This window comes from Nelumbo lutea, chromosome 3, assembly GCF_056320005.1.
Source record: "Nelumbo lutea isolate HS-2025 chromosome 3, American lotus-T2T, whole genome shotgun sequence".
Lineage (NCBI taxonomy): Eukaryota > Viridiplantae > Streptophyta > Magnoliopsida > Proteales > Nelumbonaceae > Nelumbo > Nelumbo lutea.
Genome location: NC_142686.1, coordinates 63,381,798 through 63,453,886, shown reverse-complemented (window position 1 = coordinate 63,453,886; position 72,089 = coordinate 63,381,798). Strand labels below are relative to the sequence as shown.

General features: G+C 37.5%; 1 protein-coding gene across 2 annotated transcripts; it reads right to left on the bottom strand.

Annotated features, from left to right (window-relative positions):
- Window positions 1-15,190: 15,190 nt before the first annotated feature.
- Window positions 15,191-34,045, bottom strand: LOC148865319 (RPM1-interacting protein 4-like). Of its 2 annotated transcripts, none has more exons than XM_088978111.1 (4): window positions 33,585-34,045; window positions 16,077-16,640; window positions 15,487-15,678; window positions 15,191-15,390 (listed from the first exon to the last, which is right to left on the bottom strand). In XM_088978111.1, the coding sequence occupies exons 1-4, from the start codon at window positions 33,588-33,590 to the stop codon at window positions 15,361-15,363; spliced, it is 792 nt and encodes a 263-aa protein (XP_088834237.1). In that variant the 5' UTR covers window positions 33,591-34,045; the 3' UTR covers window positions 15,191-15,360. The 2 variants fall into 2 exon arrangements, with proteins under 2 accessions (XP_088834237.1, XP_088834236.1); XM_088978110.1 differs by lacking the exon at window positions 33,585-34,045 and adding an exon at window positions 33,316-33,582.
- Window positions 34,046-72,089: the final 38,044 nt, after the last annotated feature.

Genomic DNA, 72,089 nt, shown 5'->3' with positions numbered 1-72,089 from the left:
CTCCCCGTGCTAGGGGTTCCTACCCAACGCGGGAGTCCGCGATCTACCGGGTGGATTTGGCTTGGGTCCTGAGCTCTCGTATCTATCAGCTCATCGATTGGACCGGTTCTTTGTTTGGTTCTAGCAGGTGCAGCTCGGGTCACGTACGATCTATGCACAGACATCATGCAACTTATGGACTCCACGGATGTCAAAAAATGCGCTAAATCGATTTTGCCTCAAAGGTCGCACAACCGGTTTTCATGAGGACCAACAAATCATTTTGATCTCAACCGTTGATGCCCGCGTATAGTGGCTATAAATAATGAGGGTCCTAGCCATTTTCCTTCACCACAAATTCTCAACCGTAGTCTTGAGCTCGCATCTAAAGCCTCCAGCTCGGGTAAGTTCTTCCCAGTCCGGTCCATCTCTTTTTGGTGAGTCACCCTAGCTCTTCTTTGGTTTCATTGCTATGTCTTCCTTTGATAGTCAATTAGATGAGCCCAAGGTGCCCAAGGTGGGTACCTCGGCTCAAGGTAACCCTACTGGAGTCCAGTCCCCCGAGGCACGGGAGGCCTCAGGTAATTTGGCACCCACCTCTCACCGAGGTTGGATGCCGAACAGGTTCAAACCCTCCACCATGACCCTAGAGAGGCTCTACCACCTTATTCAGCAGTACAACCTGCCAAGGGAGTACACCTACAGTATATCTGCGGGTAACTTCCCATTGGAGCACAACCCTGATGAGGTCGTGATCTTCCAGGAGCATCTCATAGTTGGGCTGTGCCTTCCATTCCGTCCACTCATAGTGGAGGTCCTGAACCACCTCAATGTTACGATAGACCAGCTTCACCCGAACTCGGTATGTAACATGGTCGGAACCATCTCCCTCTGCTATGAGTATGTCCTTCCCCTTAACTTGGACATATTCTGTTCTATCCTCACCATCAAGAAGAGTGCATCATGTGTTCTCCCCGAGCACAGGAGGGCTTGCTACTTGTCTCCTCACCCTGGGTTCAAGTTGATGCATAAGCTTCCTAGCAAAATCCCGGCTTGGAAGCAGGACTACTTCGTAGTCTGGAACCCTGCGGGGTGGCCCTTCCCTACTCACTGGAGGTATCCAAGACCCTGGCATCATCCTCGACAAGAAGACCAGGGAGACATTCCAATCGTGGGCTGAGGTCGGTTGTAGTTTCAAGGATTACATCACCGAGAGTATTCTCATCCAAGACGGCTTGAGTTCGGGTAGGTAGTTAGTACCTTATTTTTTTGGCCTGTTCCTTTCCTTTACTCAAGTACTAATGCCGAGCTCTGTTGCAGGTCCCATGGAGGTAGACAAACTCAAGGGAGATTGGCTCTTCAAGCACATGAAGGGGAGGAAGAAGCAAGTTGCTAAGAGAGCCCATATCGAGTCACCGCCAGCCCCCACTCCCGAGCCCAAGCTTCTGTTGGCTCCAACTTCCGAGCCCAAGCTCCCTGGGGCTCCTCCGATTATTGACTTGGAAGAGTCCATACCACTTAGGGAGCTCGAGAACTCGGCTAAGCCCACTATGAAGGCAGCAGCTGAGCCAGAGGTTGCCACCGGGGCTGCTGATATAGCAACCGAAGTCTCCACTGAGCCCATTCATACAACCGAGATGACGGTCTCCAACTCGAGAAGCCCGGATGAGGGCCAAAGTATCTTAGTCCCCCAATGTGGCCTTCGAAAAAGCAAAGGGACCGTTTACAACAAGGAAATCTCGGTCTGGGCTGATATGCTCAACCCTGCTCAGCTCGGAGCCCGGGCTGCCACCCACACTATGGTGGTAAGTTCTCTTCTTTTTCCTTTTCTTTTATATATATGTTTCTTCGGTACTAACTTCCTTTGTCAGGAAAACTCTACCGTGCACGCCCTTGCTCTTCAGTCCAAGAGGAACCTGAAGCGGGCTCTGACCGCCGAGGAGTCTTCCCGCAGTGCCCATACCAATTTGTGGGCAGCTCACGAGCAAATCCACTGGTTGGAGAGAGGCACTAAGGCCCAGAGGGACATTATCACAGCACTGACACAGGAGAAGGATGAGCTAGCACACGAGAAGGACGTGCTGAGGGGCGAGGTGGAGGCCCTCAAAGCGGAGCTGGCACATGAGAAGGGTGCGCTGAGGGGCGAGCTGGATGCCATCAGGTGGAAGTGGAAGGCCTTAAGGAAGAGGACCCTCCTGCACGAAGTGGAGTTCCTTAAGGCGGACATCGAAGAGAAGACCGAGATCTTCACTCAAGCGGTAGAGGAGACGAAGATCAAGGCTGTCGTAGAGTACATCCAATCTGATAAATTCGATGCCGTTCTGGGGGAGGCCTATTGCAAGGGGTTCAAGCTCAGTAGGTGGCTGATAAGGCACACGTACATCGAGCTTGACACAAATGCCATCACCACCTCATGAATCACGGATGAAATAGCTCGTCAAGCCACAAAGGATCCAGACTCAGAGGAGGAGGATGGTGACTAAGAAGTGGACACCTCTAACCAGCCCGAAGCTCCTGAGGAGGTCTTGTGTGGAGATGAAGATCCCCCGAAGTGATTGTCCTTGTACTCTGAGCCTGCGAGCTCAGTCTTTGTGGTTGTTTTTCTTTTTGTCGAGCTCATTGTATGAAACTTGTTGACGAAATTGATCTTTCTTTTCCAAGTGATCTTTCTTTTTCAAGTGATCTTTCTTTTCCAAGTGTTGTTTGATCCGAGCTATCATGGTTGAGTGTGCGAAGTGATTTGACGTAGTAGGGCATAGTGAAGCACATGCCCGAACTGTCTTGTGGCGTACACCGAGGTGATTGACATAGCAAGGCACAATAAGGCATAGTAAGGCATATGCCCAAACCGTCTTGTGGCATACACCGAGGTGATTGACATAGTAAGGCACAGTAAGGCATAGTAAGGAATATGCCCGAATTGTCTTGTGGTTGTATGCCGAGGTGAGCTAAGCGTCGCGGAATCTGCTGGTCTGCTTGCACCGTCGATACATCATGTACTGTGGTGCTGAGCTCCTTGGTCAAATCAGTGTTTTAGCCCCTTAGAATTTGTTCGCGTCATAGAGGTGGCTAGGTTATTATGCTAGAGTCTGTTAGTTCGGCATTTTGGCCCTTGAGCCCTGAGAGACTCGTGGTCCGCTCTCGGAGTTTGCCCATGGCATAGAAGCGACTGGGTTTTATTGCACCGAGGTCTTTGTTAGCTCGGCATTTTGGCCCTTAAGCACTGAGAGTGACTCGTGGTCTACTCAGTTATTTATAGGTAATACTGCCTTAAGTTGACAATATTCCATGCCCGAGGTACTTGTTCCCCTTCCAGGGTTTTGAGCTCATACTTTCCTTCCCCGAGTACTCGCTTTACTTAATAGGGTCCTTCCCAGTTTGGACTGAGCTTGCCAACACCGGGCTTAGGCACCATAACCTACGGAGAGCCAGGTCGCCAACGCGGAGAGTCCGCTTTTTGACCCTGGTGTTATAGTACCGAGCTACCCTTTACTGGTAGGCTGCGGTCTTGATGTATGCGAGGTCTTGTACTTCTTCAACCAAGTTGAGGTTGATGCGTAGCTCATCTTCATTTGCCCTGTCATCATGCGCTTCTACTCTCAGTGAGGGAACTTCGATCTCTGCTGGAATGAATGCTTCGGTGGCGGTCTTTTCTGTGGTATGATAGACCCATAATACACTAGGCAGCTCGTCTTCCAATAGTCCTTTAGCTCAGTCTAGTCGCGCCTTTAGTCCGCAGAGAATAGCTCTGTTTGTGACTTTCGTCTGACCATTTGCCTGAGGGTGCACCACTAAGGTGAAGTTCTGCTGAATTCCCATGTCTCGACACCAGTTTTGGAATTTGATGTCTTCAAACTGCTTACCATTGTCTGAGATCAGTACCTAAGGTAATCCGAAACGACACACTATGTTCTTCCAAAAGAAGTTTTGTACATTCCGGGCGGTGATTGTTGCGAGAGGTTCAGCTTTGACCCACTTTGTGAAATAGTCAACTGCTACCACCATGAACCTCCTTTGTCCTGTAGCTGGTGGTGGCCCAAGTAAGTCAATCCCCCATTGTGCAAATGGCCATGGGCTAGTGAGGTACTTTAGGTCGGCGGCAGGTCGGTGGTGGATGTTGGCGTGCTTCTGACACTTGTCGCATTTTTTGATAAGCTTGGTTGCATTTGCCTTCATCGTTGGCCAGTAATACCCATATCGTAGTGCTTTCTGAGCGAGGTCTCTGCCCCCCAAGTGTCCACCGCATAGGCCCTCATGAGTATCACGGAGGACGAGCTCGACTTTAGAGGGTCGCAGGCAGCACAGGTAGGGGAGCGTGTAGGATCTTCGGTACAGTCGTTCGCCTATCATGACGTATTTGGCTGTCTGATGCTCTACCCTCCTGGCGGCATTATGATCAGTGGGGAGGGTCTCATGTAGTAGGAAGCTCGTGAGCGGATCAATCCAGCTCAGCTCTACTTGAACGATGGGAGCGATCTCCTCTGCCCCCCTGAGAATGCTAGGCCGAGACAAGTTCTCTATATACATAGTTCTCATGGTGTTATCAACAGTGCTGGCTAACCGGGATAGGGCATTGGCCTCAACATTCTCTGACCTCGGGATTCGCTGGATGAAGTGTGACCAGAAGTTGAGCAGAGCTCCTCTTACTTTGGCTAAGTATGCTACCATAGTTGGCTCGCGAGCTTCATACTCACCCATAACCTGATTGACCACGAGCTGGGAATCGTTGCAGACGACAACGTGTTTGGCTTTCACTTCCTTTGCTAGATCCAGCCCAGCTAGTAGCGCCTCATACTCTGCTTCATTGTTGGATGCCATGAACTCAAAGCGTACTGCGTACTCCAGTTTCACACCACTTGGCCCATATAGAACGATCTCAGCTCCGCTGCCCTACCGATTTGACGAGCCATCTACGTGAAGGATCTGGAGTTCCTCATCCCAGTTCACGCTTGGCCTAACTAGGATGGATGTCATGCTGGTTGCTACTTCACGGCGCTCGAGCTCAACCAGCCCAGGAACCCCGGGCTCACCCGCACTGAGGGCCTCGTGTTCCACTGGCCTGGGGACTTCGGAGCTAAAGGTGCATTCTGCGATGAAGTATGCTAAGGCCTGGGCCTTGATAGTAGTTCACGGCTTATACTGGAGTTCGTATTCGCTGAGCTCAATGGCCCACTTTGTCAGCCTTCCCGAGACCTCGGGCTTGAGTAATACTTGCCTCAGAGGTTTGTTGGTAAGGACAACGATGGTGTGAACTTGGAAGTATGGGTGGAGCTTTTAGGCTGCTATGACTAGTGCATAGGTTAACTTTTCTATCTCTGGGTACCTTGTCTCTGCTCCCTGCAACACTTTACTAACATAATAGACAGGTCGTTGGTCACTTGCCGAGAGGTATAGCTCTAAAACATCACCCTCTTCGGGTCGGGTTAAGATTGGGATGCTGGCGAGGTGCCCTTTGAGCTCGTCGAATGCGAGCTGGCATTCTTCGGTTCATTCGAAACCTTTGCTCTTTATGGCCTTAAAGAAGGGCAGGCAGTGATCTGCTGACTTGGACATGAAGCGGCTCAAGGTGGCCAATCGGCCATTCAACTTCTGAACCTCCTTTAATTTCCAAGGTGGTCTCATTTCTAGGATGGCTTTGATTTTGTCCGGGTTGGCCTCAATGCCTCGCCGGTTAATGATGTATCCTAGGAATTTACCCAAGGTGACACCGAAGACACACTTGTTTGGATTTAGTTTCATATTAAATCTACACAAAATTTCAAAAAGTAAATGTAAATCTTGTATTAATTCATGTGAAAATTGGGTTTTGACGACCATGTAATCTACATAACACTATACTTTTTTGCCAATTAATGGCTCAAACAGTTTGTTTACAAGTCTTTGAAAAGTGGCCCCAGCGTTTTTCAAGCTAAAGGGCATGACCTTGTAACAATACAGGCCGAACTCGGTTATGAAAGCAGTTTTATCTTCATTAGCTAGGTCCATCGTGATTTGATTGTAGTCCAAATAGGCGTTCAGGAAGCTCAACAATTTGTGCCCCGAGGTCGCGTCCACTAGACGGTCGATCCTAGGAAATGGAAAGCAGTCCTTTGGGCAAGCTCGGTTCAGGTCGGCGTAGTTGACGCGCATTCTTCATTTACCGTTGGTCTTTTTCACAAGAACGGGGTTGGCCACCCAACTCAGGTAATGAACCTCCCTGATAAAATTGGCTGCAAGGAGCTTCCTGACCTCCTCGTCGACTGCCCTCCGTCGCTCTGGGGCTAGGTTGTGTTTCTTCTATCTAACGGGCCTAACTACAGGATCAGTGTTTGAGCCTATGAGTTATAATGTTGGGGTCTATGCCGGGCATTTCTACCGTTGACCATGCAAAAACATCTAAATTTTTTATTAAGAAACTTACCAGTTGAGACCACAGGGGTTCCTCAATAGAAGAGCCAATCTGAAGTACCTGAGCTGGGTCCTCTGCCGAAGCCGGGATGGGGATGATCTCTTCAGTAGGTGCGGCTCGCTCCGCAAACTACTCCGTGGGTCGCTCTAGCTCAAGGTCGTCTGCTACCTTGGCCTTTCCTTTGAGGGCGGCTACGTAGCATTTGCAGGACTCGAGCTGATCACCTCGCGTCACCCTGACTCCAAAGTCTATAGGGAACTTCATCGCCAGATGATAGGTGGAGACTACTACTTGTAAGGCATGGGTGATGGGCCGACCCACTATTGTGTTGTACGAGGAAGGGGTCGCGACCACCAGGAACTCGTGGCTGAGTCTTACCACACCAGGAACTCTCCCTAAAGGTTTCACCTCCTCACTACTGAATCCTACAAGCGGAGTGTTTGTGGGCTTCAAGTTGCTTTCCTGGAGCTGAAGCTGATCGAAGGCTGCCTTGAAGAGTATATCTGCCGAGATGCCCGAGTCGACTAGGATGCGCCTGACCTCGAAGTCGTTGATCTTAATCTTTATGACGAGCACGTCATCATGGGGGTAACGGATCCCCCGCACATCGTCTTCAGTGAAGAAGATCGGTTCCTCTACCCTTGGCCGCTTTGGGGGGTTAAGCTCTTCCCTGGTGGCCTCGCGGGCTGATGATCGAGCTGATGTCGAAGTGCAGCCGCAACAATTGATCCTTCGACAATTACATGGATGGTCCCCTGGACTGGTCTCTCATCGGGAGGCTGCCTCTGCGGCTGTTCTGCTTGTCTACTGGACTCGGGAGTCTCTTTACTCTGCACCCCGTGCCGACCTGCTTTATTATTATTATTATTATGTTGTACAAAATTTCTCAGATATCCATGATGGATAAGTTCTTCTATCTCGTCGCCGAGGTTTTTACAATTTTCAATACTATGATCGTGATCTTTATGAAAACTACAATACAAGTTTTTATTCCTAACATTGGGATTGGCCTTAAGCCGAGGTGGCCACTTCACATATGGGGTGTCCTTGATAGCCATGAGGATCTCAACCCGTTTTGTGTTGAGGGGCGTATAATCCCTTTTTGTTGCCGAAGCTCGGAAAGGTTGAGTTGGCTTTGCCCCCCAAGCGTGGTCCTTCTTCTTCTTGCTGTCACTTGGAGTCGGGGGCTCCGGTTCCCTTTTTCTTTTTTCAAGGGCCTGGTCACCCTTTTGGTTAATCTCCTCATCTGTCCCTATGAATCGATATGCTAGTTCAAGGAACTCGGTCACAGTCTGGGGTTAGTTGATAACCACGTGCCATCTGAACTCCTTGTGGGTGATGCCCCGCTTGGCCGCAGTGAGTCAAACTGGCAGGGTCTAGGTCGGGTATCTGCAGGCAAGCGTCATTAAACTGCTTGATGTAATTTTGGATGGACTCTCCTTCCCTCTGGACTATGCTGAGGAGGCTTTCTTGGGTCCTCGGACACCTTTTACTAGTGACGAAGTGGGAGGTGAAGACCTGCACGAATTGTGCCCAACTCCTTATTGACCTGGCGCGAGGTTTCGGTACCAAGTGCGGGCTACTCCTTTGAAAGTGGTGGAGTAGGCCACGCACATGCAAGGCTTGCTCACTCTGGCCAGATGCATCTGGACTGAAGGGCGTCCACGTGGTCATTGGGATCGAAGGATCCATCGTACTTGTCCAGGGGGGAGGGAACTGAAAGAAGTGGTGTAGCTTTTACCTCGCTCGAACTCACCTCTACCTTGCCTCTGAGCTCGGGCAGGTCGCGGGTGACAGCTCGGCAAGCTCAGCGACGCCTTCGCTGCTTCTTAGCCGGCTCGGCGTTGGTGCTGCTAGCCTCGGTATTACTAAGCTCGATGGGCCTAGGGAAATGCTCAGACGGCTGTCGATAGCTGCGAATAGAGGGACCTTGTTCCAGGTCGCCGGCCAGCACTTTGAGTTGCGAGCGCTAAGGTGATATTGGCCTAACCGGCTGGGAGGCCCCCGACTTAACTGCAGGCTGTGAGGCAGGGGTAGGGGGTCTTTCCTTCCTTCCATGGGATGATACCGAGGTCTCTCCTCGGCGGGAAGGAAGTTCACTTCGGTGGTGAGGCTTGGTTGGCTGTGCAACTAGATGCCGAGGAGGGAGTGGAGGAAACTGTTGCTGATACTGATACTGGGAAACTTGGTGCAGCACTTGTTGCTGGTGGAATTGGAGTTGCTGGAACTGTTGCATCTGAGCCTGCATGACTCGCATGCACTGCATTAGATTCTCAAGCTGACCTTCGCTGGCCACCAGAGGGAGGATGGTGGATTCAGCAAAGGTTGTTCTGACTATAGAAGGTAATGGAACAGTCGAGGGTGCTACCGTCTGAGGCACATTCAGACTTGGAACCCCGTCTACAGAGAGGGGGATGGTGAACTGCCCGATGCAGACGGTGGGTAGCTGGGGTTGATCCTCAGAGGTGTTCCGACATCCGACGTTGCTAGAGGAAGCCATAGGTGTTGGTAATACTGATGAGTTCTTTGAAGAGAGTTGCATAGAAGTTAAAGGAAGGCCTTTTGAAGTGTTTCCCACAGACATCGCCAAATGATGCAGCACAATATGGGCACTCCTAGCTGGCTGAGGCTTGGCTCCTATCTGTGACGGACGGAACTTGAGAGGAAGAGGAAGGTGAAGGGTTCCCAGGGAGCTCTCCCAGCGGGAACACTCCGATGGCTAAGTTAGAACTCTGAGGAAACTCAAAAAAGACACAAAGAGTTAAGAGTGTTGAAAGTGCTATCTTCAATACCTTTGTTTCGTGAGGGTCGAGGTCTTCTTATACTGGAGCTCGGTCACATCAGGTGTAACCGCCACTACCCTAGCCATTACTGCCAGGGCTGGGGTGTTAGGTGTAGGCTGCTGCTACAGGTTGCTACAACAGGGTACGAACTCATCAGGTGTGCCATGCTTTTTAGAGACGGAAGGCAGAACGCCACCTGGCTAGGGATGCGGGCACTACCACTGGATCCGGCAGGTACGGATGTCTGGAAGGTACGATTACCAGGCGGATCTCCCCTGTAGTCTGCTGAGCTACTGTACACCAAACCACCTGGGGCAGGTTTGCCCTGCACCGAGGTACCGAGGTACGCCGAGGTGCTCGCACTGGAGGCGAGCCTTAAGCAAGTATGAACAAGAGTTTCGACGGTGCTGCCCTGAGGTGTTTCTCCTTCGGGACACTTAGCCAAAATTTGGGGTGCTCCCTTCTTAGGAAGGGGAGAGCTCAGGTCTCAAGGGGAGCTCGGGTCCCCTTGCACGGGGGGAGCTTGGGGAGCTCCACCTTCAAGCTTGGAGCGAACTAGGCCTTGCTTCTCGGTGGGTTGTCACACCTACCGAGTCGTTTGGTCGGGCCTCGACGAGCTTGTTACGCCAAGTTGTGGCTAGGCTGTCGTGCTGAGTTATCTATTGTGCCAGGTCATATACATATGTCCCTGTGCTACGAGGTCGGGCCGAATCACCCTACATCAGATTCCATTCCAACCCCTGTATATAATTACATCAAATTGTTAAATGTTTCAAAATCTAGTTGTTACTGATAGCATCAAACCCATAAAAATTTCTATATTGTAGATAATCTGACACCAAAGATAAATGGAAGATAAATGTGCATTCATTATGTAATATGAAAACAAAAAGTGTATAAGAAAAACTGAATAAACAATGAATTCAACAGAATGTAAACATTACCCCGGTCCTCCATCTTGCTTGTGTCTATTAAAACCAAATTGTCCTACATGTACTAAATGGCAAATGTGAATTAATTTAAAAAGTTCATGCATTTAATATCTAAGGATTTTTTTGAGGTGTAAAACGGCTCGTGCAAAGTGTGGGCCATCCTGGACCGTGCCGCCCTTCCCAGGGATAATTTGGGAGATCAGCCCAGCATGGCCCATATCCCAAGCCCGTGTAGGCCCATGTTGTGCCATGCCATGCCGCGGGCTTGAGCTGGGAGGGTTGTAGGCCATGTCGGGTTGAGCCACAGGCCGGGCCTTTGACGTGGGCCGAACTGTGATAGATTTTTTTTTGTTTTTTTTTGACACTTTTTTATTTCTTTGCTATGTAAAACTAAAATATTTAACTTTGAGAACTATTTGAAAAAATAAGAAATCTAACAAAGAAATGAAAAAAAAAATACTTAACCAAATAAGAAGTCAAAGAGACAAAGACTCAAAGTGAATAACAAATTTGAAGAAAAATAGGAATTTTATTTCATTTAAATTTGAATGATATAAAGCATACAATGGTTGGATGAATGAAAAATGAAAAATGGAAAATGGAATAAATTAATAAAATATAAAAAATGATGTTATTATAAAATATCAAATAAATTAAATAAAATTAAAACAAAATTTACAATAATTTGAAAAAAAACTATACAACTATTGAGTATACAAAAAATATTGACTTCATCATTTTCTCCTATTGTTCTTGACTTTGATCATTGTAGGAATTGAAAATGGTGGGTGATAGGGCTATTTATAGGAATTGTTGAATTGGTGTGATGAGAATGGTGGAGGATAGGGCTATTTATAGGAATTGAAAATATTTCAATTGGCCAAGATACCCTAAAAGTTAGTCGTTTTAGGTTGTTGGGAGGGGTATTTTGGTTATTGTAAAGCTATTAATCACTTTACCCAAAATGCCCCTGAACTACTTGTTATATTGTTGTTGGGGGCATTTGTATCATCTCCCCCTCCCCCCAAACCAAAATACATAAATACTCCCTATATAGTTGTTTATAGCTATTGGGGGGTATTTCTATAAAAAAAAAAGCCCCTATATAGCTAAGGGCCTACGGATCGTACCTTGGGCTAGGCTGTTCCAACACGTGGGCCACAGGAGTCATAACACGCACAATCGTACCCTATCATGCTGGCCTAGACCATCGTGCCAAGCTTGGCACAACCCGCATGCCATTGTGCCCTGCCAGGCCACAGGCGGCACGACCCGATTTACACCTCTAAGGATTTTATGGATAAATAAAGGGATATTATCTAAAACCATGATTTTCAAAACTTGATCGGACTAAATGGTCAGACCGAAAAAATCAAGAAACAGTCGTTGATCGGTTCAAATTTTCCCCAAAACTAGAATTTTGCCAAAAAAACGTTGATTTGATCAGCAAACCGCTGACCCAGGCAATTGAACCGTTTGAACCGTTCAACAGTTTTGACTGTTTTTTATTTTTTTTATTTTTTTATTTTTTTTGTCAGAACGGGCCATCCATTTAGTTCGAACGGTCAAACTGTTTGACTCAGTCCATTGACCTTAAAAAATAAATGGTTTTATCAAATTTACCAAAATATCCCTCTAAATATCCCTATTAGATATCAAGATTTTGGGAGAAGTATTATTCATCTTCAATTCCTCCTCATCCAACTGAACCAGAGGCACTATCATCCGGCAATGCTCCTGTTTCCTTCACCAATCTGCAACCTCAGACTCTAGTCATCCTCTCCATAAGAACATCCAAAATACGGTACTCCTTGGTGGTGATCCACATTCCCACAATATGTAGGATTAAGCTTAAGTCTTCTTGAAAATGAACTACAACAAATCATCATCAAGCATAGCTCTTGTCCCTTTTTGTCAAGATAATCATTAATATTTGGATCAATGAAATAGAGAACTTAATTGCTGGGGATGTTTTAACTGCTATTGAGTTTATTTCAGCAAATAGACACGAATCACAGATATCAAGTTGCACTAACAAAAAATAAATGGCTAGTGTCTTCATTCTTCACCATCTCAATGAACCTTCATGTAAACTGGCCAACCAATTAATTGATGAACCACCCGGTGAATCACCCATTTCGATCTGCTCATCATCCATTCCAATCTTCAATCTGCATCAATAAAGAAAACAAAGGAGGTCCGAGACACTAGCCCATGGAAGCAAAGTGCAACATGGAACTGCTTAATCCGAACTGGGCTAACTGGGAGGCTCTATGCTCTTCCATCACTTAGCTGCCTTTTTCGTGTGTTTTAAAAACAAGTCAAGTGCCCTTTTATAACAACGTCTGTAGAGTAGCACGGAGTGCATCTAAACCAATAACCCAATCTTTTTGTTGATGTATGAAGTTAATACAAAGTTCATAACCATAGAAAATAACCTCACCATCAAGTGCAACTGCAATTGTGGTTTTTGCTCTTGCTTTTCCTCTTTTTCTTTCTTTTAGTCATTTTTAAGTTTCTCTTACTCTTTCTTTAAGTATTTTGAGTTTTCACAATAGTGACAAACTACACTTCTTATCTTGAATTTGTTCCATGATTTATCACAATCTCCTTCGCTTTTCACTAAGTTATTTATCCGGATAAATACAGTTACTTGGTTAAGTTTTTCTTGGGAAACACTTATTCGGGTAAGTGTATTTATCCATGTTTTTTTGTTTCTCATGTAAATAAGGCAATGACCATTTTATCCATAAAAAAACCCATCATTAAAAAAGGCGTTTTTGTCCCATTCAAGTGTTGGCAACTTCCCCCTAGAAAAATAAACTTTCCCTGATCCTCACATAAATCTGAAAAAAGAACATGAGATTCTTGGTCAATGGGAACCAAAATCACATTGACCAACCTCTCTCAAAATCCAAAAAAAGAATGCCCCCTTCTTCCCTAGTTTGTGTGGCAAGCACTTTCGAATGTAAAGAACCCAAAGATTTTTCCTCTTGCTTCTTCATTTGATAGTAACTCCACTACTTAAAAGATTCATTGTTATAACTCCACTAGGTACCAAGTTCCCAACTATTTGGTAGTAAATAAGCAACAAAAATGCTTGCATCACATCATCAAGCCTCATCTTCATTAATGTAGTGAGCTAATTTATAATACTTTGCATCTCATTGAAATGTCTTATAATGGAAGACCTTTCTTTCTATTTTTAAGTTCATAAGCTTCCTAGTTAAGAAATCTTTTTTGTTAGTTGTCTTCTATCCATACAATCCTTCCAATTTCTTCCACGTTAAATAAATGAAGTCTTTGCAATTTCTGAACACTCAAGAGCTTTGCAGTCAAACTTTTTCCAATCATTATTAGATTTTTTTTATTTACCCTTATGACCTTCAAATGCATACAAGCTAATCATTCTACTTAAACCCATTTCCGTGATTTACACATAAAATATTAGAATCAATAGCTTTGATGCCACTTTATTGGGATTAATAATACTCTTGTGTGCAAGATGAAATGCAAGCAAACACAATAGAATATACTTAATGAGACAAATAGTGAAAACACAATAAGAACAAAATACACCAAAGGATTTAACCATAGGACCAAAGTATAACAACTTCTACTATCAACAATAATAATGGGGTAAAATAGTCTTTCTAACAACAACTGGAGGTATTCACATCAAAAGATATTGGATATCTTAGATAATAACCAGTGTTTTTGAACCGTTATTGACTTAGACGATTAAACTGTTTAGCCCAAAACGGTTCTATTTCACCCTTAATTCATTCCTAGACCAAAAACCATTAATTTGATCAGCAATCCATTGACCCAGGTAATCGACCCATCAATCCAAACAATGGTTTTTCACTATTTTTTATTTTAATTATTTTTTTACTTTTTTTTTAATTAGAACAAGCTGTCTGTTCGAATCAAACGGTCAAACTGCTGACCTGGAAGGTGGCTAAAGCAGTTTCGGTTCTGGGTCGATTTTTAAAATATTAATAATAACAAAAATTTTAGTAACAGTAGCTACAAGATAAAATTGAGAATTCACACCAAATACGATGAAAAACCAAAGATGAGTGGTGGATTGATGGTCACGAACCCAGCAAGAAGATAAATCTTTCTCTGGCAAAGAAGAATAGTTTGCACCAACATCTCATCTTTTCTTTTTTTTCCTCTCAAGGATGAATTGCCATTAAGATGCATGTGTCAGTACAATCGGTCCCCAGCTTTTGTAACTACCCTTGTTGCACAATAGTGACACCAAGGTTGAAAGTTCGGTCCTACACGTGTACACTCTCCGATTTTGAACTCACCCCTTGGCGCACAACATTAGTATGCAATAATTATTTACTAAACTACTTTAATTCAATTGAAAAAATTTTGCCTTCCCTTTTTCTTCCAATGTTTTCGAACCACCATTGGCCCAGATCGTTAAACCGTTTGACTCGAGAACTGTTCAGGTAATTAATTCCATTTTACCCCCAAACTCAGTCCTTGGCCAAAAACTATTGAATTGGTCAATGACCCATTGACCCAAGTGATCAAACCGTCAACCTTTGAACTGAATGGTCAAATCGTCAACTTAGAAACCAATGACTAGAATGGTTCCAGTTCTGGATCGTTTTTTTAAAACATTGCTTTTTCCTACCCTCCCCTTCTCTCCCTTTCATTGAAGAAAGTACTGTACCTCTTCATTGCAAAGGAAAAAAGGATGAGTGTAAAGAGAAAAATACACGTTGTACTTACATACATGGGATAAATATATAGAAGGTTGGATGAGCTCAGGTTGGGTTGGGCCAGATTCCGTCTGGGTTTGGAATATCCAAGGCTTCATTCGAAGCTCAACCAAGGCGAGGTAAGCCAACTTTTCAATCCTTAGCCCAGCCAAGAGCTCAAAAATCTAATGCCTGTTTGTGTGTGTGATTCTTGTCTGATCGATTCAGTTAGAAAATAACAGGAAATAAAGACAAGAACTCGGAACAAAAACACCAAAAACAACTCCACGTATTGTCAATGAAATAAACGAATTTGCATCTGCTTCATCAAAACATGATGGGGAAAATGGAAGGTAGACAGGTCATCAAGGTACAAAAGAAAGGCGGTGAAAGGAAAAAGAGTGAAAGTTTTACTTAACAAAACCTTATATTTATTGTCACATAAAGCACACAAACTAGAGTGAAAGAATGCATGTTTAAAGATAAACTCTCTACAGAGACTTGAGAGCTATTTACAGGTCCCATAAACTTATATTTCATCTATGGGCATAGAAACATCATTTTCTGCCCCCAAAACAGCAGCAACTCTGAAAAAGACAAGGAAATAATCAAATAAATGAGAAGATGTTCAAGAACAATAGAAGCCAGAAAAAAGAGCTAATGGAAGTAAGAAACCCACATACCACGGAAATGTCCTTGTCTTGCTTAAGGCGACCATTGGAGTAAGATGATTCAGTTGAAATGACTGGTACCTTTGCTGCCCCACTCTGTTTCTCCTCCCTCACTTTGTTGAAGATGTGGGTATAACCATCAGCTGATGCAGGGTTGTTCTCATCCCAGTCACCAAATTTTGGTACAGCAGGCCCTCTTTCAAACTGCCACATAGGAAATAACATCATACTCTTACTCAACAGAGAAAATCCATAGTATATCAGTTCTTCCCCACCTTAGAGAATCACCTAAGCAAGCAAGAATAGCACAGAATCACTTTAAGCAATAGTAGCACTTAGACACTTTACCAAGCTCATAGATAATATAATCAATGCTATTAAAAAAGATTCAAGACTGAGCACAAAAAGGGTTTTCCAAGTGCACTAGGCAACTTATAATAAGGCCAACTAAGTAGCGAAAGACTTGAAAAAACAGGGAAAAAAACTGAAGCTCACACTGCACAAAGCACAAACATTCATGCATGTCTCTATATAGTACATATTTGTGCATGTCTATTTATGTATTCAAGCTTCTGAGAAAAATGGGATCAAGAGAAGTTTACAGTTTCATCACCACGAGGTCTCAGTCGTGATCTTCCAGGGGTTGCGGGAGCCAAACCATGCCCATGATCAGACTTTTTTTCCCAGGAAGGAGAAGATACACCAGTTTTGTTTGCAGCCTTTGCCTGGTAGTGTGGATGGAGCGGAGACTGTTCAACACTCCTGTCAGACCCACCAACTGGTCTGCTAACCTTTTTGGGGGTTTCACCAGAACTTACCCCACGATCACCAGCATGTTGATGAGGCAAGTCAGCAGCTCTTCGACCTTCAGTTTCATGATGTTCTGGAGATTCAGTTACTTTCCTGGCATCAGCATCTTCCTTGCTTGACCGGTGCTCATGCTTTGGCTTTTCATCTCCTGGTCCCTCTAATTCAGCTCCTGTCCTGGAGGGAAGATCTGCTCGAACAGGTGGTGTATCAGAAAATAGATCTGGGTTCTCCTGAGGATCATTTGGATTTATGATTTTCCCAGTACTTCTTCCCTTCCGTGCCTTGTCAAAATAAGCCGTGTAAGGTACATTCCCTTCACTTTCCCAGTTGCCAAATTTAGGCACATTTGAGCGTTGCTGTCAAAACATCATTACTGTCATTATTTCTACTGAGGATTGGTAAAATAAATAACATCAGATTCCATCTTTATGTTTGACATACCCCAGCTTTAGAAAATGTCAAAAAAGCTTGCAATTTGGAATCCATTGCCCAATTATAAAATTGTTCACTAAAGTTAGTTCATTTATCTGACTACGATAAGACAAAAATTGTGCTTGAATAAACATTATGTGCAAATATAATGTTTAACTGAAGCAAATACTAATTAGTTTTACATGTATGTTTCCCTTTTAAAAATAATGTTATAGCTCAGATAGCTGGCATCTCAGAAACCACCAAATGCCTAAGTGGCAGAACAATAACCAATTTGTGAAGTACCTTGGGTATAAGTATAACCTGAAGATATAATGAATGGGCCTCGAATTATGAATCAACTTCAAAAGGTAATGTTTTGTCTAATACATGCTTCCAATGATTTATTAAATATCTAATTCTTTCTATACCTCTATGATATTGCTTCAACATAAGAAAATTTAAAGGATTAAATAACAAGAAAAGAAAAATGACATCAAAACAATCATATTTGGATTTTGGAACAATTGATATGTCTCGGTCCTTGCAGAGGCCCTCATGGTTATGTAATGATATTGAAAGATCATGATATGTTGTTCAAGTATCTAGCTTTTATGTACAAAATACAGAACCATGGAAGCAAGACCAATGAGAGTGCACGATCCTACTGCATATACAATGCTTTTCTAAATCAACAAATCAAGCCTCCAATCAAATACAGTTAAGTGCAAGTAAAGTCGTTACAATGACTACCATTTTTTACTAAGGCTGCATTTATTTCAATTGAAAATGGGGCAGGAAGAAAATGGTACAACACAGAACCAAAGGCAAGGTTGCAAAAACAAGCACGAACTTCGAGAGGGGTTCATATTTCTCAAGTTGCAAAGCTTCCAAGATGGAGGTGCTTTTATTGGTGGTTTCACCAAATGGAAAGAAATCAAATAGCAGGGAAGAAGGAAGAAAAGAAACCAGAGAGAACAGGGAGAATAATGGACAGAATCATACTACCACAAAACAACTTGAAAATAGTGTCTTATCAAACCCAAGATGGACAATGGAGTCTCGCCACCCCTTAAGCACAAGTTGCAAAGTTAAAAATTGGGTTCATTAATTTCTCAAAAAGGGCCATATGATGACTTTTTATAGTGACAAATGAGTTGTTCCTTTGGGCAAAACCATAGCTTAAAAAGAAAGACAGCAGCTATAAGATATTCCTCTATAATATTCTTCTTTTAAATTTCCTCTACAAAGGATAAAAATGGTCGACTAGACCACAAACTAAGCTAGTGAGGGCTTGCATATTTTGGTCTCTGGTGGGTGAATTTAAGGCCTATGGGCTTGATTGCATCACAAGTTGTTTTACTTCTTGCTCTTATCAAACTAAACACAACTTATATGGAAACACGGTAAGCAATAGACAGTACAAACAAACCATTGTTGACCACAAATAATTTTTGACAACTCTTGTTACTAACATTGGTCCCTGGTGGATGGACTTCCAGATGGTATCCATTTGCAACTCTAAAATCACATTGGAAGACTTGGAGACCCCGGCCACAAGGGGAGTCCTAGTTTGATACAAGGAGTTCAATCACTTTGATTTTGATCACCACACTCTCAGCCCTAGTTAGCATGTTTTTGTTCGTGTTTATGTTTTGATTTGCTACTGTTTTAACTGTCAAAACTGGCTAAATCTATTCAGCTCATAAACTTTAAATTGGTACTTGAAATGGATCACCAAACCGTAGGCTGATTGGACCTAGAATGGATCCAATTTGTTGAGCTGACTCTAGGGTTCATCGCTTACTGTTAACAGCCCATGAACATCACTATTTAGTGATCTAAATCTTATTTGAGTCAAGCGTTTGATGGACCAATCCATGGATCAATTCAAACCTTTCTTAGAAAACAAACTAGTTAGGTTAAAGCAAGATCAACCCAAGCGGTTATGAGTTGGATAATGGGCTCAACTACTTTTTATAGTTGGGCCTATAATCTAATTACCTATATTTAAGTAAAACAATCAAACATTGGGCTGATAATGTGTTAACCTAAACAGGTTTGGACTTCTAAAGCTTTGCTTGTTAGTTTACTTGTATCGGATACTTCTTTGCTCTGTGATTGTGAATCCAACATATAGGCCATAAGTGCTTGGCCAATGTTCATACTTAAGTGGCTCTCTACACCCATCATGGTTGAATGCACATCGTTACCATGATATTTATCAGATCATTGAATCATCCCCTGGATTGTGGGTCCCTCTGTTTCTCTCCAAAGAAGGGAACCCTGCAGTAACCTTAATCCGTGGGACCCACATAAAATCTAACTTCATCAATTCAGTGGGCACCACCTTGGTAAGACATAAGAACTGAAGTTAGGGACTGCTAAAACATCAGTTCCCTCATGAATAATATAAGTGTATGATGATAGGGATCAACATTAGATGTTATCTCTAAAGGCCTTCCATCATTGGTGTGAAAATGCACAAAAACAATAAGCAAAGATGCATCATAAAATTGGGCTATCTGCTTTACTACAGATGCCAGTTGGATCATCTCATATGACGATAGAGGTGTCATAGACTAATGGAAGGGACCTATCCTAAAATGGAAGGCCCTCTCACAGTATATTGGGGCTCCTAATATGATGATTTAGTACTTACAAATTAGAAAAGTTTACTCTAAAATGGCCATGGATCTTGTCTAATGGAGGCCAAAGAGGAAGCTCAAAAGACATGAGAGAATTCATCATGGACCTTATTATATCTATCAAAAAAAAATTCATCATGTACCTTATCTTAAAAGATTGATAAGGTATCACCCAAAAGGCACCAAAAAATCCTGGTGAAAGAGATAATTCTATCTAGAGATAGTTTGACAAAATCACCTCATGTAAGGTGATATTGGATAGTCTTAAAACAATGTATGAGAAGTGGAATCATTCTACTCGCCAAAAGGCTTCCAAACTGTTGATGACAACTAAGTTGTCAGAGAACCATCTGGTTCATGACCATGTCATGAAAATGGTAAGGTTTTATCAATGAACTGAAGGCTTTGGGCAGTAAGTTAGATGATGACACTAAGATTGATGCTATCCTCAACTCTCTACCCACCTCCTTCAATCAGTTCGTTCTGAACAACAAGATGAACAAGTTAAAAGCTAACTTGCAACATGCTGAGGAATTGATAAAGGAAAAGTCAGTAGTCATGCTTGTTGGAGGTGACAAGTCTAGCAAGAAGAAAACAAAAGCAAGAAAAAACCTCAAAAGAAAGTTGACAAGCGTAAGAAGCAGAAGAGGAACAAGTCATCATATGAACGTCACTTCTACAAGTAGGTTGACATTGAAGATGAACTATCCTCAGTACTTAGACTCCTTAAGAAGAAGGAAGGTATGTTTGAAACTTAGATCATAGAGACCAATATGTTGGTGACTTCTACACCCTAGTGTATTAACTTTGGGGCTTCTACTCATACATATAATACTTTGCGGGGGTCCAAGGAAAGCAGAAGGTTGAGTGATGATGAGGTCATTCTTTACATGGGGACATTTGTAACCATTACAACTACTATTATAGGAACAATAGTTTTCGGTTTTAGGGAAGGTTTCCTAGTACTTGAAGATTGTCTTTATGTACCCTAGTTTAAGAGGAATTTGATTTCAATTTCTAAGTTATGTAATGTTATGCAGGAGAGAAGAATGAAAGAAGAGAGAAAAGAGAGAGAGGAAGAGAGAAGAGAGAACTGAAAGCTCAAAAGATACTGCTGGCGGCATAGCTATTTAATATATATACTAGGGCGACAGCAACTAAAATAAAAAAGGAGTAAAAGTACAATAGTACCCCTGCGGTACTATACATAGGAAAAAAAAGCAGCTGTTAACATGTAACAATGGTCATTTTATATTATTCAACAATAAAATTACAATTAAATTGAATAACAAGTTCCTTGCACATGAAGAACTTGAAAATAATCTCTAGCACTCCATCCTTCCCTAGAGATAAATGTGATCGAAACAATTTCAAAACAAATCCCTATGAAAAGAACATGTGAAACAATTAACCTTACTTACCCGTGGCATTATCAACTTAGTCACATCAACATAGAATGTATCACAAGATTTATTAAGGATGGTCCTTTGGATTTTCTCATAGTAGAAAATCTACCAACTTATAAGCCTTGCCTAGAAGGAAAGATGACAAAACGACCATTCACCAGTAAACCCGAAAGAAGTACAGGCACATTTGACTTAATACATATAAATGTATGTGGTCCCTTGAATGTTATAACACATAATCGCATTCTTACTTTATAATCTTTACCAATGACTATTCTCGATATGGGTACATGTACCTATTTAAACATAAGTTTGAATCATTTGAAAAGTTCAAAAAATTCAGACATGAAGTCGAGAAACAGTTAAGGAAACAAATCAAAGTACTAAGATCTGATCGAGGTGGAGAATCTCTCTCTAACAAATTCAATGACTACCTAAGGGATAATGAGATCATTTCACAATTCTCCTCCTACCACACCATAATTAAATGGTATGTTCGAGAGAAGAAATCAAACTTTATTAGATATGGTCCAATCATTCATCGTCTACTTAGAGTTACCCATATCCTTTTGGAAACATGCATTAAAGACTATTACATATGTGTTGAACCAAATTCTAGCCAAGTCAATTCCCAAGACTCTATATGAGTTTTGGACTAGCAAGAAACCAAGCGTTAGACACTTCAAAGTTCAAAATATGGGGTTGTCTAGCACACGTAAAAAAATATAAGTGTTGACAAAAGGTATTTGTTAATTGAAATGCCCATTTCCTTGAAGATGATTACATCTTGAACAATCATCATCAAGAAGTTCTTGATGAGGAGAGCTCTGATGTAGTGGGAGAAGTCCCACAAGTTCCAGGTACAAACACCCAACCAAGAAAATCTACCTGGGTGCCTAGATCTCCTATTTGTTATGGCTACAATCAAGAGACTTGATGGAAACTAAGGATAGTGAGGAAGATCCCTTGACTTACACGGAATCTATGTTAAACATAGACTCTTTGAAGTAGGTAAATGCCATGAAAGCTAAGATGGACTCAATGAATACCAATAAAGTCAAGATTGTTATAGAATCACCCTTTAGGGTAAAAGCAATTAATTGCAAATGAATCTTTAAAAGGAAGAAGGGCCCTGATGAAAGGTTGAAACCTACAAAGATCATCTTGTAATGAATGGTTACACTCAGAAAGGATTTGGTTATGAGGAAACCTTCTCATCCATGACCATGCTAAATTCCATCAGAATAGTATTGGCAATAGTTGTATACTATGTTGCAAAATCTAGCAAATGGATGTCAGAACTGCAATCCTATATAGAAATCTTACAAAAGATATCTATATGCAACAATTAGAAGGCTTTTTTGGTAAAGGTCAAGAGCACATGGTGTGTAAGCTCAATAAATCCATCTATGGGCTAAAACAACTTCAAGAAGTTAGAACATCCAATTTGACTCAACTATCAAACAATTTGATTTTGAGCAAAATCTGGATGAACCCCATATTTATAGAAATACAGTGGGAAGAAAGGTTGTATTATTGGTATTTTATGTAGACGACATTTTGCTCATTGGAAATGATACATGAACATTGTCCTTAGTGAAGGTATGACTTTCAAAGCAATTATCCATGAAAGATTTTAGAAAAGCCTCATATATCTTGGAACTTTGACTCTATAGAGATAGATAAAAGAAATCAATTGGGTTATCACAACCTATGACATCGACAAAATCATTAAGGGGTTCAACATGCAGGACTCCAAGAAAGGATTTATCCCTTTTAAACACAAAGTCACTCTCCAAGGACAAGTTACCTAAGACTCCTGAAGAGATCAAAGATGTGAAAACATGGTACCAGAGCAACTTTTCCTGGATTAGAAGCAATTCGATCAAGCTTTTTTCTCCAATTTTTTCAGTTCCTCTCTTTTGTGAATCGAACTTGTCAAGTGATGCATCAGACTGATCTGGAGGGAGTTTTTGTGTAGTTCTTCTCTTCGCTCTTGGTCGTGTGCCAAGAAACCATTGAAGGAAGGGAAGTTAGATGTTGTGAAGGTGATTCTTGCATTTTCCTATGGATCATGTGATCCTTTTGCACCTAAGTGAGTTATGGAGATTTGAATGACCTGTAATTGCTGTGAAATTTTTTTCTCAGTCTTGTGGATTGTGTGATCCTTTTTTGTGCCCAAATAACTAGGTTGTGTAGGTCTAAATGACCTATGACTATGTGACAGCAGTTCTCTACCTTTTCTTTTGGGGATTACAGTAGTTGTGCAACCAAGAAAACTGATGAAGGGGTACTTATAAGGGCAGTTTAGTTCTGAAATTGATCTTGTTTCATCTCCAAAATTGATTCAGCAGTGTCAATGTGGAAGTGAATGTTTTTTGTGTGTGCACCAAAGGGAATGGTTATATAGTGCTATTTGTGTGAGGACAAGTTTCTATAGGACTGTTTTTTTACTGAACTGGGACTAAACTGGGACTGAACTGTGAAATCAGACCTTTATATCATGTCTTTTGAGGATTCTATTGTGTCTAGTGGGTCCTCCAGTCAAAGTGGAGTGAGTGGAGAATTTGACATGATTTTCCCTATGGCTGTGATACCGTTCAATGGTCTCAATTACCTGGAATGATCTAGGGGAATTAAACTTTACATAACTTCCAAGGGGAAAGTGGGTTATATTAATAGTAAAGCCAAAGAACCGAAGTCTGGGGTGTAGAACATGATAGGTTGAACTAGGAAAACAACATGGAGATGTCATGGCTGTTACTATCTATGCTGCCTCAAGTAAGGAAGGCATTCATGTGGGCTGAAACGACTTATGAAATTTGGGAACAAGTAATCTCTAACTATTTAGAGCAATGACATTATGCCAAAATCTATCAGTTGCAAGCTGCTTCCTCAACTTGTAAACAGGGGAAAAAGAGTATCTCAGCATACTATTTTGACTTGACCTCAATTTGGAAAGAACTGGACCAGTATCAAAACATAGACTGGAAGTGTGATGCAGATGTTAAGGCCTACAAGTCTTTGGTTTCCCAACAATGGATTTTTGCCTTTCTCTTGGGCTGAACCCTATATATGAGTCTCTTAAAGTTCAGATATTGGGAAAGTAAAGATCTTCCATCAATGTAAGAAGTGTATGCCCTAGTACAGTCCGAACAAAGCAGGCAAAATGTGATGAATAATTCTGAGGGGAGCAAAATGCCTTGGCAACTAAAGGGAGTGTGGTTGTAGGAGGTAGTAATTATTTTAAGAAGGGTAACTTTTAGAAGAAAGTTGATGATAAAGATAAGTTATGGTGTACTCATTGTCAAAAGTCTAGACATACTCGGGATACTTGTTGGGAACTTCATGGGAAGCCATAATGGATCTAGAAACTGAGTAAAAAATCAAATCAGAATAAGAAACAGGGACAACAAGGTCAGAAGAAGTTTAATGCAACAAACTTGGCCTCTTAGGAGTCTCAACCATTTACAACTATCTTGAGCTAGGATTGCCTCTCCGTGACTAATCCCCGAGAAGATATCATTAATTCTTTCCATGACCATTTGGAATTGTATGGGAGGGCAATCTGCCAAATGGATTCTGCTCCTCCTGCCTCGACTTCCTTTTCGTCTACTTCAAGTAATGGTAATTTTTCCACAACCTTCCATGTGTCCTCTCAACCCTCAGATTCCCCTTGGAAAATAGACTCTAGAGCCTCGAAACATATGATGGGTAAGTCAAATTCTTTTTAATCCTATCATCTTTTATTTAGCAGGGACAAAGTGAGACTGGCTGATGGTTCCTTTTCCACCATAGCTAGTCAAGGAACCATATCCCTTCTTTTGGACTTACCCTTTTCTAATGTGTTACATGTTCCAAAACTGTCTATAGACTTGTTTTCTATTAGTAGTATTACAAACTCATTAAATTGCTTGGTAACCTTTTTCCCTTCTTCTTGTATGATGCAGAATTTGACCTTGAGGAAGATGATTGGTAGATGTTGTATGGTGGATGGTCTTTACATGCTGGAGAATAAAGCTAGCCTTGCAATTATTAAGTCTAAGAGTCTGTTTAGTAATAGTCAAATATATTCATCGCATAGTCGCTTGGGTCATTTATCTTTTGAATCACTAAATGTCTTGCTTCCAAATTTGTTTAAATTAGTGTTAGTGTCTAAATTCAAATGTCAAACTTGTCAGTTGAGCCAAGGTTCAAAATTCCAATATGCCTCTATGTATCGACAAAGGCATATTGAAACTTAGAAACACACGAAAACTCATTTTTTTAGCTTTTTTTTCAAAATGTAGTTTTTGGGGAGTTAAAAACATGTTTTTTATTGAAAAAGAGTGGGGTCCCGAAACACCTAGAAACAGGCGTATCGAGACCCAAAAGATACGATACGTTACACCTGATACAGGGCATATCATATTGAAATTTGAACCTTAAAAAGCAAATATTGTAGAAATCATTTTGTTTTAAGAAATAATAAATCTAATTTTCCTTCCCATATTGTTTATTCTAATGTTTGGAACCCTATTACTTTATCATCTGATACTGGTACTGATGATGAGCGATCTGGAAGCTCCTAGTTGGAGGGTTGCCTGGACGTACTCGAGTGATGAGTTAGAGCAAACTGCAAAACAGTGATCAGAGTAACCAGGGTGGATGACCCGGGGAGGTCGCTCTGATGCTTATGTCAGTAGTATGTTGTGGTTGCGAGCTAGAATTTGAGTGCTAGAGAGCTTGGATGCAAGTAATCGCGCACGTACCTGGACCATGGAGGGATTGATGCCTTTATATAGCTGAGCCATTGTGGGTTTCCCAAAACAGTCCCGAGATCTACGGCGTAAATGGACGAGACCCATTTCCTCTTTAGTCGGGGAGTAATGTATCAATCAATGAACCTTATTGTCGCCGCCCAATCCAGTCGGGGAGAAGATAAGGCTTGCCGTTATGCGGTATGATCCTGTAATATTCGGAGTCTACTAGGAAGCCATTGGAATTGATTGTCACTTCGGTTCCTGGGCCCCGAACTCGATTAGGTGCCGAGGTGGCTTTATGTCGAGGTGGCCAAACATCTGAACTCCGCATACTACTGACTAGGCTCCCCTTGCTGAGTTGTCATCCTACAAGCAGATCGCGTCCACGTGACCTTTATTTACTAAGTCGTGCCAAATTACCCTTCATCAGGTACAAATGCTTCATTACACTTATTGATGACTACAAATATACATGGGTGTATCCCATGCAATCTAGAGATGAAGTGCCAAAAACTGTAGAAGATTTCCAACGCATGATATTAACTCAATTTCAGTCAAAGATTCAAAATTTCCAATCTGACAACGCCAAAGAGTATTTCCATATTGATCTCACGCAGTTCTTTGATTCGCGTGGATCCATCCATCATAGCTCTTATGCCAAAACACCAAAATAGAATGGTGTTGTAGAAAGAAAATACCACCATCTCCTTGAAGTTGCTTGTGGGTTACTTATCCACATGAATGTTCCAAAGTGTTTTTGGTTAGATGATGTGTTATGTGTTGTCTATCTTATCAACCATATGCCATCTCATTTGTTAGGGTACAAGGCCCCTCATTAGCTCCTATTCCCAAAAGCTCCCTTCTTTTCTATCCCTATTCATGTGTTTGGTTGTCATTGTTTTGTTCAAAACTTGTCTCGTACTCATGGTAAACATCATCCTCGTGTTATTCCATGTCTATTCTTGGGCTACCCTTCTTCTCAAAAGGGTTACTATTGTTTTGCCCCGTAGAGTGATCATTTCTTTCTTGTTTCTCCTCAGGGGGAGAGTAGGGTGAAGGAGAAACAAGTCTAGGTTCTTCCTCCTCGACCTGACCCCCCTTCGTTTCATGTTTTTCTTCATCGACGCAAGGGCCAGCTGAGTTCAAGAGCTGTAGAGCAACTTGAAGTTGTACCACCAATATCATCAGATTCACCAAGGATAGATCCTATCCAACCAGGTAATCTTATTCCTGTTGATGTTCCTAACCCTATTTCTATTGGTCATTCATGTGCTAATGACCTAGACATCCCTATTGTACAAAGGAACAGAGTTAGGTCTTGTACCACCAAGCATCCTATCTCGCATTTGTCTCCTATGAGAACATCTCATACTCTTTTCGTGCTTTCCTTTCTTTCATTGATAGTGTCCTATCACTAAAAAAGTGATAGAGGCTCTTTCAATACCTAAATGAACAGATGCAATGAAAGAAGAAATCAACGCCTTACATAAAAATGGTATATGGGAGTTAGTGGATCTTCCCGTGGATAAGGAACCAGTAGGGTGCAAGTGGGTCATCATAGTGAAGTACAGAGCTAATGGTACAATAGAGAGGTACAAGGCCTGGTTGGTGGCAAAAGGGTTTACTCAGGTGTATGGAGCAATGTTTTAAAATGCGGAGACATGACACAAGGTGTTCCACTACCTAGAGGAGTGAGGCATAGTTCAGAATGTAAGAGGCGTAAGCCCTCTGAACACAAGGAGGCATAAGCCTCCTTAAGAGGAGGGGGATGATGAGGAAGAACTAAGAATAGGAAGAAAAACCCCATTTTTCTTTATCTTTAATAAAAATCTTTTATATTAAGAAGAGATGCATAGCGCTAGTGTCTGATGGCAAGGACATATCCACCTTGAACAGTTTGAAGAAGTAGGATCAGATTGATTTCACAAAATTGCATTGGACCAACAGGTGCAGAATATTTTCCTCTTCAGCAAAACACAGCACACATTTGTTTGGAAATTGATAACCTATTTTCTTTAATATGTCCTATGTCAAAATACAGCCTCTAGCACTCAGCCAAACAAAAGTTTCCACCCTTGGGGGAACAGGTTTCCCCCAAACACCTCTAATTGGTTCAGCCTCCACCTGATTCCTAATCAAAGCAATATACATAGTTTGACAGTGAACTTCCCATCCTTGCATCTTTTCCACCATTTAATATCAGAAGTCGTGGGTCTCAATCTCCACTGCTAGAAGCTTTGCCAGCAATCCAAGCACTCCTCCAACTCCCAATCAAATAATGGTCTTCTAAAATTTGGGCTCCAAACCACTGAGCCATTAATAATGGTCTTCTAAAATTAAAGCTTTTTGTTCTTGGCACATGGCTAAGAGGAAGAGAAAAACGAATATCTTCTCCTAGACCAATTGCAGGTTAGTTTCTTGAGTCCCAATCTACTTAATCAATTTGTTCTCAGGACCAGTACTTGCGCTTTGATACCATATCACCAGCAAAGAACGAAGAGGAAGAGAAGGAGAGAGAGGAGAGAAGAGAGAAACGAGAGGAAGAAAAATATGAAAGCCCAAAAAAAACTGAACTAGCAGTGCCAGCCCAAAACTATTTATATTAGAGTGACCAACAACTAATAAATTAAGGCAAAAATTACAAAAAAGTCCCTGTTGCCTAAGTTAACAGTAATGAACAAGCTAACATTTATACTATATGATCTTATGCATCATAAAGCAATACAGCATATGACAAGGTCCCTGACTGGCCCTTTTGACCTTTTCCTTTCCTAATAAGGCACCAAACATGTATGAATACCTATATGGGGATATTCTATTCAAATACATCTCCTATATGGGTTTCTCTCCTTCATCTTCGTATGGATATCTGTTACCCTATGCTATAAAAAATAACCTAGGAGTCAATGCCTTAAAAAATGTTTGGAGGTGATGTAGGACAGGGGGTCCTACTAATTTAGGATCTGGTTGTGGGCTTTGTGGGGTGAATGAGGTGCTGTGGGTGAGTAGAAATGAATTATATGGATGGAGAAGCAAGTAGAGTGCTTGTTGTGCACCAAAGAATGAGTAAGAAATTAGGAAAGGGGTGAACTCTTGCTCTTGGGGTAAACAGCAAGAAACAGAGTGCTTAAAATAAGGAGAGAGAGAGGGAAAAGAGAGGATAACAACCAGAATTCATTAAACCAATCTTTATTTTATCAAATCACTCTCCTCTTTTTTCCAATTACAATGACTCTTTTTATAGACTCAATACATGAGCTTGGATGACCCTTTATGAACTCCATTTTGGACTAGGAAACTGACCCAAAAGTTCAAAACAACTTCTAATTGTTTTAGAACTAAGACAAATCAATAGATGACCCATAAAGACACTCCAATTAGGATTCTAATTACTAAAGAAACTCTAATAACACTTCCCTAATCCTACTAATACTAACTTAATTTAAAGACACCCAGAAATTACTAAAAATAGTAATCCACGAGTTTACTAAAAAAAGTAATTATGAGAATTAGTATAAATAATAAGTCTGAAAGTTACCATAAATAGTAATTTTCGAAATAGCAATAAAATCTAAAAGATATAACTCCATTCTTAAGACACCCAGAACTGGAAAATAAATAAATTACTGAACTGTACTATATCCTATAAGGCTATAACCCTAAAACTCTGAAATTTGGTAATAGGAATTGGAGAATTGGTTTGTTTCCCCATGAAATTTTTTTATTGGTTACCATTTCATTAAAATTCAATGCATAAGACAGCTCCTTGCAAACCATATTAGAGAACTCCAATTCTGCAACAAATTCTAATTGTTTCTTTACATTACTTGCTCAATCTGTCTTTATGCAGTAACACATTTTTTACATCAGGTTCATAAATAGTCCAATAGTTATTTAGTGGAAGAAAAATAATAACTAACAGGATCTAAATTAGAAAATAAAGGGATAATGAGGAGTAAGTATATATTCTATTTCAATTGAACCCTAATCTTGCTAAGCCATATGGTATATCATAGGGCGCAAATCGTATGCAGTTATCTGAATTCAGATTCCATTTCCATCTGATTAAAGCAATCCAAATTCAACCCATTCATAATTGTATTGAATATGGTTCTCAACCCAATCCAGCCAGGTATTATCCAATTCAAATGCTCACCCCGGTCATCCAGGGTCTTTAGAGGGATAGACTGGACATGGACATAACCTCTCTAGTACCTAAGCACAAAGTGGATATTCTCAAACTTTAACCCACATTCTCATGCTTGTCAGCCTTAGATTTTACCATTGTACAAAAACGTGGCCCCTATGATACCTCTAGATACAAATTAGAAATAAATAGAATACATATTAGTCTATCTGCTTTTCCTAAGTAATTATAAAATTGGGTTCAATAATAAGAATCAGATTCTATCTTCAGTCAAAGATTTCAGTTTCCTTGAACTATCAAATTTCCAGTACCCAAAGAAAATATGCATTTGAACTAGAAGATATTTTGATTTTTTTTTTTTTTTTGAAGAAGGTAAAGTAAAATTTTATTAGAAATAACAGCAATACATTACTACTAAAAGTTATTTCATACGTGCAACTTAATCAAAGTTATCTGTATTCAGAAGATCTGACTAGTTAAAAATCTTGACTTTCTCTTTCTGTCTAATTTTATTATCCATTAAGTGCAATAATCCAACCTGAAACCAAATTGGCAGAGTTACTTTCTTGAATTGAGATTTCTCAGGAAAAATCTTCCAATGTTAAGGTGCTTCAATGCTCATATATGGTTTAAAACGTCTGCATATTTTAATAATATTTCCATGATACATTTCAATTTTTATGTGTACTGACATGAGATAATACTAGAATACATCTCAATATACTCCCTAATGCATTAAAATCTTTTAGATTGTTAATAAATTTTATTTTGTTAAATAAAATAATGTTAGAGAGAGAACATCTCATTGAGATGGATACAGAGATCAGTTAACTCTATGGTGAGTTTATCCAGAGTAGGTAAGGGGATGTCTATGATGTATTTGGATGTATCCCTGCAAGCACAGCTCAGTTTCCTGTACAGCTAGCAACAACATGATTGTAATGCACTACTGATTCTGATGGAAAAAAAAAAAAAAAAAAAACAAACGTTTAACTTTTTTATTGCAAGCAAATCAGGTGATGTCTTCTATATTCATGGATCTCTTTCAAGGTTTTGGTCTTTTGGAGAATCTAAAAGGAAGGACTGGGAAATCCAGTTATGTTTTTCTACAGGACTTTGAGAAATCTGTGGAATATGGAGGAATGATATGCGATTGCAAAAACACACCAAACCAATTGTTCCTACCCATTTACGTGGGCATCCAAGTAGACATGTTCCCATCTCGGGAATTCATATGAAGACCAAGAACAGGAATTCCTTGAATCGAAATTTCTTAACTCAGTTTCAATCACTGAGCTACAAAGACAACCAGAAATTAAAAATAACATATTTATTTCCTTTTCTTCACATTAATCCATCAATTAAAGGCACAAAGTCATGCTTTTATAAAGCAATCTAATATGTCTCTTATTCTAGAATTTTCATGTTTTTCTCCTTGCTATCATGAACAAGGAAGCAAATAAATAGAACTCGTCCATGAAAATTATTCAACAACTTTTAGGTATGTCCAGAAATGTCTAATCTGTCAGCTCCCAGAAAAATGTTTCATTGAGAGACAAAAAAGCTATAAATTTTTAAATCAGATCATGTTGAAATATTATAAGCATAATGACCAGTAAATCGTAAATTCATAATATCACCAGTTCCCTGGGGTCTATTGCAACTTAACCCTATTTTCTATTCACTAGAACAACTTGACAAAGTTGGACCTTCAAGAAAGCACAAACCAATACGGTACCAAGGATAAAAAAACGATGGCCAATACAAGGCCATGGTAACAAGCGAAAACAAATAACTGAAGATAAAAAGAGGAAAAATAAAAGGAAAGGAAAAGAAAAAAGAGGGAAAAAGTTTGCATTGTTGTGTTAGTATCAATGGTGTGTGCCATGCATATCAGCATGAACAACACCCTCCCATTTTGAAGAATTGGAATTGTTACACTTAACCGGTATTTGCAACAGAAGAAAGAAAAATAATCGTGTTTATAAAGCAACTTATCCATTATCATAAGAAAATAAATATTTTTAGCTTTGTTCAAGTACAGTATAAAACCCCAAATATTGTTTTTCAAGGTTAACTGAAATCAACACTTTGTTCTTGTCTCAGATTATGGCCACCAGGTAAAAAAGGAAATGAGTTAATAATATAATTTGCAAAGCTATACTACATGTTCTGCATCTTAAAAACATCTAGAATCCAGAATACAATGAGGAACAATAGGAACAAAAAAGACATATGAGTGATGACCACAGTTGGAAGGCTGAGGAGGAAAAAAGGTTTGTATTTACAACTAAGCTTTTAAAAATCCTAGCTGAGAGAGAGAGAGAGAGATTTAAGCTTTTGAAAGGCCACTACATCAGAGAGAAAGTTCTTTAAAACAACAACCTGAAATCTTTCAAGAATATTCCTGACAAAAGCCATGCAACAGTAGAAAAAGGGAACAGGTAGCTATCATTGGCTAAAAGGCCTCCATTCAATGAGAGAAGATCAGAAGAGCATAGATAACATGCCATTTCTCTAGTGACCATTTTTTAGCTAAGATAAGAAATAACACACATTTATTATCTTGAAAATGCATCATATATTTAGAGATACTTGCACTACTAATCTTGAAGGGGGAAAAACCAACATGTCCAAAAATGGTTGTGGCAGAAATGCAAATGTTGAGATGGACGAGTGGGAAAACTAAAAAGGATAAGATTGGAAATAAATTTATTCAAAGGAACCTAGAAGTAGCTCCAATAGTTGATAAAATTAGGGAAAGCAGAAGATGGTTTGGGCATGTGTGGAGAAGATTTTCTACAGTATCAGTAAGAAGTGATCTCTGGCAGACCAAAAAGGACATGGGTCGGATTGAAGTAGTGAAAAATGATTTAAGGGCTCATAATTTAACAATGAATATGGCATTGAATAAAATGGAATGGTGAAGCAGATTCATGTAGCCAGCCCCATATAGTTGTGACAAGACTTAGATGATGATGATCATCTGGGGAAAGAAAAAGATGTATCAAAATTAGCATTTTAATCACAGAATTGGAAAAGAAAAAAAAAAAAAAAAGAGTTCTGAAATATCAAAATAAACAAATAAACAAATGGTTTCAAAAACCCCAACTCTCATTGTCAAAGAACGGAAACTAAACTCAACCTCTTTCAACAAGATTTCAAGTCCTGATAACCAAATGGCCCAAAAAAAGTCCAGCATAACGTTTAAGCATCATATATGGTTGATAGTATCGATGTAGAAGTCTTCTACCCAACAACATCCTTGAACAAACACAAGTTCATTAATATAATCCAATCCCCAATCAGAAAGGAAACCAACTAAAATAAAAAAAGCATGTCCAGCCAATCTTAGAAACACAAAATCCAACACTCATTAATCAACACAATTCACTGCTCAACCCTAAACTTTCTCTTTCTTATTAGAAATCCCACAAGAATAAACAAAACCCACAAGAAATAGCAACAACCCAGTTATAAATCCAAACCCCATCCATCATGAAATAATACCAAACCCAGTCGCCCAAACTTCAAAGTTCTTCCAGTTTCTCCTCATTCATTCTTAACACCCAGCCCCTATCAAAACACAATAATACGAAAAAAAAAAAAAAAACTATATTTCAAGCTAACCACCAACCTAATATAATCATGTAAGCCAGATGATCAAAACTCCCTACCTCAACAAAATTTGCCCTCCATAAAATGGCCATAATGCCATAATTAGCATACCCAAGAAAAGCAAACCCCAAAACTGAACATCTACTATTCTACTGTTACACCCCCCCCCCTCCCGCACACACTCCCCAGAAGAAAAGGCAGAATAATGAGAAAGAGAAGAAAATAATGAATTCAATCAAATAATTTCATGTCATCATTACCATTCATGAAAACCCAAGAAACCCAATATTTAGAACCTAAATTAAAAACCAGAAAAGGTAAGACTCACCGCCATTCTTTCTGAAGGAAGCTCAGAATAAACCCAGGAATTCTAGACAAAAAATTCTCCAATGGGTTCAAATTTCTCCTCGTCTACCCTCCTAATACGAGGCCAAAAAATAAAATTAGAAATACCAAGCTTCTCCACAAATTCCTTCGAAGATCCATGGAAAAAGCGATACAGAACTCATCACCCATTGACCGGCGCCACCGGTAATGTTTGACCTTTGAACCTCTCTATCTGTCTCTCAGCTCTGTATCAAAAGTCCCCGGCGTACCCCGTCTACGCTTTTCTTTACTCGCTCTCATTCCTCACTGTATGTATCATATTTACATTAGCTTTCATCGTTGACTGTAAAATACCTCTGGTATACGGTTGGTACTGTTAGTTAGTTCAATGGCGGCTTTCAGCAGTTTTATTTTATTTTTGGGGTGGAGGGCGGTAGTCAAATTCTTCTGCGAGACTGACTCTGTCCCCTGAGACACTCAGGATAATCAGATATAGAAGCAATTTCCCATTTTTTTTCTAGATAAATAAATTATATTATCTAAATTTATATAACATAAAAGTGCCCTAAGATTTCCCATTTCTAAAACCATCAAACTCTGCCATTAGATTCAAAGGGCCCTAAGATACCCACCACCATATTCTAGACTTTGAAATTCCCGTTTTATCCCTCATCTAGAAAGATTTCGAATCAACTTTCCTCGCCGCTCGCTATTCTCAAAATCAGAGATCTCCATCATGACACCTGCCTCAAGATACACAAACCTCACCAATCCACTTCTTACATTCTAGATGCCTGATCAAACCTCATCAATCTTTCCAAAATATGCTACCCTCGAAAATCAAATTTTAACCCTAAATTCCTTGATTTTGCCATTCATCCAATAGAGATTCCATTTTAATGCATTTAACACTCCAACACTTCTTGAGAAAAAGAAAAAAAAGAAAAAAAAAACAGTGACCCACATGCCCCTTGAAATGACCAAACCCTCCTAACGCCTTGTAATTCAAATCCATGCCATTCTACCAAAGTCCAATCTATAATTTCCTCATTTACCCATCCATCAAAAATTCTATTCTGAGCTTTCTCATTGGCTGAAATACCTACAACCTAGATTGTTATGACCCCACATCTCTAAAGACATTAGACACCCCCGTTAGACTCAAATGGCCTTAAGATACCCATCCACCATATTCTAGACCTTGAAATTCCCATTTTACCCCTCATCTAGAAAGATTTCAAATAAACTTCTCTCGTCACTTGCTACTCTCAAAATCAAATATTTCTACCACCACACTTCCCTCAAGACACACAAGCCTCACCAAAATTTCATCAACCACCTAGTTGACCACCTAAAAAATTCCAAATCTTAAGATTTTCATTTTGTTCTTCATTTAAAAAGATCCCGAATCGATTATCCTCATTGCTCACTATTCTTAAAACCTTAAATCTCTATCTTGACACTTCTACCAACACCCCCAAAACGTACCATAACCTTCATCAACCTCTTGATCAACTATCCAGCCAATTTTACACTTTAGAATACCCATTTTGCCCCTCATCTAAGAAGATTCCAAACCGACCATCCTTATCAACCACTATTATCTAAGACCTCCAAAACCTCCAATTTTAAAATCTTCTTCATCACACACTACCTGAGATCTCCAAAACTTCCTTCAACTTCTTGATCGACAATCTATCAAAATTTAGACTCTAAAGTGACCATTTTACCCTTCACTTAAAAAGATTCCAAATATACCATCATCATCGCCCGATGCTCTCCAAATTCAAGATAATTGTCATCATGCATCATCCGGAACCTCCTATCCCCATCAAAACCCCTCAACCAATGATCCATCAAATTCCAAGCCTTAAAATGACCATTTTACTCATTGCTTAAAAAGATTCCAAATGAACAATCATCGTCACCCAATACTTTCTAAATTCAAGATTTTCTTCATCATGCATCATTTGAAACCTCCAATCCTAATCAAAATCTCTTGATTGAAAATCTGCCAAATCTAGACCTTAAAATGATCATTTTACCCTTTACTTAAAAAAATTCCAAATAGACCATTCTCGTCACCTGATATTCTTCAAATTTAAGATATTCGTCATCACACATCATCTGACACCTTTAAACCCTATCAAAACCTCTTGATTGATAGCTCAACAAATTTCAGACCCTAAAATGACTATTTTACCCATCATCCAAAAAGATTCCAAATCAAAGGCTTTTATTAGTCGTAATTACCCAAATTCAAGATTTGCATTGTGGTATATCCTCCGATATGCCTAGACCACACCATCTCCTTCCTAGACGTCCCGACCAACCATCCTCCATTTCCTATACCCAAAATGACCATTTTACCCCTTCATCAAGAACGATCCCTATCTGACGATCCTCGTTGCTCGAAATACCCCAAATCATGACTTCACTCTAAACACACCCCCAAGACTATCAAACACCATTGCCACCTTTTTCTGGACGCCCTAAAACCCCTGTGAAAAAATTTATTCGGGAATTTCCCATCTTGCCCTTCTGTCAAGAGATTCCAATTCTTACAATCTCAGTGGCTGGAATACTTGTTATTCACATTCTCCCTTCAACCCATTCCAAATGAAACACCCCCACCTAAACTTCCATAAAAATTTCGTACAAAAATACCCTTCCTACCCATGTCAAATGTCAAGATTCCATTTCCTTGAATCTTATTCGTTCTCCCTAAGGGCCTAAAACACTTTTTAGTCATGTAGGCTTAACTCCCACCCTTAGATTTCATTGGAAAGGGCACATTAAATCTGGAACGTCCATCCCTTTTTAGCCCCTTTCATATTCCCAAAAATTATTTTCTAGTCCCCCACCAAATCCCCATGCCTTTAGATTTTGCAAGGAAGTCCTTCACACTTGTCATTTCCCCAACCATTGAATTTCCTTGGGAGTCTCAAGTTCAATCTAGGACGTCCAAAAGTTGTTTGTCTTTTTCCTTTTACAAAAAATTACACCTTGAATCCTTCCTCATAAGTCCCCAAACTCTTAGAATTTGCAAAAATCCCTCTACCGCATGTCACCTTCTTAACCATTGGATTTCCATCTTTTCCCCATTAATTTTCAACCCTAGGATAAATCCTCACTTTTTAGAAGTCTCAAAACACTCCCCACTCCTTTCTATAAAAATGCAAAGTTTCTTTTCTTTAGAAGGGATTACACTAAAAAAGGGAAAAATGCTTTTTTTTTGCATAAAGGAGCCAAAATTTCGACCCCAACAAGAAAACTCTCCTTCCTCTCCATTCTAATGACATCTCTCCCTACTCTTAGTTCATTGAAATAAATAAAGAGTTAAGAGGAGGAAGAGAAAGAGTAGCCAAGCAAGTCCGGTTCCAAAATTGTGGCATCATTCCCTTATTCTTCCTCGTTTTTTCGTGCTCCCATTGCTGTCAAGGTTCTGAGAGATACCCCCACAAGAGGTATGTGTTTACATCCTCTCTAAGGCGGATTCATTTTTTGTCATTTATATTTGGGAAATTCTTTAAAATTCACCATGACTTTTCCACATTTCTCTTAAATCCATCATAACTTTTCAAAATGTCCAAGAACCCCATGTCAGTGAGCTTTTGCTTTCAAAATTCACCATCACTATTAGTATTCATTGACATAAGTTGTTCAGGTTAGCATAAATACAATTTTCATAACCAAATTACCCGTAAATGGCGAGTCAGCCTTTCAGGTTGTGTTCTTCCATCTTCATTATCCCATACGCTTGCTCTCTTGCTCACTAATGGCGCATGAGAATGCTGCAACTCTCAATCTCCGGAATGACAGGGCTGAGAGCGAAAGCACCAAGACCGTGAGCTTCTCTTCCCTCAAGCCACAACTTGTTCTCCAAGCTTCCAAGGTAGTCGAGGCCATTTAGTTGTAGAAGATACTCTATCTTGCTAATCACCCCAATGAACTCCATGACCACCCAAAAACCAGTTACGAATATGCCAATCAAAACAAATACTAGATAAGCGTCTTCCTTGCTCAACCCACCATGATCTAAAAGTTTGGTAGCCATTATTCCTCTGACCATCAACTGTGAGACAAACATTTAAACTCCGTCTATTGCAAACAACACCTGTTGGCCCAATCTATCCACTATCAGCAAGGATATGAAGGTTGAGCCAGTACCCACAACTCCATTCGTCACAACGGACATGAAAGATGTCACCAACTTAATTAGGATTGACGCTGGGACTATAGCCCGGGCTAGAGAGAGACACCAACCCCAACCGCCTCTAATCTTTTAGGTACTAAAGTTTATGAGATTTGTTGATAATGCTCTCCTCTGTACTGTTGTGGAGCCATTTCTAAGAGATACAGTGGGACCGACTGCCCACAATATAAGAAGATTAGTTACTACTAATTTTATCTTCTCTCTAACAACCATTAAAACTTGGACTTAGCCAATCAAACTAATGGCAGATCTTGCAACGAAGTTACTTGGGAGGTGCTTGATCATCCAATGAAATGAATTACATGTGGTAAGCTTTTGCTCAACACCCATATCCTATACTTTCCTGGTAAAGTGATTAGTCTGAGAGATGTCATCACATCTCCATCAAGTTCCAAGAACAAACTTACTTGAGCTCAGTATAAATTTGAGCAATGTCGTCACATAAATCTGTGAATCCCATGCCAACTTCAAACAAAGCATGACCTAATATAAGCATGTATACGCTGAGATAAGAATGTAGAAGAGAGAAAAGTAAAAAATAAAAGAATTCTTTGTATTGCTTGACCTATCGACCAGGCTGAGATGGGTATAGTATATATACATAGGACAAAAATAATAAAAGAAAGTAAGAATAGAATAGGCAGTTGCCTATGTACAAATATTATAATTAATTCTCTTTCTAATTTAGTGGTTGCCAAATCTGTTTGAGAGCGTTCATTAGTAACTGTTATTCTTGGAGGAGAGCTTTCATTGGCAGCTACTAAAGATCCTTTATTGGTAGCTGCTAAGCTGGACTAAGAGCCTTCATTGGTAACTACCAGACTTGTGGAGTTACCTTCTAGAGTGCTTTCCTTAATACGCCCCCTCAAGCAAAATTGGGTTGGAAGCACACGAAGCTTGGACCGTAGAAAATCAAACGACCCGGAGCAAGAGGTTTGGTAAAGATATCGGCCAACTGATCATCAGTAGAAATATATCAGACGTCCAGATTTTTACGGAGAATATGATCACACAAAAAATGAAAGTCCATTTCGATGTGCATGGTACGAGCATGAAACACCAGTTGCACTGCCAGATATGTAGCGCCAATATTATCACAGTAAAGAATAGGCGGAACAGACTGACAAATACCCAAATCCCATAGTAGAGATTGAAGCCACAGTAATTCAGTGATGGTGTTAGCTAATGAGTGAAATTCGGCTTCAATGCTAGAACAGACAATGGTGGGCTGTTTCTTCGCACTCCAAAAAATTAAATGAGTCCCAAGAAAAATACCATAGCCGCCAGTAGACCAGCGGTCATCAAGGCAACCTGCCCAATCAACATCTAAAAAAGCGACTAAATACCCAGGAGAATTAAATGCAAAAAATAGCCCATACTCAATTGTGCCTTTGAGATAACATAGAATGCGTTTCACTATCGTCCAATGATCATTGGTAAGGTTCTGAAGGAATTGGCAAGCCTTGTTCACAGCAAATGCCATATCTAGTCATGTGAGTGTAACATACTACAAGGCTCCAACAATGCTACGATACTGAGTAGGATTAGGAAGCGGGTCTCCTTGAAATTTAGACAATTTGGACATGGGAGCCATAGGTGTGGTTAAGGGTTTAGAGGCTGCCAGATTAGTTTTTTGTAGGAGGTCCAAAATGTAACGCCTTTGAGAAAGAAACAACCCAATCTTGTCTCGATGAGCTTCTACTCCAAGAAAATAGTGTAGAGATCCGAAGTCCTTAAGAGAGAAACTCTGAGATAGATCCAAAATGAGTTGAGAAACATGAGCAGTAAAAGAACCAATAGCAATAATATCATCAACATAAACCAAAATATGTAGAGAAATGTTATTTTTGGTGTAAATGAAGAGAGAGGGATCACAATGAGAGCTTTTGAAGCCAAGATCATGAAGTCTGCTATTGAGTCGAGAGAACCAAGCCCAAGGGGTTTGACAAAGACCATAGAGAGCTTTTTTAATCTCGTAGACATAATCTGGACGTGTCTGATCCTTGAAACCCTCGGGCTATTTCATATAAATATTTTCTTGAATAAATCCATTCAAGAAGGAATTATAAACATCTAGCTGCTTAATATCCCGTACTTGTGAGGTGGCCAAAGATAAAACTGTACAGATAGTGGCTGGATTAACAACAGGGCTAATAGTGTCAGCCCGAGGGTTGATTCAAGGTAGTCCTTCAGGTAAAGGATACCTTGTGGCAGTTTGCACATTGTGGGAATTCATGGAACAAGTAGTCATAGAATGTGTCAGTACAGCCAGAGCAAGAACAACAAGTGTGGCATCCAGAATCTCTTGAATCAACCATCTTTTCTGACGTGACTGATCTGTCTAATTATCAACATGAGATAAAGATTCATTAGTATCAATTGAAGATGATCTTGTAGTTATACGTTGTTTAAGAGATGGAGAGTCGTGAGAAGAGATATCATTCTCCTGTGCACTAGTGACTGAAGGAATAGGTAGCAAGGTGACTGGTGCCGAATTCAGAGGTTCAGAAGGATTCCTCCCTTGAGAGATTCCTAGAAATTGTTTCTCATAAAAAACCACATGTCTTGCAATAATTTCTTGTGAAGTGACTGCATTATAGCACTTGTACCCTTTATGAGAAGAACTATATCCAATAAAAATGTATCTAACAAATCTATAGTCCATCTTGTGCTTGTTATATGGCCGAATAAAAGGATAGTAAAGACAACCAAAACTTCGTAGTATAGAATAATCAGGTTTTCGACCAAACAATTTTTCATAAGGAGAGAGATTACCAAGTGTTGGAGTGGGCAACCGGTTAATGAGAAACACTACAATTTCTGCTGCTTCAACCCAGAAGGATTTGGGGAGAGAGGAGAACACCAGTAGAGAGAGAGTGGACTCAATAATATGTCAGTGTTTATGTTCAACATTTCCATTCTCTCACGATTATGAGGACAACTCACCCTGTGTGAAATTCCTTCACTATCCAAGAAGGGGGATAATTTTCGAAACTCTCCTCCCCAATCACTTTGGAACATCTTAATTTTAGTGGAAAATAAATTTTCAGCATGTCTCTTAAATTTAATAAAAGCATAAAAAATATCTGATATCCTTTCAAGAGGATAAATCCAAGAAAACTTTGAATATGCATCTATAAAAAAAACATAGTACTTATAGCCTTTTGTAGACAAAACCGGGGTGGGTCCCCATACATCTGAATGAATTAACTCTAGAGGCTGAGAGACATTACTAGAAGAAATTGGCAAATTTAAACGATGTGCTTTGCCTAATTGGCAAGCCTCACAAACAAAATGATCATTCACAGTCTTAAATAAGGTAAACCAAATTTAGAAATTACTAATTTGACTACTTTCAAAGATGCATGTCCTAAAAGAATGCTTCGGTTGAATTTTCTCTGTCATCATTGGCTCCTAGGAACTGATAGAGTCCATCTCTACTGGGTCCTCTAAGTAAAATTCTCCCCATACAATCCTTCAATAAAAAGAAATCTGGGTGAAATTCAAATACTAAATTATTATCTCTTGTAAATTTGCTAATAGAGATCAAATTCTTTTTCAAGGCAAGAACGTGATAAATATTTTTCAGATTAAACTGATAATGATCATAATTTAATGAAGAAGAACCAATACTCTTAATTGTCAAACATTCACCATTACCAACTTTCACTTGGTCCGTACCAAAAAATTTAACTTGTTCTGTAAGTTATTAGCATCTGGAGTCACGTGATGAGTTTCATCCGAACGAGTCGAGGCTCAAAACCTCGCGTAGTCCAGATAAAACGTAAAGAACAAGGTCTTCCTTAGCTACCGGTTTAGAAATAGCAGACAAATTGTCTACAATAGTTTTTGCTTTCTAAACATACTCACTTATGGACAGATTAGCTTTCTTAAGATTCTGTAGCTGCCACCTTAGTTGTAGCACCCTAGATTGTAAGTGAGGAGAGAATGATCTCTCTAGGGCACTCTAGACTTCGGCTATAGTAGACAATCCAACAACTTAGGCTAATACGCCTTCTGTTAGAGATGCAACAAGCCAACTTAAAACAAGTTGGTTCAACTGTACCCATGAAGAATAATTTGGGTTAAGAATTTTCTTACTACCATAATTGGGATCTGGAATTTTCTCTGGTGGTGCCTTGGCCAAACCATCAACCAGGCCCATTAGTTTGTAAGCTTTGAGAACTGGCAGAAGTTGAGCCCTCCATAGAAGAAAATTTTCTTCATTCAGCTTGATAGTGAGATATGGAGAAATGTTGGGAATGGAATTCATGGCTACTGTAGTAGTCATGTTTTGAAGATCAGAAGAGTTGGAGCTCATGGCTTCAAATGAATCATTATTGTGAGATGCCATAGGCTCCATAGAAGAGAGAAAAGTAAAAAAATAAAAGAATTCTTTGTATTGCTTGACCTATCAACCAGGCTGAGATGGGTACAGTATATATACACAAAGAACAAAAATAATAAAAGAAAGTAAGAATAGAATAGGCAGTTGCCTATGTACAAAGATTGCTAATTAAATCTCTTTCTAATTTAGTGGTTGCCAAATTTGTATGAGAGCCATCATTAGTAACTGCTATTCTTGGAGGAGAGCTTTCAATGGCAATTGCTAAAGATCCTTTATTGGTAGCAACTAAGCTGGATTGAGAGCCTCTATTGGTAATTGTCAGACTTGTGGAGTTACCTTTTGGAGAACTTTCCTTAATACGTTGAAAGTAGCGCCACTAAGAGCTGCGTCAGCCAGCAAAGTGGCACCGCCAACGAGAATGGATGGCTTGCACCCAAAGGCTCGTGTTACTGATGAAAAGTTTTGTATTTATCAAAGGTGGGCGAATCACCAAATTACCTTCTCTGGTGGTGATTATCTTCTTTAGGTGAAGAAGATACTTTACTAATTATGTTGTCAGTCATCTTGTTAATCTGATAATAATCATACGGTTATTTTGATGATACTAAATGGGCTCCTAGCTTCCTTTTTTCACATATTTTAGTTAAAATATTAAAATATATATGTATATATTTTATATTTTTCTATGAAGGGTAAAATGGTAATATATTAACACCCGTTAGTCTGTTTAACATCAAGTTAGTGACATGGTGAGTTTTAGACATTTTGAAAAGTTATGGTGAGTTTAAGAGAAATGCTAAAATCTCATGGCAAGTTTTAGACAATTTCCCTTTATATTTCTATTTTTTTCTGTGTTTACATAGAAAAAAGCCTAGGCCTAACTGATATGGATGAAAACTTATAATTCTTTTGGAATGCATGAAAGTAGCTTGTATAATCTGGATTTGATAGGATATATTAATCTCTCTCTCTCTCTCTCTCTTCCTAGCTTGTTCTAATCATAGGGAGTGAAGGTAGGATTGTTTTTTTCCTCACATATGAATTTAGCCTTAGATTAGCATTGCCTATACCAAATTGCTTCATACTTAGTGGTTTTTGATTATCTTCAATTCATTTTTCTAGTATGTGTATGTTCTTTATTCTTTATTCTTTTTTTCTCCCTTTGTGCAAGAATTACTTGATTTCTTTGGGTAAATTTATCTTTCTTGTACTAATCGGTTGTAGGATTTGGAGATTGGTTCTCAAGAGACATCCACTAGTAGGAGGCTTATGAGAGGACAAAAAAGGATTAGGAGGATATCTCTCAATTGCTTTGCTCCAATCTAGGGATTCCAAAAGAGATGTCACTTGTAGAAAATCTCTTTGGATAAGAAAGAGAGGGAGGGGAGATTCCTACCTCACTTTGCTTCAAAGGGGGATTTCGAAAGGCCCATAGGAACCAATCTACATTTCTTGCAATTCATTTTTGTGCTGTCCTTTGATGCAATTAGAAGAATTTTCCTTAATAATTAAGGGGGATTGGTATCACGCATGATTCAAGGGAGAGGGGTGCCTCATACCTTCCCTCTCCCTTCTATTGGATACCTAGAAATTCTTTTGGGCATTGGAGTCTTTGTTTCTTGGGAGGCCCATCACTCCCATGTTTTCTAATAGATGGGTGGCAGTTCCATTAGAATTCAGCCATGGAGTGAATCCAAACCAATTGGGGTGTTCACACCAAGAATGTAGGCTTGTCAATGATACTTGAAACTTCACAACTCGATCCCATTATCATATATTTGTATGAGGTATTTATGTAATTAGATTTGAATTTTGTAATCTATATTTGATTAATAATAAAAAACAAAAAATAAAAAGTACGTAAAGTTTATAGAAAATTTTGGATACATTATTACTATCATTATCATCATCATCTAGAATTTTCACATGCAAAGCATGTGCACACATACTAGTAATTTCAAAATATCCACAAAGTTTTGAATATCAGGGACCCCCTAGGGATCATTCAACAAGTAAAAATGATCCTAGGCTAAAGTTTTTGCATTAGAGTCTATCAAGTTAATAGGACTATTAAACCTTATATTTACATAACAACAAGAATAAGATCTGAAAAGTTGGAGAAGTCCTTTGGTGTTAGACAATGAGCAAGGTTTGACTAATCCGATGGCTGTGGAACCAATGATAAAGTTCCACACCAATAATAAAAGGCATGGGGCCCGCACCTATCACAGTAGGGGCCATGAATTTATTATTGGTGTAAAACTTCATCATTGGTTCCACAGCTAGCCGAACAACCATTGCGTTCATCTAATTCGAATTCTTAGACAACAACCAAAAACAAGACTAAGGAAGAGAAGCCTTCGATTGCAAATTTGCAATGCTTGCACCATTGAAATGAATTCCAAATACACCTTGATATGACCTCAAGAGAATTGAGATGCATACTAGACTCCTTGCAGAACAACATTTAACTCAACCTCCTCCACATATCCCAGGTTCTTACAATGCCAATACAGGATAGAGTGTTGGATACATAGATAGCCTCATACGAACCTGTATTTGGGGATATCGTTCCAGCATTTGCGAATATAATTATGTAAATACTAGATGCTATTTTCAAGCAAACCAGATGTAGTACAAAGCTATTGCATACCAACTTATAACCCATGTGCATAGGCTCCAATTAGGAAAAGAAGAAATTAAATCATTTAAGCAGTTTAACCAAGACCCATGAAAAACAGTCCGTAAATTGATATTCCATTCCAAGGGGAAGCTAGCAGGGCTGCTTTAGCAAAAGGGCACTCAAAAAATAAGTGATTTGTAGTTTTAGAATCCTGATGACATAAAATACATTGTTGATCATGGGGGGCCAAAAATATAGACTCTTTAACTAGAATAATATTATTAACAAACCTCCACAAAAATAATTGAAATCTTGGAGGAATGGGAAGTTTCCAAATGTACTTAAAGTTTTTCTTTTGTATAGGGGAGATTGACATGAAGTGATGATGCTGATCTTGAAAATACACATTTTTAGTGGTGAATTTTCCAGATGGGTGAGGGGTCCAGATCATCCAATGTGTTGTATTATCCTCTCTAAGGATCCTCTTGCTAAAATGGTTTTGAAGGGGCTGCTGATTCCAAGATCCATCCACTATGAAAGCTAAAACTAGGATATTCATCGAGTTTGAAGAAATGGGTTAAGCAAATTAGAAATCGTTATTTCACATTAACCAAAGTACCTTATGTATAGCCATAGAGGAATTGGAGTTCACCAAATAGCCAACTTCTTGGGTAAGCTCTCCAAGTTGGGGTGCTATAGATTTCCAAAAAAAAGAACTTGTTGGCCTTACATAAGGAAAATAGAGGTTGTCCCTAGGGGTATAAAAGGATCGAATTCGAATCAGATCAAGCAATATCCGAATTCGAATCCAATTAGAAAATTCAATATCAAAATTCGATTCAATATCCGACAGATATTAAAAATTAATATTCGAATTCAAATCTGATTAAATATAATATTTGATTCGATTTGAAGTCGATTAATTAATTATTTTAGGTAATTAATAAATATATAAAATAAATATTTTATTTATAAATGTATAAATTATTTATATAATTTAATTATTATATATATAAATTATATAAGACATTTAAATATTTTATATATTATACATAAGAATTAAATAATCGGTCATATCCAAATTAGAATATGATTAACTATTCGGTATGAATAGGATATCCGGATTTGATTTGATTTGATTATATCGAATATCGAATTTGAAATTGAATTTTTGAATACCGTTGACACCCCTAGTTGTCCCTAAGATATTTGGATTACCAAAGTTGGGAAGAAAGCATATGCTACTCATTCAAAAAATAACAAGTCAATTTCTTCAACAAAATCAAATTCACATATTTTGTCACCCTAAAGCCAAGACCGCCCAAACCTTTTGGATGTGCCAAACGATGCCAAGAACACCATCTATGAGGATGAGGTTTTAAATTAGACTTGTCCCACCAAAAATTTTTTATTTGCTTTTCAATTTTTGAAATAGTTTTCTAGGGGTACTAAATAACACTAATCAAATGAATAGGAATAGGATTGCAATACAACTTGGATTAGGGTGTGCTTCTTGGCTTGGCTTAGATCAGAGGCCTTCTATTGATTCATTATGGCTTTTATGTTATCCAAAACAAAAGAAAGATTGTAGTTTTTATTTCTTGACCAACGAATAGGAAGTCCTAAATATCTGGATTTCGTATCTAAAGCTTTGATATGAAGTTGACATTTGATCATCCTTTGATGCCTAGGGTGAATACTTTTACTGAATAAGATTCCTAATCTATCAAGATTGACAAGTTAGCCAGACACATCTTGGAAATGTTGAATAACAGACTGAGGCTGTCAAGGTCTTCCCTGTGGGCTCTAAGGAACAACATAAGATTATCAATAAAAAACAAGTGGGGAAATGGAGAGAGAAGAAGGTGATATTTTGATTCCCTAAATTCTGTTCTTTGATTCTGCCTTTAGAAGCATTCTAGAAAAACCCTCTATGGCCAAGATAAAAGGGTAAGGGGATAGAGGGTTCCCTTGCCTGAGATCCCTAGAAGGGTAAAATTGACCTTCTAAGATACCATTTATGAGGGCTGAAATGGAGATAGTAGATATATATTCTTGGATCATTTGATAAAAATATGGGGAAACCCTAAAATGCTCAATTTTTTTTATCAAATAGGACCACTCTAATTTGTCATAGACTGAAGGGATGGGAGATCCATCATATGGATGGCCGAACCCTACAAGAAGGTTTGGCGAAATTTCAAACAATTTCTCTCTTTCCCATGTGGGAATCACATTCTCTATTTTAGAAAACTGCATTTTCAAGGATCAATCTTGAAACCAAACCGGACCAGATCTGAAATAAAAAATGTAGGAGAGGGATATACCAAATACAGAGTAACAGTAACTCCCAACGAAAGTGTTCATGCCCAAGGAGGAAACCAAAAACTGCTCCCGCTGAAGATGACACAGTGTGAGGTGGAGCAGAATCAACAGGATGGCTCTTCACCAAGAACCAAATTCTTCAGCAAGAATCTGATGGAAGGCTAGTGAGCACGATTTCAGATTACCTTTTCAACCAAAGGTAATACCAAGAACCCTTCTTGATCGCTCACACAGGTGGAGATCAAACTAATATGGCGGCAAGAGCAGGAGAGAAGGAGACAGTAAAGTCAAATTGTGTTGTCTCTCTTTGGAATTCAGTAATCTATTAAATGATTTTTTATGTCATTGAAGGGTTCACCCTGCTCTCCTATTTATAGCCTTAAAGAAAGGTTCTCATAATCCCATTAGGAGTTTCCTAATCTAAATATTGTATTTGGATCTAATCTCTCTTTAAGAGATAAGGATAATCACTTATCTTATCTCAAGATAAAGATCACCCCTCCTAATCTAATTAGGAGTTTTCTGATCCAAATGTATTTGGATCTGGACTCTCCGAGTGGATAGGAATAACCCCTTATCCTATTTGCCGATCTAAATCTCAGAACTGCCCCTTTTTAATTAATCTCATTAAGCCAGTTCGAATTGGGTTTTAGGCCCATTAAGTCTATCTACTCACTTACCCTCCAAACTGCTGCCCAGTTGGATATTCTTGTATGGTGTGGGACCCAAACATTGATCTACACATCAGCCACATGGGTTCAGCCCAACCACTGTTACAAGGTCTGGCCGAATTCACTATAGGAGACAGTGAACCCCTGAGTCCATCACCATGGGCTCTTATGAGCCCAACATTTACACTAAATGGTCCCTAGGTCAAGCCACCTTATAAAAACCCAAGGACTGTGGGCAGATGCAAGATTATCCCATCAGGTATTACCCTCAATGATCATACACTTAACCTCTCAATCCATAATGATCAAACATTGTCCGACAAGAGAGGACCTCTCCCTTGGCTACAAGGTATAGTGTTGCACTCTCTACTCACATGGGTCCCGGGAATTAAAACCTTTTGCAAACATTTTGAAACCATAATATATATATATATATATATATATATATATATATATATATATATGTATGTATGTATGTATATCTCTATATAAATATATTTTGTAAAACAAATTTCAAAAGTTGAAATCAACTGTCGATAGTTTAGGTTTTCATCAGAGAAAGTGCATCCCCAATCATTCGCTTTGTTCGACAAAAGGGTTGATCCTGTCACTATGATCATCCACTTAGATGAATTCTCGTACTGTCCCAACATACCCAGGTTTTGACCCCCTCTAAGGATCTCACTGATTGGCATATCAAAGACAGCCCAATCCAACACCTTGTGTAGTATCATAATCGAGTCTAGGGGTCAGGTGTAACATTCTAGTTTTGCCCAAGGTCCAGGGCAATACTAGAATTCTGGTCTGATTCAAGTTTTCAAGAAAACCCACACTGCATGTACCTCAGGTCTCACATTGGCAGCTGAGGCAAGCCACCCCAACCAACTTGGCGGCACATCAGTGATAGCCTTGATAGGATAAATCTCCGCAGATCTATCCAATGGTTGTGAAGATTCTAAACTAACACGAGTCTCACATGTGTCCAGTTTAAGGGTATTACACAAAAACAAACCATAACAACATGAACCAAAATGTACTTTATTCATTTACATTAAATGTCATAATATACATAATTCTAATTAGAGCTAAGGGCATACACTGTCTAATAGATCCCACTTGCACTTAGGTCCAATCGGGTATAAGCTAGAGTCCCATGCTTTCCACATGTTTCTCAAACACTTTCTGTGTCAGTGGCTTAGTCAATGGGTCTGCTACATTTTTTGCTGATGCTACCTTCTGAATTAGGACGTCCCCTCTTCCAACTATCTCCCACAGTACATGGTACTTCCTCTTGATGTGCTTTGACTTCGAGTGGGCTCGTGGCTCCTTAGCCTGAGCAATGGCTCTAATGTTGTCATCTAGATCTGACTGGAAATTGGCATCAGTATACCCCTGGATTTGTAGTGAATTACAATCAAATACTAGACAAAACTCTTTTCTCCATTGAAGGTATTTTAGTATGTTTTTCACAACAGTCCAATCCTCCTGCCCTGGGTTAGACTGGTATTTGCTTACCACGCTTACTGCCTGAGAAATGTCAGGACGAGTGTATGGCATGACATACATGATGCTCCCTACGGCTGAGGCATAGGGAACCTCTTTCATGCCCTCAATCTCTTCGGGAGTCTTAGGAGGCATGCCCCTGGAGAGAGTGACTCCATGCCTAAAAGGAAGATTTCATTTTTTAGAGTTCTCCATGTTGTATCTTTTGACTATTTTGTCAATGTAAGCAGACTGAGATAATCATACTATCATCTTTGATCTATTTCTAGAGAGTCGAAGACCCAGTATGTAGGAGGCTTCTCAAAGATCTTTCATGGAGAATTTAACTGTAGTCAACATTCTTACATCATTCCCAATGAGTAAAATGTCATTTACATATAGAACCAAGAACATAACCTTATTACCATTGGTTTTCCTATAAACATAGGGCTTATCCGGATTTTGCTCAAAGTCAAACTGTTTTATGGTAGAGTCAAACCAGATGTTCCAACTCCTAGAAGCTTGCTTAAGTCCATATATGGATCGATTTAGTTTACATACAATGTATTCTTGGCCCCTATCTATGAAACCTTGTGGTTGCTGCGTATAGATATCTTTAGTAAGATCTCCATTCAGGAATGCAATTTTGACATCTATTTGCCAAATCTTGTAATCATGGTACACTGCTACAACTAAGAGGATCCTAATGAATTTAAGCATGGCTACAGACGAAAATGTTTCCTTATAATCGATTGCTTCTTTCTAAGTGTACCCTTTCGCCACAAGACGAGCCTTGTAGGTCTCAACCTTACCATTGGGGCCCTTATAGATCAATTTGCAACCAATTGCTTTTACCCCAGGGAGTGAATCTACTAGAGTCCAGACTTCATTGGTCTCCATTGAGTCCATCTCAGCTCTCATGGCATCTACCCACTTCATTGGTCTCCTTGTAACTTCCGTATAAGTCACGGGATCCTCCTCACTGGTCGTGGCTTCCACCAAGTAACTTTCTTGGTCATAGCCGAAGAAAACTGGAGGCTTGGAAACCCAGGTAGATCTCCTAGGTTGCTTATTTTATAGAGCTAGTGGGACATCTCTCACTACCCTGGGCTCTCTTCATCAAGAACAACTTCTTGATGATGATTATCCAGGATGTACTCTTCTTCTAAGAAGTGGGAATTTCGACTGCAAAACACCTTTTGCTCTTTTGGATCATAGAATAAGTAACCCACAGAGCCTTTGGGGTAGCCTATGAATAGGCAACGACTGGTCTTGGATTCCAATTTGTCAACACCTATTCTTTTAACATGTGTCGAACAACCCAAAATCTTCAAGTGACTCACACTTGGTTTCTTACTAGTCCAAAGCTCATAGAGAGTATTCGGAACGGATTTGGTTTGAACCCAGTTCAACACATATATCGTAGTCTCTAATGCGTAACCCCAAAAGGATGTGGGTAGCTCTGAGTGTACAAGAAGTGATCAGACCATATCCAATAAAGTTTGGTTCCTACTTTTTAACACACTGTTTAGTTGTGGTGTATCAGGAGGAGCTAGTTGTGATACTATCCCATTGTCCTTTTTGTAGTCCCTGAATTCATCAGAGAGATACTTGCCACATTGATCTGATCGAAGGATCTTAATTTCTCTCCCTAACTGTTTCTTGACCTCTTGTTTGAAGTCTTTAAACTTTTCAAAATATTTGGACTTATGTCTCATTAGGTACACGTAACCATACTGTGAGAAATCATCGATAAAGATTATGAAATAAACATGTTGGTTATGTGTCCTAAACATTCATGGGACCACATACATCTGTATGTATAAGGTCAAGTATGCCTGTACATCTTTCAGGCTTACTGTTAAATTGTCGTTTCGTCATCTTACCCTGAAGGCAAGGTTCACAAGTTGGAAGATCTTCTACAGTTAGAAAATCCAAAGGACCATCCTTTACCAACCTTGTGATATGATCTATGTTAATGTGGCCAAGTTGGTAATGCCACAGGCACGTGAGATTCACAGTATCACGGGTCCTCTTCTTGGGGATTATTTCCAACGTAGTTTCGGTAATGTTCATTTTCAGAGAATGATGGAGAACATAGAGACCATTCTCAAGTTCTTTGCATGCGAGGAATTTGTTATTTCATTTAATAGTAATCACATTACTGAATATGATAGAATAACCATCCATGCACAATTTTGAGACAGAAATCAAATTTCTTCTTAAATTTGATACGAAAAGACAATCTTTCAGTACAATAATTCCTTCTATGAAAACTAATTTTACATTTCCTATGGTTGTAGCTGCAACTATTGCAGAAGTCCCCAAAGTAGAGAGGTACTTCTCCATCACTCAGTCTTCTGCTTATCTTGAACCCCTGTAATGAGTTACACGCATGAGTTGAAACCCCAGAATTAATACACTAGGAAACAGAAGTAACCAACAAATTAGTCTCTATGATAAAAGATTCGGAATTACCTTTCTTCTTAGTCTCCAGATATTGAGGACAGTTCCTCTTCTAGTGGTCAGCCTGTTTGCAGGCATCCAATGCCTTATCCTTCTTCTGCTTCTTAACTTTGCTATTTTTCTTCTGAGCCTTCCCTTTATCCTTCCGCTTTCTCTTGCCCGATTTTTCACCTTCAAAAAGTATGGCTATCGGCTTATCCTTCTTAATTAGTTCTTTAGCCCTCTGCAACATATTGTTGAGTTCCTGAAGGCTAACATTTAGCTTTTTCATGTTACAGTTCATGGTAAACTGATTAAAGGAGGGAGGCAGGGAATTGAGGATAACATCAATTTTAGTGTCATGGTTTAGCCCTGGCCCGAGAGCCTCCAATTCATTAATATAACCCATAATCTTTAGACAATGGTCATGAACCTGTTGGCTTTCAGTCATCTGTGCGATCATAAACAACTTTAAGACCATCTGATGAGTAGAACGGTTTTACTCCTCATACATAGTCTTTAGACTATCCAATATGTCATTGGACACTTCGATCTTATCGAATTGTCGCTATATCGGATTATTAGCAATTTTGTCCTCACCCGAATGATTCAGAGTAGGATTTTTAGCAATTTTGTCCAATTTCTCCGACGTTAGGACTAGTATAAGGTTACGAAACCAATCAGCATAATTTGGGCCCTTAAGCTTGTTGTCGTCCAACAGTTTAGCGAATTGACCGTTTGCCATTTATGATAAAGGGCAAAGCAAATATTAGTCCACAACCTTATTTGATTTATGTTATCTACATAGATATGGCTTATAATCTATGTTCCATTTCCATTTATTCATCTCTGAGATTTTCCTCCTATCTCAGTGATGGAGACTATGAATTATGTCTCTGGAAATGTGGGAAATCACATAGGATGCATGGAGTCAACTGTTTTAGCTACATAACCCCACCACCTTTCTGTGAAGGATCATATCCACCCATCTTAAGAACTTTCCCTTTCACCTCTGTCAGACAAGGTTCATTGTCATTTTAGGTTAAATCTTTCTATCCAATGAGTGCTCGCCCATCATATTCGTGAACACCAAGGTACCGTGAGAGAGTCTTCTATTTTAGGATAGGCCCCTCCCACATCAGTCTACGGTGCCCCTATCATTTTATGAAACAATCCAACAGATCCAACAGCAAATGGATAACCCAATTTTATGGTGTATTTTCTCATTACTGAAGGACCCATTTTCATGTTAATGATGGAAGGCCTTTAGAGAGTTCATCATATGAATTTCCCTATCACATGCACTTGTATTTCAATGGAGGGAACGAAAGATTATGCCCTAGTTTGATTTAGGTCAAACCAAAGTGGCTTCTACTAGCTTTCATAAAGACAGATTTAGATGGGCCCTAAATGGCTAGGGATCTGCACGATTCCTCTTGGGGAAGAAGTTGGAGTGGGGCTCACCACAAAAGGAGATCATCCAATGATCTTAAAGACACCATGGCAATGATGTGCATTCAACCATGGTGTGCACAAGAACCACTATCATATCAACATGGGCCAAGTACTTATGGCCCATGAACGTTGCACATCACACATTCATACATCACATGCATGAAAAACATAATTGATCCAGTCAATTAAATAACTGTAAAACCCATAATTAAAGCCCATATTAATTCATAATATTACTGATTAATATTATCTAGGTATATGGGCTGAAATGCAAATAGCAGTTCGGCCCATATAGCTTTTATGCTGAAATGGGCTAATGCAGTTTTAACGTATTAAAACTGGGTTTTACAGATTTGGGCTGAACTGCATCTTGCAATTAACCATTAACTCCTAGACCCATATGGAAAAATTTGGGCTGAGAACAGCCCCCATCGAACCACAGATTTAGTCCAACCAGTTTGGTCCAATTTGGTTCGAATGGGTCTAGGGTTTGATTTTTAATTCAAGATTTAATTCAAGAAAGATGATCTGAAATTAAATAACTGATACAAGACAATCAAGAATTAGTAGGAGGGTTGTTCGTATGACTTCTACCCTGCAAAACAAATGTTAGTTCGCAGTATGCAATTTCCAAAACTACAAATCGCAGATGGCCGAACCCTAATCTACGAAATTCTCTTCGTTGCACTTTCTGCTTCATCTTCGAATGGATTAAAATAGAAAACCTATTTTTTATTAATATTACGTCAGAATTGAATTCCTATACATTCCGTCTAAAAATTAAAAAAATTAATTACAGACCAAGAATGAAAAAGGTCAGCAGGTGCGCAAATTTCTTGCACCACTAAAAGAATTCGATCTCCACTGTACGAACAACCCAAAAATCAAGAAAAATATGTAGAACAATTCTAAATATAATTCAGATTTATAAATATTTAATTTCAGATCAATCACCCAAAAGCTAGGAACAAATTTCTCAGAAAACTCTAATCGGGTAGAACGCCTTCTACCCATTTGCGCAGTTTCAGATCTGGTTAGTTTTGGTTCAAGATTTGAACCTGGCTCTAATACCACTGAAGGGATGAGAGATCCATCATATGGATGGCTGAACCCTACAAGAAGGTTTGGCGGAATTTCAAAAAATTTCTCTCTTTCCCATGTGGGAATCACATTCCATATTTTAGGAAATTGCATTTTCATAGATCAATCTTGAAACTAAACCAGATTTGAAATCAAAAAGGTAGGAGAGGGATATACCTGATACAGAGTAACAGTAACTCCCAAAGAAGGTGTTCACACCCAAGGAGGAAACCAAGGACTGCTCCCACTGAAGATGACACAGTGTGAGGTGGAGCAGAATCTGTAGGATGGCTATTCACCAAGAACCAAATTCTTTAGTAAGAATCTGATGGAGGGCTAGTGAGCACGACTTCAGATTACCTTTTCAACCAAAAGGTAATACCAAGAACCTTTCTTGATTGCTCACACAGGTGGAGATCGAACTGGTATGGCGGCAAGAGCAGGAGAGAAGGAGATAGTGCAGTCAAACTGTGTTGTCTCTCTCTGAAATTCAGTAGTCTATTAGATGGTTTCTGATGTCACTAAAGGGTTCACCCTGCTCTCCTAGGTTTTAACCCCCTCTAAGGATCTCACTGATTGGCATATCAAAGACAACCAAATCCAACACCTAGTGTAGTATCATAATCGAGTCTAGGGGTTAGGTGTAATATTCCAATTTTGCCCATGTATCTCCAAGGTTCAGGGCAATACTGGAATTCTAGTCCAGTTCAGGGTTTCAAGAAAACCCACACTACATGTACCTCAGGTCTCACCCTGGAATCTGAGACAAGCCACCCCAACCAACTTGGCGGCACATCAGTGTCAGCCTTGGCAGGATAAATCTCCCCAGATCTATCCAATGGCTGTGAAGATTCTAAACTAACACGAGTCTCATATGTGTCCAGTTTAAGGGTATTACACAGAAACACACAATAACGACATGAATCAAATATGCACTTTATTCATTTACATTAAATGTCATAATGTACATCATTTTAATTGAAGCTAAGGGCATACACTGTCTAATAGCTTTTGCCATATTTAACTTTATAGCTACATAGTCCATTCCCTAGTTGTGATGTTTCAGAAAATGGACCATTTCATGAGTAATTATTTTATTGTTTGACATTTGTCTACCTGGAACAAAAGTAGCTTAGGTAGGAGCAATACATTTATCTAGGAGGGGGCAAAGAAGGTTAGCAATAATCTTGGCCAATATTTTGTTCAAAACATTACTCAAACTTATAGGTATGAAATTCTAGACTTCAAAACAGTAATTTTTTTTTGGGGAATCAAGCAAATAAAAGTGTGATTTAGCCTTCTAAGCATTTTCTTATTTTGAAAGAACTCCTGAAAAAATTGGACTAAATCATCTACCATCAGATCCCAACATTCTTTATAGATCAGAGCTGGCATACCATCAGGACTAAGCGACTTTAGACTCCCTATACTAAAAAGGGCTTGTTTAACCTCTTCTTTAGTAGGACTAGCCATCAATAACTGTATTTCCTCCTCAGTAATGATTGGACTAAACAAAGAGGAGAGTGATTGCAAATCCCCAGAAGTTTGAGTACTAAAGAGATCTAAAAAATAGGATATGAACAATTGAGTTATGTCCTTATGATCTGACACCCAAGTACCAATATCATTCCTTATTCCATCAATTGTATTCCTCTTTTGTTTAAAAATGGTACTTTTATGAAACTAAATGGTGTTCCTATCTCCCAACTACAACCACAATTGTTTAAATTTTTGTCTTTAGAAATTGTCTATCTAATTAGAAAGATCCTCAAATTGTTTATAAAGGTCAGATATTTGGTTAGTACCCAAAGGTAAGAATTGTTCCAATCTAAAATTTTGGTTCTCTAACTCCTTAAGTTTAGTATGGGGATTTTTAAACTCAAACTTATTCCATTAAAGTAAGTAATGTTTAATTTGATCCATCTTCAAGGCAATTTTGTAAACAGTGTGACCATTAATTTGAAATTTCCATCCCTCTATGACTTTTTGCAAGACTGATTCGACAACCACATTTCATAGAATCGAAAAGGCTTCAGTAATTGCTTGGTTCTAGGATTAGTGTCCAGAATGATAGGGTGGTGGTCAGAGCCCCACTTTGAGGTTAGAAACAAAGAAGTCGTAGGAAATTGAATAAGCCAACTAGGGGAAGCTAGAGCTCTATCAAGAGTAATGAATCACATAGGGTCTAGATCTCCAATTATTAGACCAAGTTAACCATCCACCTCTAACACCCAACTCGTACAGATTAAGATCAAGCACAATATTGCGATATTGATGAGAAGTAGTAAGTTAAAGTGTAGGATGAACAGGGATCTTGCACTTCCACAGAAACTACCTCACTAAAGTCACCAATAAGCAGAAAAGGCAAGTCAACAGTTTCTAACCAAGCTTTTAAATTGGCCTTGAACCAATTTCTTTGAGATTTAATTGAAGGACCATAGACAAGCCCAATAAGCCATTGTTCCAACATAGGAGGAACAAAAATTTTAAGAAAAACATACCTTTCACTTACCATAAAAAGAGAGACAACTAAGCTAGACTTCCAAAGCACAACTAAACCTCCAACTCACCCTTCACGAGGAATTAAATAAGAATTAGAATACTTCAAATGATTAGCAAGGTGATCCAATTTACCTTTTGGGATTTTGCTTTCAAATAAACTGGAAAATAAATTCTACTGCTCACAAATGGTTATTTATTTAGATAGTGTTGAAGTGGGTTCACGAAGTGGATCCTTTGCTGAGTTACAAAACTTCAGTTAGCTATTGTCAACAACTTTCTATTAGAGGACTCGGATTAATGGTTCAACAGGTTCCTAAATGAAGAGTGATGGTAGTCCATATGAATGTGGTTACTACTGGATTCTTTAAGTTAAACGTAGATGGCACTTCTAGGGGAAGCCCAGGACCTTGTGGTGGAGGTGGGTTAATCAGAAATGGGTATGAACATGATACTTGAAGCAAAAGCTCGTTTGGATGGACTGCATCTTATTTTCACCCTGGGACTTAACAAAATTCTGGTGGAATTAGATTCAGCAATTCTAATTGACATTTTAGGAGGAGTTTGTGCAACACCTTGGTTTCTTTGGTATTGGCATGTGCATGTTCAGGAGATTATGGAGTCAATGTTAGAGATTTTCTATCTACATATTTATAGAGAGGATAATCAATTAGTTGATGTTCTTGCTAAGCTTGGGAGTTTGGCATCTCAGCAAATTATTTATGATAGCTTTGACAGTTTGCCCTCACAAGTAAGGTTTAAAAAATCGTTACGTATCGGCTCATATTAGTCGATATGTATCGTAACCGGGACTTAAACTGGCACCACTCAACCAAAACCAAAAAAAAAAAAAAAAAACTAGAAGTTAAAAAAATAAGGTCCGATATGCCCGGCCAGTATCAATACTTTGAACCTTGCTCACAGGTACTGGAACTTATTAAAGCCAATGGTAGTGGACTTCCTTTTCTCAGAGTCCGTTAGTTTTATAGGTTCCGTTGGACTTTGCTTGTTTATATATGATCCAATGGCCCTCTGTATAGGTTCTTTGAGGGGTAAGGCTTTTACGTCCCCCCTCATAGGTGATTTTGAACTTTTGTTAATAAAACTTGCAGTGGCCACTCCGCCATTGGGAGTAAAATTTGGGGCTTTGTAAAAGGATTATGGCGTTGAACCAAAACCCTCAAACCCTGAACTGCCTTAGGCGATCTTCCCCTCAACAGTTCCAACTTAAGATTATCATCGGCAGTGGTTAGGCCATTTCGGGCCAGCCACTATCATCCTTGTTGATAAAAATGCATGCCGGAAACAAAATAGGTACTTACTGGAGCTGAATTTTCTCTCAGTTGACTTGTTCCTTCACCTAACACATCATTCTGAAGCAGCTTCAAATTCTTAGTAGTTTCAAGTGTAGCATGGCCCAAAGTGAGCACTCGATCAACAGGGAAATGAGTCGAAGAAGATTCTAGACGATTGAACAGAGGGAGGTCGGGTCTTTCTTCCTCCACTTCCAATCAGAGAGAAAATCAATTCGTGGATGTTTTCCATGTAAATAAGAAGATGTACTTAGAGAATTAGTGGAGAAAATAAAATTATGAGTACCTTGCATGTGGGTAGCTAGTTGGAAAGTTTTAGAGTCATGTGGGTGGCTAGTTGGAAAGTTTTAGGAGACACTCTAACCGAGGAAGAGGACGGATGCATAGTAGCTTTAGCTCTTTTAGATGACATGGAAAAGATCAGAGCTAGGGTATCCTCCGTCAATGTTGGTTTGAACCAGGCGTTTGTGGATCACGTTGCTGAACAGGGGAGGTAAATGAACAAAGTCATGAATTGGAGGACGATGCCAATTTTGTCTCATACTTAGTTGTCAACACTCGATTTTTGCTTGGTCTGTCGTTTCAACCTCCAATTTCCTCAAAACATCCGATTGGACCCATCCAACCTATCCAAAATGACCAAAATCCCAAAAAACCCAACTTTCAGCCCAAAAGCCCTCAAATCTACCATTAAATCTGCCCGATATTAATCTGATAGCCCCGGTCAATGCCCATCAGCACCTTATTTCTTAGATCAGACACCACTATTAAACTCAAAACCTCCCAAAATACCTACATAGCAAATTTCAACTCAAGATTCCTCCGTTTACCCTTTCATCAAACCAGTATTCTGTTCTAACGTCTCTCGTTAGCCTAAACACTCGAAACCCAAATTCTAATATAAACTAATTTATCTCATATTTTCTAATATAAACTAATAAATAATTTCATTTTTCCAAAATTATACTAATTTATCTTAACAATCTATGTAATTTACCCAAAATGCTTTAAAAAGTCATGATGAATTAATTAATAACAATATTTATTAATTTTTGGTAGTTTACTAACCGTACTAATAAGAATATTTAATTTTTGGTAATTTAATAACCGTATTTATTAACTTTTATTAATAACACTATTTAATACTCATTGAATACGGTTGGATTAAATATTAACTGCGTTTAACTATTTATTAGTTAATATTAATATTTTAAATGAGAGAGAGTGGATATAAATTGGATGAGAGATTTTAGGAATTGATTGGGGAGTGGGGTAACACGATACGTTCTTATAATGGCTTAAAGGAGATACCTTAGGAGAGATTCTAAGAATATTTTTAGGTAGTTGGATTGGAAAAGGTTACATGGCTTAATGGGAGTGGTGGGAAGGAGGAGAGAGAGTAAAGGAGAATGCAAGGTGGGGTAATGCTGACGTGGACCATCTTTAAATTGATTCAATAACTCTAAGCCAACCGTCTTTAAATTGTTGCCTTTTGCAAACAAATATACCTAAGGCAACAATTTATAAGAAAGAATAGTGCATCTATGTTGGCGGTTACAATCACCACCTTAATGACATAAAATATATATCTATGGTGGTGGTTTATATAAATGATAATTCGATCCAAATCGGCGGTTGTGACCGACTTCTAATTGTTTAAAATAAGAATGTATGAAACCAATACCGGCGGTCTAAAGGTAACTTGTTCTTTGGAAAGTGTAAGCTTGTAAATGGTTTGGCTAGGTCCCTGAGGCGGTCTTTGTCCTCTAAGCCAACACCCATGACTTCGGACGTCACAAACATGGATGGCGGCCACTAAACCGCCAGCTCGTGTCTATGCCGACGGTTTTGTGACCGCTAGCCTGGCGGTCACACCCATGCTCGTGTACTGAATCCAGTCTATGAGGTGGGAGTTTCTTATTGGATCTCCTATTTAGTGATGAGGAAGAGAAAGAATTGATGCTTGACGAGAGGTTAGAGAGAAGGGTATTTTGGGATATAAAAAAATTAAAGTGCTTATGACATCACATGCTCAAGATAAGAGATGGAAGGCAAATGACTAGACTTGAGTGCATATTTCTCAATATTCAGGGTACTAAATGTTGCACTTGAAAGTTGAGGGCCTTAAGTGTCACTATCACCAAATTAAAGTTATAATTTGTCCTTTTATGTTTTTGGTAATGTAATTTACCCTTTTAAATAAATGAATACATGTGATTGAGTTACACATATAAGTAGGGGCAAAATTATGATTTCACCCTATGGCTCTCAATCATCATCTCGACCAGAAATAACCACTCCAACAACCAATACTAGAGCGTGGCTATTCATTTTGATTTATCTTTCTTAGATCTATGATTTCTAATTTCTGTAAGTGCATTATTAGACTTGGGGCCTGTTTGTTTGCTCTGAAATCTAACATCTAAAAGTGCAATAATTATATTAATAGGTATATTGGTATTGGTAAACTTTTCTTTCCTCTAAACTCTGAATGTAGAAAATGTTGTTTCTGAATTTTGAAAATTATCAAATATTCATTTTGACCCATATTTGAGAATTTTTGTTTGTCTTCTTTCGGGGTATCTTTAGAAAGTAAAAAGTTGTATGATTGCACTTTAAAAGATAAGAGATAAGAAGAAATGAACAACCATTTTTCTCTTAAAGTTTAAAAGATTCTTAAGAGATAAAAGTTAAAAGGAAATAAACAAGCCTTTGATCTAATTCCTTTGTCAGATATGCTAATAGATAGCATTCTGAACATCAATTTGTATTCTTACATGTGGTTTCTTTCTTACCAATACTCTATAATAATGATATTTACCATATACCCTTTCATGGTCCATTGTCAATTAAAGCCTCAAATTGGACAGGTTTGTTATTTTTCTTTCCCTAAAGAGAAATATTTTGCAACTTGAAAGAAAATCACCATAGTTTTTCATAAAACATTGCCTACTTCATCGACCTACACTAAGGGCTCATTTGGTTTGCAAATAGGATCGGAATCACCTACTCCTATGCATGCCGTTTGGTTGGGAATTGGAATTGGATTACAATTGTTGTTGTTTGGTTCATTTGGAGTTAGAATAGGAATGAATTGAAAATTTTCAATTTTTTATTAGTCTATTTATTACTTTATTAATATTTTATGAATATATAGTTACTATTTAATTAATACTTTGTTATTATTATTTTATTAATATTTTAATTGTTAATATATTCTTATTTTATTATTATTTTTATTTTTATGGAAACCGAAATGTGCTACACAAGACGGGGGGTAGTACATCCCCACAAGTCTACAAAACAAATGAGAGACAAAGAAGAGGGAAGATCAAAGGGGTTAAGAGAGAGGGAGTCCCCCATGTTCTCTAGCGCCAAGTGGGTTAAAAGATCTACCGCTTGATGGTTCTCAGGTTGCCCAAGTTCCTACTAAATGGCAGCTCGGACAGAGGGATGTTGAGGTCAGAAGACCGATATGCAAGACATACGAAGTTAGAGTACCTAGGGTTTGGACCCCGGCTTGACACTTCGATGCTGGTCGAGTTAGTCAGTTTAGGTCGACCTATCTCTGTCCGACCTATCCCTACATAGCACCAAGATGTCAGTAAATGGTTCGGATTAGTCATGTGTCCTGTTGTAATTGGTTGACCAAATCACCCCTCATCAATTTCATATTATTACCTTTCATAATATTTTATTATTTAATTATTAATGGTTTATTATTATTTCATGAATTGTTTATTTATATTATATTTAATAATTAATATCTCTGTTTGTTATTATTGATTCGTTAATATTTTATTATTTTATTAGTATTAAGGTTTGGGGGTTTTTGTCACGAATTCCTTACTTCTTGATAGACTCTGCAATGGGAATCCCTTTCTCTAGCGGGGGCTTGGAATGGCCATTCCTCCAAGAATGAAAATCAAAATTCTATTCCTGCCAAACAAATAGTTGGAATCAGATTCCAATTCCAAGCACCTATTCCAAAAAACCAAATTAATGGACCCTAAACTTTGTAAAACCACAAGGGCAAAAAAAAATTTATCACATAAAACAATAATTGGAACAAAAACAATTTTTTTCTACATTAGATGATATTGCCGTTTGGTATTCACTTAACACTTAAACAGCATTCTCATCCATGAATTTGGTAAAGGAAAGTATAGGAATTTGAATCCATTGTCGGTATTATTTTTCAGATTGAGGTCTTGGTATTTTTGTGTGTTTCTCGTTTGAATTGTAAGAAAACATGAAGAAGAAGAAATGGGTAATGCCAAACACCTCAATATATGAATTTTAAGAATTTTCTAAACATGATGCATAATAGGATTAGCATCTTAATTTGAATTTATCTATATATACTTCCCCCTCACTTTCTACTCTACCTTGGAGCTTTGCGTTGATTCACTATTTCAATACCTGGTTTAAGTTTTGCACGTCAAGCCCTCGGATGAACCATACAATATCATCTGGGCTTTGAGTGTTTTGATATGGTTGCCGGAATCAGTATTCTCGTTGTACTTGTCGAGCTGCCACTATGTAGGGGGAGTTCTTCCAAGATCTCTTGGATGAAGGATGGCTCCTTGACGGGCTGTCCACTTAGTTGCATGGGCTGGTCTACGGGTAGCGCCGCGCTCCTCTAGGCTTGGCGCTCCAACTCAGTCAAGCGTTGTCAGAGCTTTCGAATCTCTACATCCCTATCATCTGGAGCTGCAGCGTGTGTGGCTCTTTCTTTCTTGGGCCACGTACGGCGGTCTTTGACCGAACTGGACTTGACAACAGAGACCACATGGGGTGGCGTCTGTTTTTCGAGCCTTTCCTTGGATGGGATTCGGGTAGTCTAGTGAGTCCTACTATGGTTGTCGGGTTTGCTAGATCGAGCAGAGGAGACGGATCTTCTCACAGTATCTTGCTTTTCTTGGTCAAACCACACTCCCTTCTTGTCTGACCGATGCATTTTGGGGTCTTCGGGGCAAGGATTGGCCTTCGTATGCATCGGGGCAGGAGGGGGACGGTTTGAGTGGGTGCCACCGTAGATCCCAACAACTGCATCATCACCAAGATTTGGTCGGCCTTTTCTTGCATCACTTGGAATTGAATGGGGTCAACCACAGATGGTTGTGGTTGTTGGGTTTCCTAGCACGGAGGGCTGCGGCGATGGGATTCCCGAGATGGGGATCGACCAATTGAATGCTCAAAGTGGTTTCTTAGCATCTTGATGGATTCTTGACTACGCAATGAGAGAGATTTAGGGAAGGATTTTTGTGCGTATCCCACAAATAGCGCCAATCTGATGTTGCTCGATCCTAGGTAGTGCAAGAACCGAGGTCACAGTTAGATGATCTTTGCCAATTGGGTGGAGCTGAGGTGGAAGGATGGAACCGCAAACCAAGATCTGCAAACACAAAGTCAATTAGAGGCCCGAGAAGTTATCCCTAGGTAGATACTCAGATGCTGAAGTCAATAGAAAGAAGGGGAATCGGGTCGAGCAGTTGGAGAACAATGCTGGTCCAAACTGAGTAACAGTTGAGAGTTGGAAATTGGATCCTTTACCTTGAGTGGAGGTACCTTTTTATAGTCGAGGATCTGTGTATGGTTCGAATGAGGCTTCTGGGATTGTCAGGATGAGGTTAGTTGTTGAAGTCTTCGGGATAAGACTTAATCCCCAACAGAGTTCTCCCCATCCTATCTCCTGTCGTGGTTGTGCTTATCTGCATGTCGTGGGATCGTTGTGGCTGAGGGGATAAGGTGGGGCAACGGAGGCGGGTTGGCACTGACATGACCGAGGAGGCATAGCGTTGATGTGGTTGAGGTGATTGCGCAGCCATTTGGTGTCTAGAGCCAACTCGACCATGACCTGAACAATTATTAATTATAATAATAATAATTACTAAAATTTTATACTTTTTGATAATTGTTAAATATAATTCTCAATTTTATAGAAACTAGTTAAAGAGTTTTCAATTTCTATACAATGTTGTTAATGAGTTAATTAATAACAATATTTATTAATTTTTGGTAATTTACTAAACGTACTAATAAGAATATTTAATATTTGGTAATTTACTAACTGTATTTATTAACTTTTGCTAATAACACTATTTAATACTCATTGAATATGGGTGGGATTAAATATTAATCATATTTAACTAGTTATTAATTAATATAAATATTTTAAATGAGGGAGACTGGATATAAATTGGGGGGATGCATTTCAGGAATTGATTAGGGTGGGGCAACATGATACTTACCTATTGGTTTAAATGAGATACCTTAGGAGAGAGATTACAAGAAGTGGTGGGAAGGGGAGAGGAGAGAAAGTTAAAGAGAATGCAATGTTGGGATAATGGAGCAAGGTGAGGGATGATAACAGGGACCCATGTGACATAGGTGCTTTGTTAAGTGAAGGTTAAACAATAGAAATACATAAGAATATATGATTGTTTTATATTTTAACTTTTTAATAAACAATCCGATCAAACTCAACTCGAGTTGGTCATTTTTCTAATATTTCATATCGGCTTTGGTTTAATAAATATATTAATATTTTATATTTTAAATTTAATTTTTTAAAACAATAAAGTAGGAAAATTCTATATTTCTTACTCTAAAATATTTTATATCATAGATTTCATTTTTGTAATTTATTTTTTTAATAATACCATTGTAATTTATGAAATTTAAAGTTAATTTTTAAGTTTAAATCTTTTGAACAAGCAAACTAAACTGAAAATAGACCCAGACCGATACAACTTGAGTTGGGGGGTATTCACTAATGGTCAATCGATTTCGAGTGACAAATTGCGAACATGACCAGATCGATTTGGTTGGCGAAACAACCTGCAATTGAACTGAACCAATCATTGAACACTCCTAATTTCAACTAAATTTATAGTCTAATATCTAATAAATAACAATAGTTTAATCTCCAATAATTATTGAAAATTTATAGTAAACGTACAAAATCATTGAAAATAAGTTTATAATGAAAATATAATAGATATACAATAAAAATACAATAGTTACAAAAATACAATAAATACTGAAAATATATTAAAATTTTCAATTAATATTGTAATCTCAAATAATAGTTTAATCTCTAATAAGTGTTAATCTATAAATTATAAAAAATATATAATTACTAAAAATAAATTTATAACAAAAATACAATAAATATGATAAGTTAAATAATAGTTGTTTAAATAACACAATAAAAACGGATTTATAAATAATTACTAAAAACATATTTATAAAAACAATAAACAATTACTGACAATAAAATAAATATTAATTATAGTATATATAAATACATAATGAATACGCACTATTATTGTAAAATTATTACTAATAAATATAATTTTGTTGATAGTTATTTTCTATAATTATTAATTGATATAAGTGAAATTAGTTATTTACAATATTATTTAGTTATCGAAATAATATTATTATTTAAATTCTTAAAATATTAATTATTTATTGAATTTAATAATCCATAAAATTATAATTGTACTATTATGACATAATTCACTGTTAATTTTGTAAAATATTAAATTATTATAAGAATATTATGAATTCTATTATAATTGTTTTTCTACTTTTAAGATTTTTTTTTAATTCATTACATAATTTCGTTATTTTAACTATTTAAAATTTTGTCATGTCAGATATTTTGTAATTTAAATATTTAACTAATATGTAAACTATTTGAAAGTTTTCATTATTTTAATTTTATTTATTTTAATGTTTTTATGTAATATTAAGTATTTTGTTATATTATTTAGCCACTTTTAATGTTTTTCTTTAAGATTTTTAGTTATTGAAATATTTAAATAATTTTATATATTTTAGTGTTAAATTTTTATTATTTGAGTAACATTTAAATTGAATAATTTGCAAAATTATAATTCATATTGTTACTACATAATTTCAAGATGAAATTTGTAAAAATGTTGAATTATTAATAATATGAATATTATTAAATCTATTAATTTTTTGTGTTTTGAATAAATATTTTAAATTTAGTATATAGTTTTGTTATAACATTTAAATAGTTCTGAATTTTTTCTAATTGAAACTTTCTTTAGATAGATTTAGATAAAAAGTGGGGGAGAGGATAAATAGGAATTTGAGATAGTTTAGGAGAGAACCTCTCTACTAAATTAGAAATAATTTAAAAGAGAAATAGGAGTTAGAGATAATTTTGGAGATAAATAGGAATTAGAGACAATTTTGGAGGAAGTGTTGGCACTTGGCTAAGCATTAGAAAAATAAATCCCTCTTTCTTTCTAGTTGTTTTGATGTGTAATTATGTGGAATTAAAAAAAATAAAAAATTCAAAAAAATGAGAAAATAGATAAATAGCTTCTCTCAAAGGAGAGACATGCTCACATGGATAGACCAATTTATATATATATATATATATATATATATATATATATACTAGCAAGGACCCGTGCGATGCACGAGAAAATCTAAAAGATTTAATAATTTTTCATTTAATGTTGATTTATAAAAATAATTATTGTTAATTGAATATGAACAAATATTTTTTAATAAACTTAGTTTTATTAATAATTTGTAGTAATTTTAATAATTTTATTATTTTTATTATTTTTAAATAAAATTTTAATTAATTGTAAAATAAATAAAAATAATTATAAAAGTTAACATTTTTATTAATTCCACTAATAATTAACAATTATATAGGAATGACAACATGGTAGGTTCAAGGCAAGGAACCTATCCCTTTCCCTCCCCAATTGTCAAGACACTTTATCCCATCCCCGCCCCATCGCTAGTGTCATGCGGGTTTAGAGCAAGGTAACCACTTCTCAATGTTGGGCGAGTTTAGAGGCAAGGCACCCACTCCTCATCAAGGATGGAGAATCCTCAAATTTCCCTGCCTTGTCCCCAGTATTGGACGGGTTCAAGTAAAGGAGTAAATTGGGTTGTGCTGGGTTGACACGACACAACCCGCATGTGGCCCACACGAAATGCGAGTTGTGTCGTGTTGGCCCACGAGGCTTCCTAGGTCATGCCTCCCTCCTCTAGGGTAATTTGAGGGGTCAGTTCAACATGACCCATTGCTCGAGCTTGCACGAACCAGTGTCGTGCCGTGGGTCGGGCTAGTCCATGGGCCAGGCCATGCCACACACCAAGCCAAGCTCAAGGCAAAGCACCCACTCCCCGTCCAAGGTTTTTAAAATTGGACAGGATAAGGAACTGTTCTGGGGTCGAACGGATGACCCGCTCTGACAAAAAAAAATAAAAAATAGAAAAACAAAAGAGGCCAAAAATTGTTGTCCGGGTTGACAGTTCGACAGCTTAGTTCAACGATTCACTAACCAAATAAATGGTTTTTAGACAGAAAACGGTTTTGAGGTGATCAAAGGATATATTGAGTATCAACCACATGGCAAATTTCTAAAAGTACACTAATTTGTCTTTAATATTGAAAAATATAATTTTATAAAAATTTTGAAAATTTATTGTACTCGTATAATTTTGAAAATTTATTCAAATTTAATTAAATTTTTATTAAATAATTTATTTTCTTTTTAAATGGTTTACTTACAGAATTATACTAATTTATCTTATAATTTTTAATATAAACTAACCAATAATTTCCTTTTTTCAATATTATACTAATTTATCTTAATAATTTGTGTAGTTATTTGTTTAAATTATAGTGTTCCATTTCCCATAGTCATTATTGCAATGGTTTTCCAAAATCTATCAAATATAATAAATTTTCCTAAAATTTCCAAAATATTCTAATAATTTTCCATAATTATTTAATGCATTTAAATAAACATCCAAATACTTTATATCTTTTAATTTGAAAAATGTTATTTATGAAAATGTAGTTTTATATAAATTTTTGAAAAAATTATTACATTTGTTTGACAATGGGGATTTATTGAATTTTTTTAAAATTGTTATTAAATATATTTTTTTATTTGGTAGTTACTAACAAAATTACACTAATTTATCTTTTATTTTTCAATATAAATTAATTAATGATTTCATTTTCTAACATTATAATATTTTGTTCCTCCATTTGTATTTGGTTATTAATTACAATAATAACAATAACTAAAATTTTATACTTTTTGATAATTGTTAAATATAATTCTCGATTTTATAGAAATTAGTTAAGAGTTTTCAATTTCTATAAAATGTTGTTTAATGAGTTAATTAATAAAAAAAATTATTAATTTTTTGTAATTTACTAACCGTACTAATAAGAATATTTAAATTTTAGTAATTCACTAACCGTATTTATTAACTTTTGGTAATAACACTATTTAATACTCATTGAATATGGGTGGGATTTAATATTAATCGTGTTTAACTATTTATTAATTAATATTAATATTTTCAATGAGGGAGAATGAATATAGATTGAGGGATGCATTTAAGAATTCATTAGGGAGTGAGGTAATATGATACTTTCCTATTGGTTTAAATGAGATACCTTAAGAGAGATTATAGGAATAATTTTGGGTAGTTGGGTGGTATGGCTTAATGGGGATGGTGGAAGGGGGAGAGGAGAAAAAGTCAAAGAGAATGCAGGGGTGGGGATAATGGAGCAAGGAGAGGCATGGTGATAGGGACTCGTGCTTTGTTAAGCGAAGTTAAACAATAGAAATACATAAGAGTATATAATTGTTTTATATTTGAACTTTTTTAATAAACAATCTGATCAAACTCAACCTGAGTTGGTCGGTTTTTTAGTATTTCAGATTGGCTTTGATTTGATAAATTATATATTAATAGTTTATATTTTAAATTTAATTTTTTAATACAAGAAAGTAGGAAAATTACTATATACGTTAGTCTAAAATATTTTATATCATAGATTTAATTTTTGTAATTTATTTTTTAATAACATCATTGTAATTTATGAAATTTAAAGTTAACTTTTTAATTTTAAAATTTTTGAACAAACAAACTAAACCTGAAATTGATCCAAATTGATACAACCCGAGTTGGTGGGTTTTCACTAATGGTATCGATTTCAAGTGACAAACTATGGACTTGACCAAATCGATTTAGTTGACAAAATATCTTGCAACTGAACTGAACCAATCAGTGAACACACCTAATTTCAACTAAATTTATAGTCTAATCTCTAATAAACAACAATAGTTTAATCTCCAATAATTATTGAAAATTTATAACAAATGTACACAGTCATTTAAAATAAGTTTATAATGAAAATATAATAGATATATAATAAAAATACAATAATTACAAAAATATAATAAATACTGAAAATTACTAAATTAGTTAATAAATAGTGTAATCTTAAATAATAGTTTAATCTCTAATAAGTATTAATCTGTAAATTATAAAAATATATAATTATTAAAAATAAATTTATAAAAAAATACAATAAATATGATAAATTAAATTTCAAAAGTTAAATAATAGTTGTTTAATCTCCAATAATTATTGATAAATTTTTATTAAATAACAAAATTAAAAATGCATTTATAAATAATTATTGAAAGCATATTTATAAAAAAAAATAATTACTAAAAATAAAATAAATATTAATTATAGTAAATATAAAATATATAATGAATATACACTATTATAATTTTGTTGATAGTTATTTTCTATAATTATTAACTTATATAAGTGAAATTAGTTACTTACAATATTATTTACTTATTTAAATAATATTGTTATTTAAATTCTTAAAATATTAATTGTTTATTGAATTTAGTAATCCATAAAATGATAACTGTACTATTATTACATAATTCGTTATTAATTTTGTAAAATATATAAATTATTATTAATATGAATATTATGAATTATATTATAATTATTTTTCTACTTTTAAGATTGTCTTTTAAATTTATTACATAATTTCGTTATTTTAACTATTTAAAATTTTGTCATGTTAAATATTTTGTTATTTAAATATTTAAATAATATGTAAAATATTTAAAACTTTTCATTATTTGAATTTTATTTATTTTAATTTTATTACATAATATTAAATATTTTTATATTATTTAGCTATTTTTATGTTTTTTACTTATTGAAATATTTAAATAATGTTTTATTTTTTAATCTTAAATTTTTATCATTTGAATAACATTTAAATTGAATAATTCATAAAATTATAATTTATATTGTTACTACATAATTTCATGATGAATTTTTTAAAGATATTGAATTATTAACAATATGAATATTATTAAATCTATTAATTTTTTGTGTTTTGAATAAGTATTTTAAATTTAGTATATAATTTCATTATACTATTTAAATAGTTCAGAATTTTTTTAATTGAAACTTTTTTAGATAGATATAGATAAAAAGTGGAGGAGAGGTTGAATAGGAATTAGAGATAGTTTAGGAGAGAATCTCTCTACTAAATTAGAGATAACTTAAGAGATAAATAAGAGTTAAAGATAATTTAGGAGATAAATTGGAATTAGAGACAATTTAGGAGTAAGTGGGGGAAAGTGGTGCCACTTGGCTAAACATTAGAAAAGCAAATCCATCTTTCTTTATGGTTGTTAGAAATAGTTAAGCATATGTGATTTTCTTATTGGTTTAATGGGTAATTATTTGGAATTAAAAAATAAAAAATTCAAAAAAACAAAAAATTAGGAAAGGAGGTTTGAAGCAAGGAGAGGGCTGTTGACATGGCAGGACCAATTTTAATATATATACTAGCGGGGACCAGTGGTTTGGTAAAAAAAAGTGAACTAATGCATTTATAAATACTTCTAATTAAATGCTATAATTAATAATATTAATTAATTAATACTGTATTTTTTTAAATAATGTTAATTATTAAAAATTAAGAATAATAATGCAATTGTAAATATTTCTAGTTAAATCATTTATAGCTTGTAATTTTATTCTATTTATAATATAATAGATATCACTAATGTATTTTACATTAAGCTTTCAAAGGCCAGAACCGACTTGAACGAAGTGTTTCTTGGTGGAAAGCGCGCCTGAAAACCAAGCTGAAATGGAGAAGAGTTACCGAAGTCGCGTTTCATAATCCAAGGAAGAAGAAAAACGAAAAACAAAGAAAAACCACCCTAAAATGGAAAAACGATGCATTTCAAAAGTAAAACAAAAAACAAAGAAAAATGAAACTTATCTCTCCAACTTACTATAAGATGAAAAACAAAACACAAAGAGAAAATTACTAACCTAAAACTTATCTCCAATGTTCTCACTGCCAATCTGTAAACCTCTTCAAATCTTTATTTCCAACGTACTTGAAACTATTGAAATAGGATTTATCTCCAACGTTGTCACAGAGTTTACTTTCTGTGAACACAATACAGAATGATAAAAAACTAAAGAACGATACAGAGTTTACTTTCAAAAAATAGGATTTAACCCTAGAAAAAGAGAAAACATAATCTAAAACATACCTAATATGTGTTCACTGATAAAAAAACTGGAGGATGTGGCTTTATTCTTCTATGTTCACCGATGTTAGATTTTTAATGTCTGAGGTGGCTTTGTAACTTTGAGTGAGATGTACTAGAAGAAGATAGAGAGGAGTTTGGAGTATCCTTGAAATAAAAGCCTGTGGTAGAAGATGCATTGGAAGCCCAAATGCCTCTTGCAAAACATCTCGCTGCAAACTCATTTTATTGGTTTAAGTGATATTATGTGGATTAAAAAAATAGAAAATTCAAAATTCTGAGAGATTAGGAAAAGGGTGGGGGAGAAAGGAGTGAAGTGTTGACATGGCATGTCCAATTTTAATATACTGGTAATTTCTTGGCTAAAACTAATTAAATATAATTACCTGATAATTATGTGTAATTTTATGCTATTTATAGCTTAGATTATAATTACTGTTTAATAGTGTGAATTATACTATTGTTAATTAATAATTAATGCTAATTAATTAAATGTAATTTTATGGTAATTATAATTTATAGCATAACTTATAATTACTGTTAATTACAACAATCAGTGTTAATTACTATTGATGCAGCGCGATACAAGCACTCTTAGCTGGCGGACGCTTGGCTCCTCGCTGGCTACGGA

Excerpts from the sequence above, each read along its gene's own strand:
- LOC148865319 (XM_088978110.1), bottom strand. The coding sequence starts at position 33,348 with ATGGCCATTTTATGGAGGGCAAATTTTGTTGAG. Across the intron at positions 16,641-33,315 it reads GGAGGGCAAATTTTGTTGAG|CAACGCTCAAATGTGCCTAA; the intron begins GTAGGGAGTTTT and ends ATGTTTTGACAG. Across the intron at positions 15,679-16,076 it reads GACCTCGTGGTGATGAAACT|TTTGAAAGAGGGCCTGCTGT; the intron begins GTAAACTTCTCT and ends CCTATGTGGCAG.